General features: G+C 42.4%; 1 protein-coding gene and 2 pseudogenes across 1 annotated transcript; all 3 read left to right on the top strand.

The window, feature by feature from the left end:
• LOC128724344 (uncharacterized) overlaps positions 1 to 821 on the top strand; it is a 3703-nt pseudogene extending 2882 nt beyond the window's left edge.
• Positions 822 to 32484: 31663 nt separating this feature from the next.
• LOC128724345 (uncharacterized) lies at positions 32485 to 37832 on the top strand (annotated as a pseudogene).
• A 1-nt stretch (position 37833) lies between these two features.
• LOC128724346 (uncharacterized) lies at positions 37834 to 39129 on the top strand. Its single transcript, XM_053818072.1, has 3 exons — positions 37834 to 37840; positions 38058 to 38962; positions 39067 to 39129. The coding sequence occupies exons 1-3, from the start codon at positions 37834 to 37836 to the stop codon at positions 39127 to 39129; spliced, it is 975 nt and encodes a 324-aa protein (XP_053674047.1).
• The last annotated feature ends 32960 nt before the right edge of the window (positions 39130 to 72089 follow it).

The raw sequence follows: 72089 nt of genomic DNA on the forward strand, positions 1-72089 counted from the left end.
CTATATTACACACCTTATTAAAAGTAAAGGGTGGGCTACTATTATCATTATTATTGTTATTGCTAACGGTATCTCTAATAAGGACCATGTTAGCTTCCACAACGGACAACCTTCTACTTAATTTAGCTTGCTCGTTTTTGAGTTCTCCAATTATTTGTGTGTTTTTTTCTAAAACAGAGGTGTTTTGAATCAGCGCTTTCGTATTTTCGCTCAAAATACGCATTAATGTCTCAATACTATTGTTTGAAGTAATATCTCGAGGTTGTTTAAATGGTACTTTCTGTTTTGGTCTGCTAATTGGTTGGGAACTTATCTCCGTTGCCTGTGTGGAAAGAGGCTGTGGATCAATCGCTACAGTTGCGGTGCGATACGAGCATTGCGGGCTTACACTCTCAGCAGAAACACCCGCAGCATTTATCACGTATACAACGTTTTCTTTGTTGCTATCCATCGTTCTGCACGTTGTCCCAGAATAAAAACAAAAACGAGAATGTACATTAGTCAACTGACAAGGCCGGATAGCTCAACATGCAACCACGCACCACGGACGCGTAACATTTGCACATCAACTCGGTTCAAACCCCCACGGGAATGGAATGGTACGAATAAAACTTACTCTTAATAAATTCTGAATTTCTCTCACTCTCTTATCTTAACAGGCACAACAGCTGGAGCGAAAACGTTTGAAACAAACACATATACCGTCAGTCACTCTCGAGCGTTCGAATGCTTCTAAAATGATTGACGACAATTCAAAATCACAAGCCAAAGCCGTCACCAACAACAGTAATGATAAAATAAGGGAAACAAAATATGTCTAAATATGAAGCGGGGGGAACAGGTCAGATAGAGCAAGCCGATATGCAGGGCAGGTACCGCCTGCGAATGAGTGAAGATGGGAAAAAGGAAAAAAAGGGTCGTCTAATGAGAAAGGGTCAAAAAAGGTCTGACACCCCAATAAATATGTGTTTATGACCATGACCCTACCCTTTTTTTTCCTACCGCATTTCATGTACCGTCATAAAAGCCAACCGCAGCTGCGCACGTGTTCATTTGTTTTTGCTGCGCATTAGCCTAGGTCTACCCGCGTCGACAGCCGGCCGGCTACTGACGTGAGAGAATTTTCGAGTGACTTATAAAGCCAGAATCGGAAATGTTATATTTCCGATGAGATGTTCGACAAGGCTGTTCGACGAGTCGAAATTGTGAGTATCCCATACATTTCGTGAGTTCCACCGCTGCTTGGGCAATTCACGGAGCTCAAGCACTCACAATGCACCAGGGGCTATAAATACCACTAGCGAATAATGGCGCGTGTGGCGCGTGGGCCACCTATCGGGCTAATCGAATGAGTTGCCCATCGGACCAGCTGTTGACACATCAATTGTCAAAAATTTGTATGGAGTTCGCTTGCAGGTTTGGTCCGAGCAGTGGACACGCAAAACTTACGTGGTGCTCATTGTACTCACTCACTTGTGTCAAAAGGCGTACATTTTTCGGCGAACATCTCTCTGAACTATTGTGGTGCAAATAAAAACACGGAATAAAAAATGAACACCGAAATATTACATCTCGAGTTCTTGGCAAATTTTATTAGCGCCGTTGCTTTTCGCAACAATGTAAACAATAGCAATTTGTCGAGACGATTTTGGGTGCGTCCGATGCTGTTTCATCGGCAAGAACAGGCCAACGTTCTTTTTGATGATTTGTTGGCAGAACAGATCGAAGACACAATTAAAAACTTTGTACGAATGTCCTCAAAGGATTTTGAGTACATTCTTACGGCCGTTGAAGACAAGTTAAAAAAACAGGATACTCATTTTCGGCGGGCGATAACGCCAAAAGAAAAATTAATTGTAACGCTGCGATTCCTGGCGACCGGCGAATCATATAAAAGTTTGGAATACTCGTTTCGCGTAAGTAAAAACTATTTTTCAAATAATTTTTGAAGTCATAAACTTAATAATTCTTTTTTTTTTTAGATTTCATCTGTAACAATAAGCCGGTTTGTGCCTGACGTATGCCGTTGCATAGTTCAAGCATTGCAGGATTATGTTAAGGTATTCTTTCTTTTTTATTTAGAAAGTTTTTAGAAAGAGGAAGACTTTAGAAAGTCATGAACGCACAGTTTTATATTTTAGGATTATTTTTTATTCATTATCGGGGTATGTTTGTATTAGATTTATGATAGCTCTTTTTATACCCTCATGAAGAGCTGGATCTCTCTTCTCGAGCTCTTCGTTAACATAGCCAAGAAATCCACTATTCTTGGTTTGCTTCTGGATTTCAGAATATCCCTCCTTCCACATCTGCATTACGGAAATCATCTCGGTTTCAATGTTTATCGATGTGTTATGTGTTTGGCGTGAACGGGGAGCGGGGGTGTGCTGCCTTACTGGGGCGATGGGTTGACGTAGAGGGGAATTAGTGCGTTGTTGTGGAGATATCTGTACCGTTGGGTTCGGAGATGATCTTTCGCTGCTGGGTAATGATGGGTAATTCGCCGGTGAAAAATGATGTTCGTGACGGAGCTGTAATCAAGCATTATCAAAAATGAATGTTGTAAATCGATATGTGACATTATGGTTAGATATGTAAATTATTATCAATTATATTTTATTTCAGATGCCCGACAACCGAGAAGCATGGCTGAACATCGCACAGGAATTTGATTCCAAATGGAAATTTCCGCATGTTATTGGGGCGATCGATGGAAAGCATATTAGAATTAGGAAACCTAGCCATAGTGGTAGTGAGTATTTTAATTATAAAAAATTTTTCAGTATAGTTTTATTAGGGATAGTAGATGCCAATTACAATTTTTTATACGCAGATTTAGGGGCCAAGGGTGGAATATCGGATGGTGGTATATTTCGAAACAGTAGTATTTACCGAAAACTGGAAAACAAACAGCTTTCGATCCCAGAAGCAGAAGTACTTGGGATTCCGTATTCCATTCGCAATCCAAATACATGCTTCTGGGAGACAAAGCGTTTGCATTTTCCTATTTTTGCCTTCGCCCTTATGGGGGTTATCATGAGGTTGGATCGCCTCAGCGTATTTTTAACTATCGTCATGCTAGAGCTCGACGAGTAGTTGAAAATGCCTTTGGTATATTAGCTAATAGATTCAGAATTTTGCATACGGTTATCAACCTTGAACCCGATGTTGCTCGAGACATTGTTTTAACCACAATTTATTTACACAATTTTATCCGGAAAAGAAATCCGATGAATACTACAGAAACTGAGGTAGTTCCTGCGGATACTATTAACCTACCTCGATTGACACCAACAGATCCAGCACGGCCATCGGGTCGCTTGTTGGCCATAAGGGCCCATTTGGCGGAATATTTGAAGAGAAACCGCTAATGATTGTGGACTATTGAGGCATGTTGATATGTGTCCGAAGAATGAACTTTTTTTCGTATTGTGAGGGTTTGATTTGTGGATGAAATTTGGTAAGTAAGTTGTAGTTTTACAACAATTTTTAGAACAACATCCAGTTGAGATTAATAATAGCAAATCTCATTTGCTAATTTATGAAATATATTTTGAGATACCGTGGAGCGCTTTTGAGGTGAAAGTTAAAAATATGGTCAGGCGATATCACATGATGATAACCCCTATACTAGTGAACCACTTATTATGAAATACATCACTTTTTGATATTTTATTGATTATTCCTAATCTGCATGTAAATATTGTCACTTGGCATCTACTTCTACTATCACCGCAATGCTGGAAAATTTCTCTTAGATAGTTCATAGTTTAGTTAGCTAGGTAAGTTTTGTTCATGGAATCAGTTATAAACTTGTTCTTATCATATGTTAGATCTTGTGTACAGTAAAGGAAACATAGTTAAATTAGTTTGTTAATCATAGGATTAAGTATAGAATTAGGTGTAGGATTAGGAATAGTATTAGGATATTATTAGGATAGTATTAGGATAGGGGGAGTTCGATAGCCGAAGAGTTAATGTACGGCACAAACACACGATAATATCTGGTTCGAAACTAAACTGAGCCGTCCCCGTACGCAAGACTGACTATCCAGCTACGTGAAAATTCCAAGTCATGAAAGCCTTCGCTTAGCTTAGCAAGGCAGGCCTTGACCGTACACCTGTTATTGCGCCGTTTAAGAAGAATATTAGGATAGTATTAGTTGAAAAATATTACCGTATCTTCAGGGTATCATTTTGAATACCGTTATGTAAATCCAACGACAGGAGCACAAACTGCCAAAAAAGTTTCGGCCATGGATTTTTACACCTACCGAATAATGGTTCGAAATGCAGATAACAATCATATTTTGAACTGCAGGCTGTTATTCCATCAGTTTATTGTTGACATGTACGCAAAAATTGAATCCCCATTTTAGGGTTGCTGTAAATAATGATGGAAGCATAGAAAACGTCGGTGCCATGGTTATTCTTCCCGCTACATTCATGGAAAGTCCAAGGCATGAGTAAACACAGGATGCAATGACGTATGTATGAATGTACGGACGACCTGATCTGTTCATTACTTTTACATGTAATCCAACATGGGTAGAAATTCGCGAAGGTCTTTTCAATGGGCAATCTCCCAGTGATCGTCACGATTTAATTGCCAGAGTATTTGGAGCTCCAAGATGTTGGATGTATACGATTGAGTGGCAAAAACGAGGATTGCCCACGATTGGAACGATTGGATTGACAGGATCCGGATATTTTTGCAGTGATCACGAAGGATGTGATGATTCACGGACCATGTGGACATTTTAACCTAAACTCCCCATGCATGAAAAATGGAGTCTGTACCAAAAAGTATCCTCGGCAACTTCTTAGTGAAACTCAAACAGGCACTAACGGCTATCCTTTGTACAGACGCCGTAGTCCAGAAGACGGTGGATTCACGGCTACTATGAAAGTACGTTGAGGAAGCGACCAACAGATTGATAACAGATGGATCGTTCCTCATTTACCTCTTCTCTGTAAAATGTTTGGGGCACACATAAATGTAGAATACTGCAATAGCGTCAAATCTATCAAATATGTGTGTAAATATGTCAACAAAGGCAGTGATATGGCTGTTTTCGAAGTGGCAAACGATCGTGATGAAGTAGCTAATAACCAGTTGGGACGGTATATTAGTAGCAATGAGGCTGTTTGGCGTATTCTTGGGTTTCATATTCATGAAAGGCATCCTACTGTTCTCCATCTTAGCGTTCACTTGGAGAATGGTCAGCGCGTGTATTTTACTAGAGAAAATGCAGCTGATACTGCTAGGAATCATCGAGATACTACTTTGACAGCCTTTTTCAAGCTTTGTCATCATGAAGCGTTTGCCAAAACGTTGAAATACCCGGAATTACCTCGATATTATACATGGAATATATCAAGAAAGGAATTCTGTAAAAAAAAGGAGTGGTAAGCCCGATCCTATTACGGGACAATTAGCAAGTGACGCGTTGGGACGAGTTTATACAGTCCACCCCAACAATGCCGAATGCTACTATCTTCGCATGCTGCGTCATGTCGTTCCAGGTCCTCAATCTTTTGAACAGTTGAGAACGATTGATGGCTAAGTATGTGAAACCTATAGAGCGGCATGTCACAAGCTTGGGTTACTTGAAGGGGATGACCACTGGGACAAAACGTTACAAGAAGCTGAGATGGCCTCACCGCCAGAAGAAATTAGGACTCTCTTTGCCATCATTTTGACCACATGTTGCCCATCTGATCCCACTTCTTTATGGGAAAAATATAAGGAGGCCTTAAGTGAGGATATTCTTCACAAAATACGTGTAAGATTAATCATGCGTTGGAAGTATCGTTTAATACGAATATTTTCAACAGGGCTTCAATCCTTCTTGAAAATAAATGTGTCGCGATGTGCGGTTAAAGGCTGGATGTGTTTAAACTTCCTACTCCAGTGCGAGATCACCAAAATATTCTTCATTCCGAATATGTTCGGGAAATCAGCTACAATGTTGACGAGCTGAATTCAATAATCGCGATCAACCGGCCCCTATTGAACGATGATCAAAAGCATGCTTTCGAGACTGTAATGTCCTACATTACACAACAGCGAGAGGGTATTATTTTTTTGGATGCTTCAGGTGGTACAGGAAAAACTTTCCTGACCATTTTGATCTTAGCTGAAGCGCGAGCAAAAGGACAGGTTTCTCTTGCCATTGCATCGTCTGGCATAGCCGCAACATTAATGGATGGTGGTCGAACTGCTCATTCTGCACTGAAACTGCCTCTTGACATTGCCAGGCACGATTTTCCCACCTGTAATATCAGTAGATCCAGTGGTTCGGCAGAGGTACTCCGAAGTTGCAAATTGATTGTATGGGATGAATGTACAATGGCACACAAGAATTCTCTCCATGCTTTAAATACCACTCTAAGGGATCTTAGAGGAAATGATCAATTGATGGGAGGTGCATTGGTTCTGCTTTGTGGTGATTTTCGTCAAACTTTACCAGTTATCCCTAGATCAACAGCGGCTGACGAAATAAATGCATGTTTGAAAAAATCGTCGATTTGGGCCTATGTAAAACATATCACTTTGAGGTAAAATATGAGAGTCCAAATGAGTGGGTTGGGGAACCATAATTTTGCTAAAAAACTTTTGGAAATCGGAGAGGCAAAATTATTCAAAGGCTCCTTCGGTTTAATTGCTTTGTCATCACAGTTTTGTAACTTAGTGCCTTCGGTAGAAGCATTAATAAATGCCATTTACCCCGATTTACGACTAACTTTCGGGAAGGGGTAGGTTGAAGGAGAGAGCCATTCTCGCTCCTAAAAACGATGACGTTCATGGAATCACTATTGAAGTACTCAATAAATTTCCAGGACCAGTAACAGAGTACGGATCTATTGATACCATTATTGATATGACTGAAGCCATACATTTTGCTACAGAATTTCTAAACTCATTAGATCCTGTAGGTTTACCTCCTCATCGCTTGATGCTTAAAGAAGGTTGTCCAATTATATTGTTGCGAAATCTTTTGCCGCCAAAACTTTGCAACGGTACAAGACATTGCGTTGTAAAATTGGGATCCAACATAGTTGAAGCAATCATTCTTACTGGAAAAGGAGAAGGCGAAACTGCATTCGCATGGACATGGAACTCAAGGGTTGGTTTCCCAAAAAATTTGTTTATTTTAGCTCCTGAAGGTAAAACAACGAATGTTGTACACCAGCAGAACTTATAGATGATATTTTTTTCAACGCTTCTTTGTTTGAGTTAACAGCTTGACTTTATTCTAAAGAAAGCTAAAAATTGCTATTATGTATGTTTACTTTTAATTTTAACTAACTTTTAATTTCATATTGTCAACTTAGTGAATTTCTAAACTCAACATTCTTAAACTCAAGTGAAACATCAGTGAAAACACAAAGTGACAGTGTCCAAATATAGATTTAAAATTGGATTTTGTTGTCTCTATTAAAATTTGTTAAAGATTTCAGCTTTTTGCTATCCCTCTTTTTCCTAGCGGATTCAAAGGATTTTTCATTTATATAGGTGTTAATTCTCCTTTCCAATCTCAGTTTTTTACAGTAGAACACTTTGTGTCTTGCAGTGTCCGGGACATTGCAGGCATCACAGGTTCCGGAATCTTATAATTTCATTTTATGCAGCCAGTAGTTGCTAAGATCGTGCCCGGAGATTAATCGGTTTAGTATTTTCTTGTCCTTAGTATCAATGTTTAAGTTTGTGTGCCACATTTTTTTCATTAGGTGCGGTTGAAGTTTTTGGAACTTTTTGCCTTTGGTGAGACACAAGTCTGTATACCATTTATCCGCCTCTGCATACACTTTGGTTTTTAACTCACAGATAGCATCAGCTAAACGTATTTTATTGTTAATGCTAGTATCACAGGAAGTACCTTTTTTTGCGAGTTCATCTGCCGACTCATTCCCTTCTACACCTACATGGCTCGGGATCCATTGGATTCGGGCATAAGTTCTATCACAGCTGTTTAGGATAGCACCAATGAGTTCATCAATTACTAGTTCCTTAGTTGCTTTTTTTAAGACTATGCACGCTGATTTGCTGTCCGTGAATACAGTGGGATGCTTCAGTCCTTCTTTATCTGCTATTTCTAGCGCCTCTTTTATTGCATATAGTTCCGTGGTGCATATGGATACTGGGGTTTTTAATTTGTGTGCTATGTTGTGGGTTATCTTGTTGTTACTTCTTATGTGTATGCCAATTCCACATCCATTTGAGTTCTTGCTCCCATCAGTATAGATATTTGTAACTGATGAGTAACTTTCTATTGCCTGTAATGTTAGTTGTTTTAATTGTGATAGGCTGAGATCTTCCTTTTTTCTGGCTATACCCGGAATATATGTATTGATGTTTGGGTGCAGATTAGAATTTACTTGTTCATTGAAGTCCACTGTGACGATCGGCTGGAATAGCTCTATGTGCTCTATGAAGATTTTCTCCCGAGCGGTTAGGGTGCCTGTTTGTCTTTGGTTTTGTAAATTCATAAGACAGGCCTTGTTGGGCTTGGAATGGGCTATGGATTTTGCGAGTTGTTTTGCAGTAAGAAATCTGCACCTGGTGTGGAATGGGATTTCAGCCGTTATAGCATACAGGGTGTTGATGGGAGTGCTTCTCGTGCATCCCGTGACCCTTCTTACGGACTGGTTTAGAGTTGTATGTAGAGCATTTAGTCGTGTTTTGTTTGCGTTCAGACAGAGTCCGCTACCATATGCCAGGCTGCCTCTTACAATAGCTTTGTGGGCTAGGATAGCCTTTTCAGGGTTGATGTGGTTTCTAACACTGCATAAGGTCTTCATGATATTTAGTCTACCTACTGCCTTGGTCTGTAGATTTTCCGCATGCTTATTTAATTTTAGTCTGCAATCTATTGTTATGCCCAAGAATTTGTGTGCTCTAACTTGCTCTATGGTCTTGTTGCCAATAGAAATGTTTAGTGTGCCGTTTCCTTTGTGGAGGCACATATCTTTTGATTTATCTGTGTTTATGGTCAGGTTCAGTGACTTCAGTGTACTCTCTAGCCAATCAACCGAATTCTGGAGCTCACGTTCGATATGCTCAATTTTTTTCCCGCCTCTATGATTGCGAAGTCATCCGCGTATTGGCGAATTTTTGTTTTATTATTATTTATGACATGACAGCCTGCGGTATATAGATTGAACAGCGTCGGGGATAATACATCTCCTTGGGGAAGGCCATCAGACACTCTTTTTCTTATTACAGAATTGTCGGAACTCAACTCTAGGGATCTATTTGTTAGGAAGCTGCCAATCCACCTGATATCCTCAAGTGGTATCATGTATTGGCGCAGAATTTCTATTAGTTGTTGGGTACCTACACTGTTATACGCATTTTTTATGTCAATAAAAACTATAGCAGAATTGCTATTATGTATTAAATTAATGTATTAAAGTTATGTAGAATTGCCGTATTAGTTATTTTTGTTATTGTGGGTAGCAGAGCGATTGGTCTATAGTTTTCTGCTTGTTTTGGGTCCTTGCCTATTTTTTTGATAGCAACAACTTTGATTCTTTTTAGCTTACCAGGGACTTTACCCATCCTGTACATTTCATTGATTTCATTTATAATGGCCTGTGTGTGCTCATGGTCTAAGAGGCTTAGTGCCTTATTGGAGATGTTGTCTGCGCCTGGTGTTGTATTTTTCTTTGTACTTAGGATGCTGTGCCATTTCTCAGCATTTAGGATTTCTTTATCCGATATAAAGATATCCTTAACTATATGATTACGTTTCTGAGGCGAAGGAAAGTTTGTTTTCAGGAAAAGTTTTGCTGTTTGATTATTGTTGTGCACGATGTTATTCTGTGGGACAGAGTAGTTTTTACCATGGCATTTTCTTATTATATTCCATAGTTGAGCTGTAGATGCGTCTGCGTCGATAGTTTCTAGCCAAGCTTCAAACCCTTTTCTTTTTTCTATTTTTTTAATGTATCTAAATTTTGCTAGGTCTTTTAGAAATTCCATGTGGGTGTTAAGTGTGCGGTTTCTGTTGAAGCTGGTCCTGGATTTATTTTTTTTCCCAAGCTTGTTCAAGCTCTACTGTCCACCAGTTTTTGGGGATGCGGGTTGTGACGTGACTATTTTTGCGGTAGATGCTTTGGATTTCTTTCATACTTGCATCAATATTCTTGTCGCAGCTTAACGAGGCTAGCTGTTTTTCGGCGCGTATTTTGTTCAAAGAAACATGTTTGTCGAATTGCGGATATTTCGGTCTTCATTTGTATTTTGCTTCCCTTTTTTGTGGTGTTTCTTTGAACTTTTACGAGCAGAAACTAAAGCTTCAGCTACCCCGAAAAAACCGCTTATTTTCCTGGGTGTTGTTTTGTTTCTATGTTTGAAACATCGGTAACGTTTTAGGATACAAATAGGTTCATCGAGATATGGTACCTATTTTTGACGCTTAAGTTATCATAACTTATATTGATAGCATGTTAATTGCTCATGTTAGATACCCATTAGGCGCCTGCACCCCAATTCTAGTATCGAAAAAAAGCTTGAGGTAAGCGCGACTGGATCTGGCTGGATAGGAAACCATCAAAAATGAACAGTTTAATACCTAAGGATTAACATATATTTTATCTGGAAATACGACTTTTTAATAATTTTTTTTTATTCTTTACCAAAGTTAAAACAGCTAATTTTTTTCCATTTTATTGACATATTTTGTTAAAAATCTCATATTTAGATTCATTATAAACATGTTTTAACTAATTCATAAGAAAGAATATCTAAAATCCTTTAAAATGATATATGAAACAAATTTGTATGACAAAAAAATAACGATGTTCTCGGTATTGAAAGATGTACTATAAGAACGTCGTTTTTGGAGCATTTTAAACAACTTTTTTGACTTTGTTGTTTTATATCTCAGCAACAAGATATTTTACAAATCTTTATTTTTTGAAATTCTTTTAATGAACATGTTTTATGTCAAATGGGTTATATATCGCAACAAATGCTTCAAACAATTTTTTTTTATTGGTACACCAACTAACCAACCGGTGGCTCTGATCATTCGGGTTGACTTTACTTATACTGTATCTATTATACCTATTATCGTATATATCCACTTTAAATTTACTCTTAATGTGATTCTAGTTGAGTTATTCAAATTTTGTTATTGAATTTCGCAAAGCACGAATTAGCAGAAATTAAATAAGTTATGAATAGCTTTTCAGTATGAACCCTCTCAACTTGGCCATCTTATTCTTTACATTGAAATAAAGAAAGAAATGTTACCGTTCTGCACGACGGGGACGTGTCGAGTAGGTACGTGGAATAAAAAAAACCAAAAATGCAAACATAAAAATAACCAGATTTCGAATTTAGTTCCTTTGCAGAACACGCATTCACACTCTTATTCATTCTTTATCACTCGAACACACTAACATGTCAATATATACGAAAATGCACAAGCATCTACTAAATATATTGTTATAAAAGCAGTAAAAAGTATTGTACGCGTCTTGTAATAAATCTTAAAATAAAGTCAACCACAACCCCGTCGCTGTTTTGCAAAACTAATGCAACATTGAGCAGAATCGTTCATAAAACTTTCCGAAGATGGGATAACCACATGCTGAGTAGATTACTATTTCTTTGTCCCCTAGTAGTTTTTCTTTCATTTGATCTGCTTTCCATTTTAGAGAGAGAGAGAGCAAAATCGAAGCGCACAAATCGACGCGCGCTGCTCGCTGCACTCACTCCCGAGATCAAAAACATGTATTTACTGTTATACTATGTACTGTGTATGTTTATTGCATTAAGGGTTACAATAGCAGGATTTTTAAAAATATTGCTTCAAAATCTGCGGTGCGCAACACTTTCACCTTTTGCGGTCTTCCTGATGTTTGAATTGACTTCGCTTCTTCGTGACAATTAGTAAAAATTTGTTTGAAAATAACTGAGAATTGGTTGACATGCTAAGTAGATGTACAAACTTATGGATTTCGGATGTAGTTGGGTTATTTACCTGAAGTCGTGTCGTTTTTGGATTTTTTAGAAGAGGAGAGCGATTTATTGTTCGCTAGTGGTATTTATAGCCCTTGGTGCATTGTGAGTGCTTGAGCGCCGTAATTTGAGGGCCCCTGGCACTCACTAAATGATGGCGTATACATAACGAAGCATCACTTGGCCTGTCATAAGTAAAAACTTACTCCCCCCCATGACAGAATGTCATAACGAAAACAATTAACGCGTGGTTGAGCACATGGTTGGTCATTCAGCGGCCAAAGGTAATATACAAATTTTACAAATTGGACGCAGAATGATGCCCTTTGTTGTTTTCAGTTTTACTACTCTTGTGAGATGATCGTCTCCCAGATGAATCTCGACGATAAGTGCGAGGGACCATTGTGTGGCTGGTAAAGATTCATCGAGAAGGATTACCGATCTACCAGGTATCGCTGGTTGGGTGGTAACTCATGGTGGCTCTCTGCATTTCCTGTAAGTATTCCGTAGCCCAATGCTTCCAGAAGCGTTGCACCACTAGCTGCCACCGCTGAAGATCGTCGAGCGTGTATGTTTTCAACCCAGTATAGTCCGGAACAGGAACTGCGTGCATTGAGGAACCGATGAGTAAATGGGCGGGCGTAAGCGCGGCCAAATCATTTGGGTCGTCAGACATGGGCAACAGCGGACGTGAAATCATGGCAGCCTCTATTTGATGAAGGATAGTGCAATATCCTTCATATGGCAGTCTCGAACTGCCTCCCACAATCCGCCGAAGTGTGGAGCCTTAAGAGGAGCGAAGTGCCTGGGGATGCCTTTGCTAGCACAGTCTGTGCCAATAATTTTGTTTTGTTGTTCATCGTGGAACATGCTAAAAAGTTCATTAAGCTAGTGCGCTGCGCCTTCGAAGTTTTTTCCGTTGTCAGAGTGTATATGCCATCAGTCACAGTGTATCACTCGAAGAGTACAGACATCTGACACGACTAACCCCTTAGCGACAACAGTGCACTAATACACCTCAGCCAAAGGCTGTGACCTGACTAATCCACGTGTTATAAAAACCGTTGACAAAGACAACCGAACCAAGACAAGAACGCACCAAAAGTAAGATGGGGGTCGAGGACCCCGAAGGTGGATCGGCTTTTGGCTCGTACTACGAGCCATTAAGCCAGAGCCCTACTAGAAAACAAAAAAAAGAGGTTAAGAGGAGAGAGAATTCTACTTAGCGAATTTTTCGCAGAGGAAGAAATCTTTATGGTAGTTGAAGGAACTACTCCCGAAAGGCCACTAAGGACAGCTAACCCCTTTGTAGTCCAAAAGGCTATCGAGGTCGCTATAAATGAACAACCAAAAAAAGTAACCTTACTAAAAGACGGAAAATTGCTAGTACTGGTACGAAACAAAAAGCAAGCCGATAGGTTGACCAAAATTGATTTAAAGACTACCAACAGGATTGATACTAAAGTATATAAGCACGGGACGCTAAACACATCGAAAGGTGTGATGCCATCCCTTTCACCACCAAAGATGATATAATCACAGGTCTAGCCGATCAAAAAGTAAAAGATGTGGATATTATGAAGAGGAAAGACAAGGATGGAAATTGGGTAAATACCCGCACAGCCATCCTTACATTTGATACCATTAACACCCCTCACAGTGTAAATTTTGGCTACTACTACGATCTAAAAGTTGAATTGTATGTTCCGAAACCCATGAGATGCATGAACTGCCTCAGGTTGGGACACACAAAAAAATTCTGCAAGAGCCATAAAAAATGTGCTAATTGCTCAAGCCCCTACCACGAAAATTGCCAAGCGGAACCAAAACGTCTTGAATGTGGGGAAGGTCACAGTACCCTAGATAGAAACTGTCCCGTCTACCTAGATGAGGTGGAAATTAAAAAATCCAAACCATCGAAAGAATCACTTTAAGAGAGGCTCGTGAAAAAAGAAGAGCTCAGGCGTTCATGGTCCCTAGAAGCTATATAAAGAAATCGTTCGCTGAAACCTTACAAAACAGAATATCACAAATACAACAAAACCCATTAAACAACACAGAAAAAAAACCAAAAAAATATGATCACTGAACAATCCATGGAAAAGACCCTATCAAACAAAGAAACGCCGAACCAAAAAGCAAATAACCTAAACACAAAACAAATAGAAGGACCAATTTTATCAGAATTAGAAATCCCGTCATTTAATAACGAAGAAGTGATCCCGTACGACGATCATCTGATATCACCTACGATCGATCATTTACCACGCTAAGAAACCGCACGCATACACAAACTTACCATGTATTACAGTAACAAAAAACCATACAAGCAAAATAGCAACACGCAATCGAATAGCGATATAGCGAGCACTAACAAATTTAAAATCCTCCAAAACAATATTCAAGGCTTGAACAACAACATTGATGAACTAAAAAGAATAACTGTGCAGACAGACGTTGATGCAATATGCCTCCAGAAAACCTGGATAAAACCTACCACCACTCCACACCCAGGCATAATCAACGAACATGTTCGTAACGGCTCCAAAATTGTAATCGATTGCTGGCGTGGTTACAATCATCTGGAACAGTATGGATACGAACATGTCGCTGTTAACCACTCAACTAACATCGTGAATCCTTCTGATTCACTTATTCATATCCAAAATGTAGAAAAACTTTGGTGGTGGCTCAAAGATTTTCTAAAAAAAAAGGGTACCAACAGAGCAACAAATTTAAATCAATACTTAGCGGAGCATGCTTTTCGTAGAACACATGCCAACACATTTTCTGCTCTCTCTTATTAGTGTGAACTAAGTATGGGTTTAAGTTTGTCGCTTTAGTTTTATGCTTATAACTAATGCTTTTTATCTAGTTTTTGGTTAGCTAATACTTTCCGACCTCCACGTGGTGCCAGCTGGAGTATACAGAAGACAAAAGTGTATTCTTACATCAAATGCCTAATGTATATAATAACAGGAAAGCTATATTTTAGGATGATGTAAACGGTGATCTGCAACAACGCACAACAACGTACAGGTCAACGCAGATTCGTGACTTATAATATCAAATGTGCAAACCAGGATGTAAGTATGACACATTATTTCATTACAATCCTCATTTTTAATATAATTTGAGGATTTTAAGAAATAAAATGTATTCGATAACTCGTTCATCATATGGCGGTCCATAGGATCGGGAGTAAAACGATCGTATCGATTTGTTTGTCACCGAATGCGAATCGATCCATATAAATTATTTATTTCAGGAGGTACTCTTTCACAAAACGAAATTTATGGAACTTCACGAATTACATCCAAAGGAGTGAAAACCTCGGAGACCATTTTCTACACAATAGCCTCACCGTCGTGGAGCGACTTAGACTCGCACAGGCTCCGGTGGGCTGGTCACTTTATTAGAATGGAACCCGACGACCCAGCTCGCAGACGACGGCGCTCGACCGCGAGAGGCTCCGGTTTCTCGTGAGGTAGGCCAAGACCGATAAGCGGTTGTAGCGCCTGAGAAGTATATAAAGTAATTGATAAGCTAGAATCACATAATGGCAATCATTCGATGTGACATGACTGATAAGTTTCCCTAAATACAAATCAACTAGAACAGCTAATATCAACTAGAATAATATACAACCAATGGATCTTCAAAACCTCACTAATCCCTCACGGGTACTTGGTTTCGGAAGGGAGTGTTTTGTTAAAAATAAAGCACAATTTTTAAAACGGTGGCTGCGACACTGGTAACTCACATGCTGCAGAGCCCGTCAAATTGGAGCCGATGATGAGGACAGTGCATCCTGTTTCACAGCGGAAAACACAGCTCCTCGTCGATCGTCAACGGGAGCGGCGGCGGCGTCGGATGTGCATGCTGCGCAACCCCGGCACACCTCTCTTGATGCGTTACAGCCGAGTTAGGACACCGCCATCACCGACTGAAGTGGCGCGAAGGGCTGAGACTGCAAGACAGCGCCGAAACGACGAATGCGTGGACTGCGAATGCGTGAACAGCGGACTTCTCTCGTGTCTGCGTCAACACTAAAGGCGGCGGAAGACGCGGCAGCCAGCATCTTGGGGTTCTCTGTACGCTAACACGGGAACGTCTACGACTGATACTGATGCTGTAGTGAGCGTTTTCCCACGATCGTTGCGCAAAATTGAAACATGAAGAAAACATCATACAGCGAAATTCTTCCAGAATATACCCCCCATTAAGCTGGAATCCCTCGCGGGTAAGAAATTTATCGTTCTCACTGGAGATTTTAACGCCAGCCACGAAGAGTGGGGCAACCTTCGCTCGTCCCTTAAGGGCGAGTAGCTGCTGCTGACCTGCGAATGGCGCGGCTTGAAGGTGCTCAATCGCGACCCACCTTCGTAGGGAACGGGGTTGCCAGCGAGAGCATTGTCGACGTATCCTTCGCCAGCCATGCCATCGCCGGTCTGGGCGATTGGGCGGTCAGCAACCGGCCGACTCTAAATGATCGTCGAGCGGTATGCTTCACTGTCGCTGAAGCGAACACTAGCCACCGAGAGCACCAGGCACGGAGCGCGACAACAGCATGCCGAGACAGATCGCGGAACATCATGAGGTGGATGATCACCAGGTTCAGCCCGAACATCTTCGCTGAACTATTGGTCGATCTCCGGCTCGATGTTACGGCGAAGGATGTCAAAAGTCTCATGAAGCTTCTGCGGGAAGCCTGCAACGCTACTATGCCGAGACAGCAATCAGGCCTGGGAGGCAACCGCTCGGCCTTCTGGTGGAACCCTCAGTTGGCTGAGTTGAGGATTGCCTGTCGACGAGCCAGGGAAGCCGTGCAGCACGCAAGGGATCCGGAGCAGTGCGCTTGCCGTATGAACATGGCGCGCGTCGTTGAGCGCCAGTTCGAAGCGGAGATCCGGGCAAGCAAGCGTCGCTGCTTTCAGGATCTCATAAGCGAGGCCGAGTCAAACATCTTCGGAGCCGGCTACAGAGTCGTGATGACTCGCCTGAGAGGAAGTCGAACACCGCCGGAGCGGGACCCTCAAGTGCTTGGTACCATCGTGGCGGAGCTGAACACCCCGTGATGGAGTGGCCGGAACCATCACCGACGGCGGCGTCATCAGTCCGCCCCGTTTCCGAGGAAGAGCTGCGGGCCATTGCCGCATCGTTAAACCCGCGGAAGGCCCCGGGCATCGATGGCATTCCTAATGGTGCATTAACGGTGGCCATAAGAACAAGTCCAGCAACGTTTTGTCGCATCTACCAGGACCTTCTCGACAGAGCTGAGTTCCCGGCGCAGTGGAAGCGCCAACGGTTGGTGCTGCTGGCGAAACCGGGCAAACCACCGGGCCTGCCGTCATCATATAGGCCCCTATGCATGCTCGACACTGCCGCTAAAGTGTTTGAGCGCATAGTCCTGAATCGGCTCAACGAGCACTTGGAGCAGGCCAACGCTCCCCGTCTCTCCCCCGCACAGTACGGTTTCCGTAGGGGGAGATCGACAGTGCAAGCCTTTCAGGAGGTGGTGGCTCGAGGTCAACGAGCCATGTCCTTCGGACGCTTTGGACGTGGCTAACGCCTTCAACAGCACTAGTTGGGCGGCGATTGGCCAATGTCTTAACTTGAGGCTGGTGCCGCAGCCGCTGCAGAGGCTCCTTCGGAGCTATTTCACCGGCCGCGTGCTGTGGTACGAGACAAGTAAGGGCATCGTTGCCCGCGACGTTTCCGCAGGAGTACCGCAGGGGTCGATCCTTGGACCGACCCTTTGGAACGTGTTATACGACGGCGTATTGGCGTTGGAGCTGCCACCGGGCGTCGAGATCATCGGGTACGCGGACGACATCGTCCTGACGGCTCCTGGTTGCACTCCCAGAGAGGTCGCTGCAGAGGCCTTGAAGGCTGTACTGATCGTTAACCAGTGGATGGAGCGACATCACCTCATACTCTCCGCCGGTAAAACGGAGATGGTAATGATCAGTAACCTCCGTCAGGGACACCCGCGTATAGCGGTCGACATCTGCGGCACAATCGTCGAGTCGTCGAGGACCATCCGCTACCGAGGAACACCAGGAGGGCGACGACGGCGAGGACCATCATCACCGATCGGCCAGCCGTTTCATCCGCTGGACACACAGGGTGTTGCCGCAGATAGCGCCCTGGCAGGAAAGGAAACATGGACAAGTGACGTTTGCGTTGGCGCAAGTGCTCTCGGGACACGTATATTTCCGGGAGTACCTCAGCGCAATGCAGTTCACTTTGTCCCCTGACTGCCCCCAGTGTCTGGCGGTGAAGGAGACGATCGGTCACGTCCTCTTTGAGTGTCCTCGTTTTGAACACGTACGAGCGCTACACCTAACGGCGGCAGACGGAGAACCCCTGGAAGCTGAGACCCTGGTGGGTCACATGCTGCAAAGCCCGTCGAACTGGAGCAGCGTCTGCGAAGCCTGCAGCCTCACGGATCATCACGGAGGAGTTGCGGGAGACCTGGCAGCGGTTCAGTTTGACGTATCGTAATGCGGCATCAGTTGACTCCCAGACTGCTGATGAGGAACTGGTCGAACGGCGGCGTGAGCGGCGCAACGCTCAGCAACGTGCGAGACGACTGGTTCTGAACGAGCTCCGGACGGTGCACCCGGTGTCCCAACGGGAGGCGCAGATTCTGCAGGATCGGCGTCGCGAGCGGCAGCGTCGGGACAACGAGAGGCGGCGAAGGATGTGGATGGTCCGCAATCCCGGCTCTCCTCTGCTGGTGCGTTTCAGCAGAGCGATGACGCCGCCTTCGCCGTCCACCGTGGCACGGCGAGCGGAAGCAGCTAGGCAACGGCGGAATGAGCGGCAACGAGCGTACCGCAGACAGCTGCAGGCTCGTCGGTTGGCACACGGGTCCCCAGCATCGCTGACGGCATCCCAACAAGCGGCGGCTAGCGCAGCGGAATTCACCGGGCGCTGACAATGGCGTCTGGTGAAGGCAAAGAAAGAAAGAAGAGAACGCTCTGAAAAGAAACTTAATGGAAAAAAAGAGAGTGCGCCGGAGCATACAGCCCCTTTCGAATTTATTTTGTGATGACTTGCGTTTTTTTCAAATAGAATTTACCTTGAAGCAATAATTAGTCGCGGGGAACGAGCTTCTTGGATAGTGAAGGATTTATTTATGATGGATTTATGGATTTATGTTATATGTTAATAAACCCGATTATATTACAAAAAAAAAAGAGCAGAGGCTCGCGCCCACCGCGGTCCGCGAGCTGAGTGTAGGAGCACCGGATAAGGTCTCCTCCAAGGTGTTTATGGTGTCCCTCTCGAAGGGCACCACAACACTGAAACAAGAGCGTGGGATCAACTCTTGACGGAGAACCCTTGGAAGCGGAGACCCTGGTGGGTCACATGTTGCAGAGCCCGTCAAACTGGAGCAGCGTCTGCGAAGCCTGCAGCCTCATCACGGAGGAGCTGCGGGAGACCTGGCAGCGGTCCAGCCTGGCGGAGCGGAATGCGGCACTTGATGACTCCCGAACAGCGCACGAGGAACTGGTCGAACGGCGGCGTGAGCGACGCAACGCTCAGCAACGTGCCAGACGACTGGTTTTGAACGAGCTCCGGACAGTGCACCCGGTGTCGCAGCGAGAGGCGCAGATTCTGCAGGATCGGCGTCGCGAGCGGCAGCGTCGGGACAACGAAAGGCGGCGAAGGATGCGGATGGTCCGCAATCCCGGCTCTCCTCTGCTGGTGCGTTACAGCAGAGCGATGACGCCGCCTTCGCCGTCCACCGTGGCACGGAGGGCGGAATTAGCGAGACAACGACGGAACGAGCGGCAACGCGCGTATCGTCGCGAGGTCCGGGCCCAGCGGCAGCAGTCACTGGACGGCACTGGAGAAATGATGACATCTGCGGAGGAGGCAGCGGCAAGCGCTGCAGAGTTCTCCGGACGTTGAAAGTTGCTGGTTACGCCGTGGCGTAATCTGCAGAAAGGGGGAACATTATTGAAAGAAAATGAAGCGAATGAGAAATGAGTTTACATTGTGATTTCAAACAGAACTATAAATCCGAGAAGCATATCCCTCGCGGGGAAACAGCTTCTCGGAACGCGAAGGTTTAAATTATGTATATATTATATCAATAAACCGACTTTGTAACAAAAAAAAAAAAAGAGCGTGGGATCACGCACTTGAACTATACTACCCGTGTCTGGTAAAAGAAATACTCCCCCAGACGAGGCGATTGCACGCAGTGTAGCAACTGCCTCAATTTTTGCCATGGTGCAAAGATGTGCAACATGGCCGCCCGGTGCACAAAGTGCGGCGGTAAGCATCTAGCGGATCGTGCCTTCAGCTTACCGGATCACGCCGTGTGGTCCGCCTCGACCGAGAGGGAAGTACTAAGGGTGGCGTTGCCATCGCTGTCCGTCGGGACATTCATTTCCGCATTCTTTGTCTTCTAGCAACAGACATGATGGAAGCTGCCGGAGTTGAGTTAACGTCCTCCCAGGACAGCTCCCACTTCTATGCTGTCTACTGCCCCGGGCAGGCCTGCAAAACTGATGGATCCATCGAGCCGCTGAAAGCAAACCTCCGGAAACTGACGCGCTCCCCAGGAGGATTCATCATCGCCGGGGACCTGAACGCGAGACACCACACCTAGGGCAACACAGCAGTCAACAAGAACGGGAAGGTACTGTTTGAAGATGCGCAAGCAGGCTTCTATTCGGTGCTGTTCCCGTTCCAACCGATCTTCTACATGCGAAAGGGTTACTCCACGTTAGACATATGGAACGCAAGCCAGGAGGAAGCGGAGGGACTATAGGGCGGCGAACTGGATGAAGTTCGAACGGGCCGTCGATAGCTCCCTGGATACGCGTGTGCCCCTCTGCTCCATAGACGATATCGATGCAGCGTTGACTAACTTTTTAAGAAGCGTTAGGGTGGCGCAAGATAGGGCCGTTCCTCTGATAGCAACAAATGCCAAGTTAGTCAAGATAGTTCTGGAAACGTTACGATTCCTAAAGTCAAGGAACCCTATGAGGCGTCGTTTCCAGCGTACCGCAGGTAGGGCTTTTTACCAGGCTTATAGGAAACTTTGCATGGTAGTTAAGGTCCGTTTGAAGCATGCGGGGAACGAATAGTTCTCTAAGGAGATCTGCTACATGCCCAAAAACTCTAGCCTCTTTGGCGAGTTACTTAAGTTTTAAACAATAAGCCTAGGCCTATTCCACCTAATAGAAGCTTCACCCCGGAGGAAAAGGCTACTTGCTGAGCAGCACCATTTCCGCTGCGAAATCCGAGACGGTCATGATCAGCAGTCTCCGTCAAGAACATCCGCGCATACCAATGAACATTTGCGGAACCATCGTGGAGTCATCGAGGATAATCCGCTACCTTGGCGTTACACTCGAGGATCACTTGAGCTATAAACAGCACGTCGAGGCTTTGTCGAATAAGGCACTCCGTGTTGCAAAGGCAGTCACCGCACTGATGCAGAATCACGGTGGGCCGAAACTAGCGCAACGGCGATTGTTGGAAAGTGTAGCACCCTGGCAGGACAGAAAGTACGCAGAGGTGACTTTCGCGTTGTCGCAAGTGCTTTCGGGACATGGATTTTTCCGAGAGTATCTTTGCGGAATGCAATACACCTCTTCCCCTGACTACCCGCAATGTCTGGCGGCGGAGACGGTTGAGCACGTCCTCTTCGAGTGCCTCCGATTCGAACGTGTTCGGACGGAGCATCTAACCGCACCAGATGGGTCGCTCCTGGTGGCTGCGACAAGGAGTCGTTAGTCGCCACATTAACGGGATACAAATTTAAAAGAAGCAATTAAGATCACTGGTTAACGCTCAATCTCAACCTCATTCTGGATAGGTGAAGTTTCATCTCTTGTGTTTAAACCAAGAGCAGAAAACTTCGAGATACTGTATTTGCTCCGCGAGTGTGGTTAAAGAAAAAAATTCTTTATCCAGGATTCCTGCACTGGGATCTAAAATCTAGACAGACTAAGGAGCAGATTGCCTGCATTGATCAGATCTTGCTTGAGCGAATTAACTCTAAAAGAGGAATCAAAACAAACAAGCCAAAGTTTGGGAAGCAGAAGAAGAAGATTGTTAAAAGATCAGAAAAGGTAGAAGAGTGTCCCGAGAGCCCAGCACCAGCATCAGAAGCCACTGTGTTACAGACAATTCGGCGCGTGTTTGTTTACCTACCTGACGTATCGGCACTGACAGGAAGGAGACAGGATAACAGTGCCGTTACCGAAGGGATGGGGATCAACAGGAAAACATCGCAGAGATGACGCGGGTAAAAACGGCCATCGCGAGGGGGCCATTGGATTTAAACGGTCTTTTCCAACAGCGAAACCAGAAAGAAAAGGAAGTGAATTTTTTTTACGCGCGTAAAGAACGACCTTCACTCCATCGTCAATTGACTTGAATAAAGTGTTAGTGGAACGCCAGTTAAAAGAACACGTCTGAGTAAAATTTATTAATACGAACATTTAAGTTGGAGCCGAACTCCAACACACTGATTAAGGGTTTCGATCCAGACAAGGTTAGGAAGATTCTGGCAATCCGACAGAGCTAGATGCGGGAAGGAACTACCATCGAGCTTGGCTCTGACAGGTCAATCTCGATCACAGGCCCCAAGGGACTCAATAACCTTGTGAGCCTCTTGTTGACCCTGTTTAATCTACGGGGTAACAATCTAGAGGCAATCAAGTATGGCTTAGAAGGTCGAACTAAGACCACCTTTGAAGCTGTCATTTCAGATTTGGACCTGAAGTCTTAGGTGATCACCCAGGGAAAGCCAAAGAGCTGAGAGACATTAACTCTGTCTCGGATTTCAGCTGCTTTCCCTCTTCATTCATTATCGATAGCGAGGAACAATCGATTTGACCGGAAGATCATTGACCTGTCTAATATTGGTGTGGAAGACAGTGAGCTGGGACGGTGCTTCCAGCATCCAGTTTGTACCAGCACCCTAACAGCGGCGATAGTAGAGTAGATTCACCATCAAGATCACAAGTGATCACGTAATAATGGAAAGTGAGTCCTTTGCCAGCTCTGTTAATGGGTTAGGATCCGACGCCTCTAGAAGGCTACACAGGCTCTCCTTTCCAACTCCTATTCCGTCACGTCCCCGACGTGCAGAGCGGTAACATGTATCATCGTATATCTAAGCTTGGGTAAACGGGCTGGTTCCAACCCCTTGGGCGGATGGTGGCGCATGGCTAAACAGGAGGGGGGTGGGCAGCGCGAGTAACCGGGCTGTCTGAACGTCGGGGGGACAGCCAGACGCTAAACTTAACTGCTCCGAGGCCCTCCAGAGGTACTGGGGGCTCGAGCGCGGGGCCAGTCACCCTGCCTCGAGTAAGAATACGACTACGAAAAGCATCATGGAGAACCTTCGAACTGGACTCAACGGCAACCGACCCCTGCAACGCCCCCGGACATTGATAATGGGCTCATGGAACGTACGCACTCTGCACAGAGCCGGAGCCTTGAAGCAACTAGATGACGCCCTAGCCACACTGAACATGGACCTTGTAGCACTACAAGAAATACGATGGCTAGGGAATGGTGTGCTAAACAGACGTGGTGAAAAACGGTACCACTTGTACTACAGCTGCCACGACCGCCACCATATGCTCGGAACGGGTTTCGCCGTGGGTCCGCGGCTGAAATCCGAGGTCATCGACTTCAAGGCTATAGACGATAGGCTATGCACCCTGCGCATGCGAGGCAAATTCTTCAACATCAGCCTCATAAACGTTCACGCCCCTACCGAAGACAAAGACGAAGAGGAGAAGGACCTTTTCTACGGCCGCCTCGCAAAAATCATTGATAAGTGCCCTAAGCATGACCTCAAAATCATCTTGGGGGACTTCAATGCAAAAGTCGGTAGGGAGCCAATGTATCGCCAATACATTGGTGATCACAGTCTACATGAGCACAGTAATGACAATGGTAATAGATTGGTCCAACTTGCAGCAGCAAGTAATCTGGTTGTGGGAAGTACCAAGTTTGCGCGTCGGGACATCCACAAAGCTACTTGGGTGTCCCCAGATGGAGCCACCTCCAACCAGATCGACCACGTGCTGATAAGCCGCCGAAGACAGTCGAGCCTGTTAAACGTCAGAACCTATAGAGGAGCCAACATCGATTCCGATCACTATTTGGTTGTCTTAGTGATACGTTGCAGAATCGCCCGTCCCCGTGACAAAGGGGATAAGGAAAAAAAAGCAGGCCCGGCTCAACACGGACTCCCTAGAGGACGCTTAAGTCCAACAGGCATTTGAATCCGCTTTAGGTGAGTCTCTATTACCAGCAACTCCATACGATACTACGAGCGAAAGGGTCGTAAAAGAGTGTGCGCGAAGGCACGCTCTAGTGTCGCCCCTCCCGGTGGCGAAACCTGTGCTGCAGGTTACTGCAGCTACAGCAACGCAGGAGGTCTCGATGGACCTTCCTGCGAATGAGGCTTCGGCCTCGAATGTGGCGGGAACCGTGGAATCCCGCCGTGAAAAGATCCCGCCCTTCGTGGTGTGGGATCTAACGGAGCAGCACCACAGTTCGCTGTGTGCTGCTATGAAGAAGGAGCAGCTTTCTGCTACCTTCACGTTCCTTCCGAGGAACTTCTGCAGGGTATCCTGCAGAACACGGAAGGACCACGAGGCGGTCAAGGGACTCTTGATCGCCTCAAAGCGTGAGTTTTTCAGGGGGACAAGCCCTACCAGCTTGTCCTCAAAGGGCTGAGATATGGTTCTTCGGATCATGTCATGGCCTTCCTGCAGGAGCAGGGACTCACACCCATCGCGGTCCGTGAGTTGAGTGTGGGAGCCCTTGACAAGGTCTCCTGCAAGGCGTTCGTCGTGATCTCCTTCTCGAAGGGGACCACGACGCTTGAACAGGTGCTTTGGATCACGCACCTGAACTACACGCGCGTTTGGTGGGAGAAATTCTCCCCCAAACGCTCTGACTGCACGCAGTGTGGCAACTACCTGTATTTCGGCCATTCGGCAAAGATGTGCCACATGGCCGCCCGCTGCGTCAAGTGCGGCGGGAAGTATATGGCTCGACAGTGCGCTGTCGAGCTGGACAACAAGCACAGGTGCGTGAATTGCATGGGCAACCATAGCCCATTCTATCCGCACTGCTCTGCGCGGATTGCTTTTCTGCGAAAGCGCTGATTCAACGTGGAGCCCATGAAGCCGTTGCGTACGGTTGAAGTGGGCCCCCACGTAAGGTACGTGCCGGCCCCGTCGCCGGATAACCCTGCGTGGAATAAGGCACTTCCGTGGGTGCAGGAGCACCCCAAGAACACCCCCGCCCCCGTAAACGCTCCCGTTTGCGCGTGTGAGGGATGTCCATCGCGGAAGCCAGCCCCGAAGGCACCGACGCCAGGTGCCTCCCTGCCGACACCAGCCCTGCAGCAGCCAACGCCGCAGGACCAGCCGGCCAAGCGCAAAAAGAAGCGCGGAGGCAAGAAGAAGAAGGCCTCCAACAAACAGCAACAGCAGCAGCAGCAGGACGACACTTCCGCACCGACGGTTCCCCAAGGAGGATCGAAGGCTGCGAAGAAAGCCAGCCGCCAGCCTGACCAGAACAAGCTGGATAAACTGCGGGAGACGTTGTCTCAACAGCAGCAGCAGCAATCCCAGGCAGAGGACGAGATGGAGAGCCAGTTCGGCGCCATCGTCCGCCTCTGGCTGGAATTCAAGAGGGTGGTGAAAGTCCTCCCTACAGATCAAATGTTAACACATATGATCTCCTTTATCATTCGCAGTGACCCTTAGATGTGCCACCTGGAATGCCCGCTCCATCGCCCAGAAGAAGATGGAGCTTATAGATTTCCTGAAGACCAAGGAAATCGACCTGACGGAAACCCACCTCCAACCGGATCGGGCCTTCAACCTACCAGGCCACGCCGTGGTCCGCCTCGATAGACAGGGAAGTACATATGGTGGCATTGCCATCCTTGTCCGTCGAAGCATTAAATTCCGCACCCTTTCTCTTCCAAAGACGGAGCTGGTGGAAGCAGCTGGAGTCGAGTTAACCTCCTCCCAGGGCAGCTTCCGCTTCTACGCAGCCTATTGCCCCCGGCAAGCCCGCGAGGTGGACAGATCCGTGGAGACGCTAAAAGCAGACCTCCGGAAGCTGACAAGAGCCCCTGGCCGATTCATCATCGCTGGGGATCTGAACGCGAGGCACCACGCCTGGGGAAATGCGGCTGTGAATAAGAACGGGAAAGTGCTGTTTGAAGATGCGCAAGCAGGCTTCTATTCGGTGCTGTTCCCGTTCCAACCGACCTTCTACATGTGAAAGAGTTACTCCACGTTGGACATATGGAACGCAAGCCAGGAGGCAGCGGAGGGACTATAGGGCGGCGAACTGGATGAAGTTCGAACGGGCCGTCGATAGCTCCCTGGATACGCGCGTGCCCCTATGCTCGATAGACGATATCGATGCAGCTGTGACTAGCTTTATAAGTAGTGTTAGGGAAGCGGAAGATAGGGCCGTTCCCCTGGTGGCTACTAAAGCCAAGCTAGTCGAGATAGATCTGGAATCGCTACGCTTCATAAAGTTACGCAACTCAATGAGGCGTCGTTTCCAGCGTACCGCAGATAGGGCTTACTACCTAGCATATAGGAAACTTAGTAAGGTAGTAAGGGACCGTCTAGGGCATGCTAGGAACAAGCATTTCTCTAAGGAGATTCTCTCGATGCCCAAAAACTCTCGTCCTTTTTGGAGGGTTACGAATGTTTTAAAGAATAAGCCTAGGCCTATTCCGCCCATGGGTGAAGCCCCTAATCGGAGTTTCACGCCAGAAGAAAAAGTTCAGCTCTTGGCTGAGCATTTTGCTCACTCACATCGAGTGAGCGACACGATGCCTAGTCCGCACGATGCTGTTGTTAGCAACAGCATCCGCGGACTAGCATCGGCTCAATGTTCGCTTCCTGACACTGACCGGGCCACCTTGGAAGAAGTCCGGACACTTATAAAGTACAGTGTCGGGTTCAAAGCTCCGGGACCTGACAACATCTTTAACGTGATGTTAAAGCATGTTGGTCTCAGAGCTACGAGCTTCTTAACCAGCATCTTTAACAGATGTCTGGAGCTGGGGTATTTCCCAACGATATGGAAACTTGAAAAAGTCGTTCCAATCCGAAAAGTTGGGAAGGATCCTTCCCTAGTTTCGATCTACCGTCCGATCTCCCTCTTGCCTGCTGTAAGCAAGGTTTTTGAGAGGGTGATTCATACACGGATGGAGGCCCACTGCTCTGACAACAATGTGTTGACAGATGTTCAGTTTGGATTTCGAAGAGGACACTCTACAGCTCACCAGCTGCAGCGTGTCCTGAATGTCATTAATGACGGAAAACGTTGTGGAAAGTCCACTGCGATGGCCTTATTGGACATCGAAAAGGCTTTCGACAACGTTTGGCACGACGGCTTATTGCATAAGCTTCGTGTCCAAGGATTTCCGACGTACTTAGTGAGAACCATTCAGTCCTATCTGAGTTCTCGTACGTCGGTTGTTCATTTAGGGGGGACAATGTCCGCCCCCTATGCCAACTGTGCAGGCGTTCCACAGGGGAGTGTCCTAGGACCACTCCTGTACAACTGTTTTACGTCGGATGTTCCCGACATGGACAATCACACGCAGCTGTCGTTATATGAAGACGACACTGCCATTTTGTACTCCTCTCGTAATCTGGAATGTCTCCAAGGAGGACTTCAGAGAGGTTTGGATAAATATATCCAATACCTCAACGAGTGGAGGATAAGGGTAAATTATGAAAAGACCCAAGTGATGGTGGTCCCTTACAAGCGAGGGATGCTGATGGCTTCTATCGTGCGTAAGGTGAAACCCATCACACTGCATAGCAAGGAAATCCCCTGGTCCACAGATGTGCGCTACCTCGGGGTTACCTATGATCGAAAGCTGTCGTTCCGACAGCATGTAGATCATCTTGCTTCCAAGACGTTTGGTCTCCTTAGGAGTTTGTATCCGCTCATCGCGCGCCGCTCGAGACTGTCGAGAGATAATAAACTTAGTATCTATCGACAAGTCATCCTGCCAGCGCTAATGTACGGATCAAATGTCTGGAGCAATTGCTCAAACGCGGATATGCTAGCAGTGCAGAGAATCCAGAACAAGTTTCTGAAGATGATTCTCGATCTGCCCACTAGGTATCCCACTAGGGACCTGCATATAGATGCAGGGATCCCACTGATAAGCGAGCGCATTGAGACTAGTCTCATGCGACTCCAACTCACCTCCCGGAACTCAGCGCATGCTCTGATCCGGGACCTTTTTAGGTGAAATTTTTAAGTAGTGTGTAGATAGGTGTAGGTGTTATTTAGTTTTAAGGTAGTTAGATTTAATTTTAAGGAAAAATGGGGTCCGTCCCCAATAGATGGCCTTGCGTGCCATCAACTTCCAGCCATGCGTGCTGAGATTTATCTAGCCAGGTAGGGAAAGTTTTAGGCAGAACAGCTTAGGGCCGGTACCAATGGTTAGACAGGATTGATAAAATTATAAGGCTCAGTAGCCACACCTAGCGTAGATACTCAGGAATCAGAGTAGGAACCTAGAACAGCCGATGACATCACGTTTTAGGAGATGTCATCACCAAGTTTATGTAAAACATTAGTGTATAAAATAAAATTATACGCCATTTATTGGCGCTGGAGCAAACCAGGTTTGAAAAAGAAGTAAAATTAGAAAGAAAACCAAAGAGCCGACAAAGCAGGCTTCTTGTTGGTTCAAGTTTCATCTTCTTATTAGCTGTATGGAGAGTTGTCAAAAACGTAAAGCAAAATTTCAGTCGCGAAACATAAAGTAAGATGGATCGTAAAAACTTAAAAGGGGTTTATTTGGAAGATTGCTCTGTTAATGGGTTAGGATCCGACGCCTCTAGAAGGCTACACAGGCTCTCCTTTCCAACTCCTATTCCGTCACGTCCCCGACGTGCAGAGCGGTAACATGTATCATCGTATATCTAAGCTTGGGTAAACGGGCTGGTTCCAACCCCTTGGACGGATGGTGGCGCATGGCTAAACAGGAGGGGGATGGGCAGTGCGGGTAACCGGGCTCTCTGAACGTCGGGGAGACAGCCAGACGCTAAACTTAACTGCTCCGAGGCCCTCCAGAGGTACTGGGGGCTCGAGCGCGGGGCCAGTCTCCCTGCCTCGAGTAAGAATACGACTACAGAAAGCAACAAGGAGAATTTTCGAACTGGACTCAACGGTAACCGACCTCTGCACAGAGCCGGAGCCTTGAAGCAACTAGATGACGCCCTAGCCACACTGAAATACGATTGTAGCACTACAAGAAATACGATGGCTAGGGAATGGTGTGCTAAACAGACGTGGTGAAAAACGGTACCACTTGTACTACAGCTGCCACGACCGCCACCATATGCTCGGAACGGGTTTCGCCGTGGGTCCGCGGCTGAAATCCGAGGTCATCGACTTCAAGGCTATAGACGATAGGCTATGCACCCTGCGCATGCGAGGCAAATTCTTCAACATCAGCCTCATAAACGTTCACGCCCCTACCGAAGACAAAGACGAAGAGGAGAAGGACCTTTTCTACGGCCGCCTCGCAAAAATCATTGATAAGTGCCCTAAGCATGACCTCAAAATCATCTTGGGGGACTTCAATGCAAAAGTCGGTAGGGAGCCAATGTATCGCCAATACATTGGTGATCACAGTCTACATGAGCACAGTAATGACAATGGTAATAGATTGGTCCAACTTGCAGCAGCAAGTAATCTGGTTGTGGGAAGTACCAAGTTTGCGCGTCGGGACATCCACAAAGCTACTTGGGTGTCCCCAGATGGAGCCACCTCCAACCAGATCGACCACGTGCTGATAAGCCGCCGAAGACAGTCGAGCCTGTTAAACGTCAGAACCTATAGAGGAGCCAACATCGATTCCGATCACTATCTGGTTGTCTTAGTGATACGTTGCAGAATCGCCCGTCCCCGTGACAAAGGGGATAAGGAAAAAAAAGCAGGCCCGGCTCAACACGGACTCCCTAGAGGACGCTTAAGTCCAACAGGCATTTGAATCCGCTTTAGGTGAGTCTCTATTACCAGCAAATCCATACAACACTACGAGCGAACGGTGGAGCGCTCTAAAAACAAAGATATTGAACTGTGCAAAATCCACACTACCACCACGTCGGGGCAACACCAAATCTGGCTGGTTCGACGACGAATGTAGACTTGTGACGGAACGTAAGAACTGCGCATACCGAGCAATGCAGCAGCGGCATAGAACGCGGGCATGCGCAGAGAATTACATACGGCTCAGACGAGAAGAAAAAAGAGTACACCGCACCAAGTAACACCAGTGGGAAGAACAACGAGTGCAGGAGCTCCAAAGAATCAGAGTGCGATACGGCCCAGGAAAAAAGTTTTACCAAGAGATAGCAGGTCATCGAAAAACCTTTATACCTAAGGTGACCTGTTGTCGAAATAAGGATGGAAATCTGGTCAGCTACCAGCCAGAGGTCCTCTCGCGATGGGCTCAGTATTTTGATGAATTACTAAATGATCAGTTCAACGAACAGCTAGAGGCTCCACTAGCGGATGATGTCATGCTACTGCCACCTAGCATGGACGAAACCCGAAAAGCAATCCGTCGGTTGAAGAATAATAAAGCACCCGGCACCGACGGAATATCAGCCGAACTGATCAAAAACGGAGGTGCAGCACTTGAACGCGAAATTCATCAAATAATTACTGAGGTGTGGGATAGCGAATCGATACCTTGTGATTGGAATCTTGGTATCATCTATCCCATATACAAGAAAGGAGACAGGCTACAGTGCAGCAATTACAGGGGTATTACGGTGTTGAATACCGCCTATAAGATCTTCTCCTTAGTCTTGCAAGAGAGACTTGTCCCATTCGTAGAAGAGATAGTGGGAAACTATCAGAGGGGATTCCGAAAAGGAAAATCAACCGCTGACCAGATCTTCACCATGCGGCAGATCTTGGAGAAGATGGCGGAGCAACAGCTCCAATCTTTCCATCTCTTCATAGACTTCAAAGCCGCATACGACAGCATAGCCAGGGTAAAACTTTACGACGCAATGAGCTCTTTTGGAATCCCGGCCAAGCTTACCAGGCTTGTTAAAATGACCATGACCAACGTCACATGCCAGGTGATGGTGGATGGAAAACTCTCAAGGCCCTTTGCTACCACCAAGGGTCTGCGCCAGGGCGATGGGCTTGCCTGTCTCCTTTTCAACCTGGCGCTAGAGAGGGCCATCCGAGACTCAGGAGTGGAAACCTCGGGGACCATCTTCTACCAGTCAATCCAGATTCTGGCATACGCTGATGACATAGACATCATTGGTTTGCGGCTCTCCTATGTAGCAGAGGCTTACAAACGGATTGAGCAGGCGGCTGAGAACCTCGGTTTGGAGATTAACGAGGCAAAAACCAAAATGATGGTGGCACCGTCAGCGGCCCTGCTAACAAATACTAATGCGAGTCTACGCAGAGGTGACGTACAGATAGGTGAGCGAACCTTTGAAGTCGTCCAAAACTTCACCTATCTTGGGTCAAAAGTCAGCACCAACAGTAGCATAGAAGTTGAATTACGCGCAAGGGTGCTGGCAGCCAACCGGTCATACTACAGCCTGAGGAAACTTCTCCACTCAAAATACCTGTCGCGACGGCTGAAGCTGGAACTATATAAAACACTCATAGTTCCAGTACTCACATACGCCTCTGAGACATGGACCTTGTCCAAAACTGACGAAACCCTCTTAGCCGCGTTCGAGAGGAAGATGCTCAGAAGGATTTTTGGCCCCGTATGTGTGGAAGGACAATGGAGGAGCCGATACAATGACGAGCTCTACGAACTGTACGATAGCCTCACTGTCGTGCAGCGAATTAGACTCGCCAGGCTCCGGTGGGCTGGTCATGTCATTAGAATGGCACCGGACGACCCAGCCCGTAAAGTCCTTTTAGGCTGCCCACATGGACAGAGGAGGCGTGGTAGGCCCAAACTGAGATGGAGTGATGGCGTGGATGCGTCCGCCAAAAAGGCCGGGATCAACGATTGGCAGACGACGGCGCTCGACCGCGAGCGGTTCCGGTTTCTCCTGGAGCAGGCCAAGACCGCCAAGCGGTTGTAGCGCCTGATAAGTAAGAGTCCTTTGCCACAGTCTTTAGCCACTTCCCGTCCACGATCCCGTCAACTCCCTTTTTGGTTGATGGACAAAAGCATCCTGCAGAGCAGCCAAACCTGCAGTCGGTACCAAGGAGCGATGCTCCTTAGAACAGAAATTCGGAACGGAGACAGGTAAGTAAACTAGGTAGGCAGAATAATTATTAGTGTAACTTTAGTACGTACATAGTACTAAACAAAGAAATAAATTACGTGTGTACATCTTGTAAATTTATTTTGCAGATGCAAGCGGGTGTGTGGGAAACGTGGTTGCCAGAACGCCGAAAGATCCGTGCGTTCACAGTCATTTTTCGAAGGCACCCGTTACTCCCTGAAACAGAGAATGATTTTGCTCTACATGTGGAGAATCGGAATTGGGGCTAAAACTGCAGCAAAAGAAGCTAAAGTGAACCCTCGCACAGTGCTGAAGCTCTTCGGCGAAATTCGGATGCAGTTGCTGATGGAGATTAACAATGATTCACCGATTGGAGGACCTGGTCTGACAGTCGAGATAGACGAGACCAAAATCTCGACACGTAAGTACAACCGGGGCCGCATGAATGCCTTCCCCAATGAGTGGTTGGTGGGAGGCATTTGTCGGGAAACAAAGGAGATATTTCTGGTGCTCGTAGAACGCAGAAATACCGAAATTTTAACCCGCATAATCAACGAACATGTTCGTATCGGCTCCAAAATTGTAACCGATTGTTGGCGTGGTTACAATCATCTGAAACAGCACGGATACGAACATGTCGCTGTTAACCACTCAGCTAACTTCGTGAATCCTTCTGATTCACTTATTCATACTCAAAATGTAGAAATTAATGTCAAAATGTAGTCTTATTAATGTGAACTAAGTATGGGTTTAAGTTTGTCGCTTTAGTTTTATGCTTATAACTAATGCTTTTTATCTAGTTTTTGGTTAGCTAATACTTTCCGACCTCCACGTGGTGCCAGCTGGAGTATACAGAAGACAAAAGTGTATTCTTACATCAAATGCCTAATGTATATACTAACAGGAAAGCTATATTTTAGGATGATGTAAACGGTGATCTGCAACAACGCACAACAACGTACAGGTCAACGCAGATTCGTGACTTATAATATCAAATGTGCAAACCAGGATGTAAGTATGACACATTATTTCATTACAATCCTCATTTTTAATATAATTTGAGGATTTTAAGAAATAAAATGTATTCGATAACTCGTTCATCATACGGCGGTCCATAGGATCGGGAGTAAAACGATCGTATCGATTTGTTTGTCATCGACTGCGAATCGATCCATATAAATTATTTATTTCAAGAGGTACTCTTTCCCAAGACGAAATTTATGGAACTTCACGAATTACAACCAAAGGAGTGAAAACCTCGAGGACCATTTTCTACACAAAAGCTTCACCGTCGTGGAGCGACTTAGACTCGCACAGGCTCCGGTGGACTGGTCACTTTATTAGAATGGAACCCGACGACCCAGCCCGCAGACGACGGCGCTCGACCGCGAGAGGCTCCGGTTTCTCGTGAGGTAGGCCAAGACCGATAAGCGGTTGTAGCGCCTGAGAAGTATATAAAGTAATTGATAAGCTAGAATCACATAATGGCAATCATTCGATGTGACATGACTGATAAGTTTCCCTAAATACAAATCAACTAGAACAGCTAATATCAACTAGAATAATATACAACCAATGGATCTTCCAAACCTCACTAATCCCTCACGGGTACTTGGTTTCGGAAGGGAGTGTTTTGTTAAAAATAAAGCACAATTTTTAAAACGGTGGCTGCGACACTGGTAACTCACATGCTGCAGAACCCGTCAAATTGGAGCCGAGTTTGAACGAGATATGGTCAGTGCATCCTGTTTCACAGCGGGAAACACAGCTCCTCGTCGATCGTCAACGGGAGCGGCGGCGGCGTGTCAACGAGAGGCGGCATCGGATGCGCATGCTGCGCAACCCCGGCACACCTCTCTTGATGCGTTACAGCCGAGTTAGGACACCGCCATCACCGACTGAAGTGGCGCGAAGGGCTGAGACTGCAAGACAGCGCCGAAACGACCACCATCATGAGTACCGTCGTGAGCTGCGAATGCGTGAACAGCGGACTTCTCTCGTGTCTGCGTCAACACTAAAGGCGGCGGAAGAGGCGGCAGCCAGCATCTTGGAGTTCTCTGTACACTAACACGGGAACGTCTACGACTGATACTGATGCTGTAGTGAGCGTTTTCCCACGATCGTTGCGCAAAATTGAAACATGAAGAAAACATCATACAGCGAAATTCTTCCAGAATATACCCCCCATTAAGCTTGAATCCTTCACGGGTAAGAAATTTAAGGGTAAGAGAGGGCTTAGTTGTAACTTATTACTGTAAATAAACCCGATTGTTATTAAAATAGTTACTTGCTGAGAATTTTGCTCACTCGCATCGAGTGAGCGATACGATGGCTAGTCCACACGATGCTGTTGTTAGCAACATCATCCGTAAGCTAGCATCGGCTCAATGTTTTCTTCCCGACACTGACCGGGCCTTCTTGGATGAGGTCCGGACACTTATAAAGTACAGCGCTGGAATTAAAGCTCCTGGACCTGACAACATCTTTAACGTGATGTTAAAGCATGGAGGCCATGGAGGTATGAGTTGCTTAACCAACATCTTTAACAGATGTCTGGAACTGGGTGGTATTTCCCAACCCAATGGAATCTTGCAAAAGTCGTTCCAAGCCAAAAAAATAGGGAAGGATTCTTCCCTAACCTCGAACTACCGTCCGATCGCCCTCTTGCCTGTTGTAAGCAAGATTTTCGAGAGAGTGGTTTATACGCGGATGGAGGCCCACTGTACCGACTGTAATACGTTGACGGGTGTCCATTTTGGCTTTATAAAAGGACAGCTCAGCAACTGCAGCATATCCTGAATGTCATTAATGACGATAAACGTGATGAAAAGTCCAATGCGATAGCATTATTGGACATCGCTTTTGCATTATTATAGCATTATTGGACAAAAGCTTTTGACAACGTTTGGCACAATGGCTCTTTGCATAAGCTTCGTGTACAAGAATTTTCGACGTTCTTAGTCAGAACCATTCAGTCCTATCTGAGTTCTCGTACGTCAGTTGTTCATGTAGGGGGAACAATGTCCGACCCCTGTGCCAGCTATGCTGGCGTTCCACAGAGGAGTATCCTAGGACCACTCCTGTACAATTGTTTTACGTCGGATGCTCTCGACATGGATAACCATACGCAGCTGTCGTTATATGCAGACGACACTACCATTTTGTACTCCACTCGAAATTTGGAGTGTCTCCAAGGAGGATTTCAGAAAGTTTGGATAAATATATCCAATACCACAATGAATGGAGGATCAGGGTAAATTTTGGTAAGACCTAAAAATTTATCCTAATCCTCCACTCATTGGTTAATTAGGCACAAATTTTGGTACCTTACAAGCTTGCTTCTCAAGAATGATTGGTTCTGAATTATTAAAAATACTCGTCAAAAACACAACTAAAATCAAGCAACAAGAACCGCAACAGGAACATCATGTTTTAGCCATTGACGGATTGACTCTAAAGGGAAAAAAATGTGACGTGCATATAAACGATGCTACAATAATAGGCAAGATATGGACCGGTCGAAAAGCACGTAAAACAGTTAAAATATCGTTTACATATTGTTCAAGCTGTCCCGATCAACCTCAACTTTGCGCTGAGTGTTTTAACATTGTTCATCTAAAATAAACGATGAATAAATTAACTAATTATGATATCACATAATTACGGATATTTGAAGAACAGAAAAACCATAAAAACTCATTTTAATTGACTTTTTTAGAAAGAGTAAAATTATCTCGTGTAACTCGTCTGTTTCAATGTGAAATGTTTCAGCCACTATGTGGCTGACGTGGCCCAATCGAAAAAATCCTTCAGCCACATAGTGGCTGATGCGGCAGTCAAAGTGTTAAGAAGCATCCCATGAGACAATTTGACGAAGGTCTGTGGTAGCCAGAAGGAGACCGAAGTTATGTCCTATCTGCTTCTTGCTTTCACAACGCTAGCCGAACTGGAAATTGAGCATGTGTGGGTCATGAATTCACTGTTCGGCCGATTTGGTTTGCAAAAATTCACTCGCCTCGAAGCGGTTTTGCGCATGCGTGCGTTTTACCGAATTCTTCGACGCGCGCCAGCTGATCAGTCGTCATACGGATTCTTTTTCTTTGCTTTTTTGTCTTTCTCTCGCTAAGTTCGCAAAGTTTCTCTCGCTAAGTAAATATAAAAAAACCTCAAATAATGCATAATCGTTCCCATGGTAGGTATCAATAGTGATAGACAAAAGTGCTTTATCCTGCAATATCCTGCAAAAGTAGTGTTAATAAGTGTTTAAAATAAGTGTCAAGTGAAAATATATATTGTAAAACATCTCTAGATAGAAATAATGATGGATAGCAGCGAAATACAATGTATGTGCCTGTCAATGTTTTGGAATAGTGCAAATAAGAAAAATAAAATTGTAGTTTACATGTTTTTACATCGAAAACAGTGTTTTGTGAGTTGTGTGTGAAATGTGTTCAATGTTACTTTGTATTATGTTTTTTAACAATGTCTTCTATTTAATTGATGTGTCTGTACAATCTTCGTCTTCTGTGGATTCTGTGTGATGCTGGTCATAGAATTGTGTAATGCACAATTTATATAACTATCATAGGTAAGTGTTCTGTTTTTTTTTTGTATTGATTAAGTGTTAAGAAACTTATCAGGCCAGTCTATGGAGTCTCATGCATTTAAAAAGGTTTCGGGTTTGACTGACCTTATGCTGTGTGTTTAACTAAAATGTAGTGATCTAATATGCCGTATTTTATCGAGTATAGTGCGCACTTTAAAAAATGTTATGCTTAAACATGTTCATAATCATTCACAGATATGTCTTCTGATGAAGAGGAATTGCTCCATGAAGAGCCAGGGTCAAAACGAATACAAGTAGTGGAAGAAAATCAAAGCCGTGGGATTGAAACGTATGAAACCGACGTTCACGAGGACATTTTACCGGACGGGGACGACTGCATTGAGGAAGATGATGAAGCAGTCGCTTGGGACGGTGTATATAATATATTCGATACAATGGATTTGAAAGATTGTCTTCGATATCTTGCGATTTGGCACCAACTTCCCCGTTCGGCGGTCAATATGATGCTGGCCATCCTACGGATGAAGCTGGATTTAGATCTTCCTAAAGATGCGCGGACTTTGGTTAGAACACCTACCCAATTAAGGAACGAAATTGTTGCTATCAGAGGAGGTGATTATTCGTACGGAGGCTTAAAATCAGTCCTGACCAAATATGTTACTCCTTTAACTCTTTCTAAAACCTTCAATCCTGAAGCGACACATTTCTCATTGGATGTGTCAATCGACGGGCTGCCACTACACAAGGGTGGGCCAACTCAGCTTTGGCCTATTCTTGTAAAGGTGGTAGAGTTGCCAAAGCTTCCGGTTATGACGGTAGCCACCTTTAGTGCTACCTATCAAAATCACTATCAAAACCGGAAAGCATCGAAGAATTCTTGCGGCCGCTGGTGGATGAAGCAAATGAAATTCACCGAGCAGGCTTGATTGTTGGCGATAAAACGTTGCATTTTAGCATTCGCAATTTTGTCGCCGACTCACCAGCACGTGCTTTAATAAAAGGTAAGTAGCATGAAATGTAACTCACTTATTTGATCAATCACTCAACGATTTTTTTTAAATTTACAGCTACGACGAGCTTCACTGGAGTGCATGGCTGTTTAAAGTGTTCTTGTGTTGGAGAATACTTCAATAATTCAATTGTTGGAGAATAATTAAAAACGTTCCTGTTGGTGAACGACTTCATTTAATTGATTTGGGGGTTACCCGAAAAATATTCCGAGGATTTCTTGAAGGCAATTTTGAAAGATTTCCTCGGTGGTCCCCTGAAATAAAGGAATTTTTTTCAAATTTTTTGAAACAGATGCAGCTTCCTTCTGAAATTCACCGTACGCTTAGAATCGTACGGTATGTTGCTTTTTGCAAGGCTTCCGAATATAGGACCTTCCTTCATTATGCAAGTGTTGTGGTTCTGAAGGACTTTTATGATGCGCAAGGCTATAGTCACTTCCTGCTCTATTTTTGCGGTGTTACGATTTTGTCATCATCGTACTACCAGCACCTTTGGACCCGTGTGAAAGACTTCCTTTCCCGATTTGTTAAGGATTTCGGCACATATTATGGTCGTACCCACATGACCAACAATGTCCATAATCTCCAACACGTGTTTGGAGAGGTTGCAATGTTTGGACCGCTTGATAACTTTTCTGCATATTGCTTCGAAAGCCATTTACAGCAGATCAAACGTTGGGTTAGATCTGGCAAGAAGTTTGCGGAGCAAGTGGCAGGTAGATCAAGTGAAATTGCCACCATCTACATGACTGCCAATTTAATTGCTCCGAAATATCCATATTTGAAGACAAACGGTATTGGTTTACACGTGGCCGCCGATTTTGTCCTACTACCAAATTTCAAAGACCAGTTTTTTCTATTAAAAAATGATGATGTAGTTAAATTTTTGGATGTAAAAGCCTCATCATTATTCTCTATCACTATAGTTGGGGTCCGGTTTTTGTTCAAAATGGCGCTTTTCGAATTAAATTTTGAAGATAACTCTATCGCAAAGACATCTTCAACTGACTTAAATATTTATAAAATTATCGAAAATTCGCCAACTAGGCACATGGAAGTATCCTGGACTGGAATCAAGTGTAAGCTGGTTCGAGTCAAGTTACCTTCGCGATCTCTCACCCATCCTCATGTCCAAACCCAACTGTCCTCTAATATCCCCTCTTATCTTGCTCTCTTTCCGCTTCTTCATACTCTTCAATCCTAAATCTATTTTCCCCTTTCCCGTTTTTTAAGGATGCTTCCATCACAACTCCGGATCGAGGTGGCAGTATGATTTCGTGGGACGACCTCTTTTAACAGCGCAATTAAAACTGGCAATTTTTAACTGGCAGTTTTTTTTGCCGTGTTGGGCAACCTGCATTTCAGTCAAGCCTTCTAAGCGAGCCGTTTCGTCCTCGTGATGGTCAAAATGGAATATATCTACAAGTGAACACGTTTTTCAGATGATACCTAAACTATGCTATCTATTTGCCTTCTCTTTATATTTAATATTTTTCATTTTTCTCTTCTCGTTCAAATAATTTATTCTAATTGATATTTTCTTTGCATCGCAAAAGGGTTGTAGTCAGAATTATCACCACAGATGATCACAGGTGATCAGAATCATATCACCACAGCAGATATCATATAGCAACAGCAGAAATCAAAGTTACAACGAATTAATGGGAGGCGGCTTCAAAAAAAGTACGACTATAAAACTAAAAAAAACATCTTTATCATCTTAAACCATGTATGAGGAAGTTGTAGGTTATCTCAAGATATCGTTAAAGTAGTTACATAATATTAGGTACTCTCCGAGCACGGAGTGATACTAAGATGTAGGATTTGTCCGACTTAGGTCAATTTTTCATATTATTTTAGTCTAGGGATATTCCTTTTTTATTAGTTTTTTTGGTTTCATACCTTTCGATCCCATTGGATTAAGTTCAACCCTGGTCTGGTATCCGTTTTGATGAAAATGAACCTATCATCTGTTTGGTAATTGTTCCAAAGCGGATATCCAAGTGGTGCAGAGAATCCAGAACAGGTTTCTGAAGATGGTAGGGGTCTGCATATAGATGCAGGGATAAGTCTGCATATGCCCGTTGGATAAGTGATCGCTTCAAAACTAGTCTCATGCGTCTCCAACTCACCTCCCGTAACTCAACTTTTGCGCTGATCTGGGATCTTTTTTAGGGTGAATTTTTTGATTAGTTTTTAGTTACGTTTAAGGTTTAGACTGTAGGTATTTTCATAGTTTAAGACTTAAACTGGAGACGAAAGGGAGAATAACACCGTATGGAATACTTACTTTGAAGGCAATCGAAGAAAATGCAAGTGTATGTGTGCTTAGATTCCGACAGCGTCGCCAGGTATTTAAACTGCCGATCGGCAGAGGAAAAACTCAGTATCAATTGTAAACGCCAGAGTGACAGGTTAAAGTTAATTGGCATTCGCAGTGAAGTGAAAATTTGTTGAAAAAAAGAACCGTTCTAACCTTCTAACCGTTCTCCCTTTCCTCCATGGCGTCCCGAGCCACACACTTCAAATCTCATAATTTTCGATAGCAGGCTGCGTAATAGGTTACCTCCACTGCAAAGCTTTCATTTACTCGTTACGCAAGGGCCTGCGTCCGTTGACCGTTGGACGCTGTGATCTGCGAACGGCAGATGACCGTTGGACGGAAATTCAGGTGCGCGCGATAAGTGCACCTGAAGGAGCATCGTTTCGCGCACCTGAAGGAGCTTCGTTTCGCACACTAGAATGAGTCACAAGAGGCCGAGGACTATGGGACCGTGGACAACGTGGATTTATAAGAGGCCGAAGACAAGGAAGAGGCCGAGGACAAGGAAGAGGCAGAACGCGGGGCCAAGTACAAAGAAGATTTAGAACAAGAAGCCGGACAGAACGAGGCTCAGCGACAGCCGCCGTGGTGCCAAAAAAAATTGTTACCAACATTAAATCTTCAAATAAATCACCAATGCAAGTTTAAAAAAAATACGTCTGTGTCCATTAATTATTTTTTAATCTTCCTTTCAGTCTTAGGCTATGGGAGCGATCTTTCGCTCATTCTCGCGTATCTCCCGGGAAAAGCTCTCGTAACTGTTTTTCGTACCCATTTGTCACTCATTCTGTCGCAGCATACGCACACCACCGAGCGTGTCGTTTTTCATGCAACAGGGTGCGCAGGTGGCTAGTTCGACATACGGCAGCAGGCTAAGTTGCATACGGTGTATAACAGTGTTCCAGACAACCTTTATTTTAAGTCTAACTAATTTTGACAACCCCGAGCTTGCTTACGGACTCCGAACAGATAAATGTGACAGTGAATAATTCCGTGAGGCTTGATCAAAAAGTGAATTTTTCCTGGTCCTAAAAAGGTGACTGTGCCAATTTCGAGAGCGATTTTTAGCGTTGCATCACTGAAGGTTCCCTGTGTTTCTTAAACCCCTCTCCACTCCCTTCCCAGTGTTTCTTTGCTCTATTTTTAAGTGCTTAAAACAAACAGAAACATGGGTTTAGGAAAAACAACGGTCCCCTTCCCATTGTTTTTCCTAAACCCTGGAGGAGAGTTAAAGGAGCACAGAAAAGCCTCTGCCCCAGCAAAGGCTTCCTTTAATGCCAGTATTCGGATTAATTCCTTTACAGTAAAATATCGCACGTTGGGCATTTTCCGGGATAAAAGCCCGTTAAACAAAATCGGATTTTCGATAAACATTCAATTGTTTCTCAATCTACATAATTTAGCTAAGAAAAATGTGTCATTTTATATCTGCAAATCTTTTAGTTTTCAAAATACAATCCCACAAAAATAGTTTTTTTTGTTATTTTGTGCTTCATTTTGAGCAAAATCTTACCTATCTAAGTTTATCGGAAATCTGATTTAGGTTTTCGGACTTTTATCCCGGTAAATGCCCAACGTGCATTGGCTTGGTAATCTGATTCCCTACCTTCCTATACTTATACTCAAATTTTCCAATCCAGGAATATAGGACTTAAATATCTGTACTTTACTATGAACGGTAGAACATTATGAATATATGAATGAATGAGTGTGCACAGGATGTCACTGTGCAGATCTCCGATCCAGAATAACAGGAGGCCCAATAAAGCAAATAAGCGAAACAACGAAACCTGTAAATTGGAAGAGTCCTTGGTGAGAGGATTACATTCCGACAGTAGTCCTCAGAAGAGAGGATGGTATTCTGACAGTAGTCCAAACAGCCATCGTAGGGACCAGCATATTCCAACCTGCCAGATACGAGACAGCTGTTGTCATAGCCGGTTTTGTGCCGATATGCTTCCTGGTACAGGAAGAAGCGTGATGCTGGTGAAAAGTACAAGCAACAGGAGGAGCAATCCCCACCTCTGTCGTGTGCCGGAGAGAACTATCATATGTCGCAGGCGCTCTCAGGACACAGATTCTTCCGAGATAGGATGCCATCCATCATCGTTTCTTCCATTGAAGAGACAACTCAGCGATAACTCCAGACAACCTGCAAGAGCCACGACGTCGACGTCACCAAACCGACGGGGTGACACCGCAGCGGCTAGCCACCCACACAGAGAAGCACCGCATAAGGCGCAACATGTTTCAAAAGGCACGACGTGACCAGCAGCGGGGGCGACGTCATCAAGAAGCTGCCCCTCTACCACAGCTGCACGTGAAGGACGATCCTCTACCGCTGACGCCGGACTAAAATGCAGCTGCCAGCGCGGAGAGCACCTGTGGCCTGTAGCGGCCACATACCCGAAAACGAAAAACAGTAAATCTTGAATAATGATCGTGAGCTGAAAATTAGTCCTGAAGAGGGACTAGACAAATGTATGTATAAACATAAAACGGTTGAAACGTAGCGCAACCGCGAGGAGAGGATATGTTGGGCTGCCTAGGGCACGTTATTAGAGCTCCATATACTAAAGCCCTCGCGGAAAGGGTATGTTGAGTGGGTAGCTCTAGGATATTAAAGATCAATTCTTTAAAAAAGACCTCGGTTCTACGTTAACCATCTTCTACGCATGAGTAGAGTACGACACCGCGATACCAGCGTTTAAGAAAGCTATCATGGCTATTATAAGTTTTAAATCCCCATTCAAAACATCGAATATCTGAACTTTTCTTCTCTAATACAGTACCGTTTATCTTCAAAAGTAACGACACCTAAGTACAATCATCTTTTCAAAATTTTCTGTCCAGTAACTATCTTTTTCACGCCCGCAGTAGAAGTTGACGGAAGTTTGCTAATAAATTTTACAACATTTATTATGACCATCTCATCTCAACCCACGGCCAAAATTTACAGCACGTTTAAAAAGTTCACAGTTTTTACCATTGAATACATCTTTCACATCGCCAATCGAAAACAATCTTAAACAAATCTTTAGAATCCACAAGAGCCTAGAATAAATACAAATTGGGTATCATCAGAAATTGAATGAGTGGCAACAACAATGAACGATACCATCATCAACTTTTTGCTAAATTTGAATAACAAAACCTAAGCTATTTACTTCGTACAGAGAAAACATTACTACGGGTTTATGTGAGGAGCTAAGAAATATCACGAGGTTATTTATTTTCCGATGGCATTCCCTATGCTAAGAGATCCTTTCCATGAAGGTAATTTTTTAACAAGAATTAAAAATTGCTCTGAGGCCTAAAACTTTAATTCGCGTTTATCTCCAATTGACACTTACGTGTGTCTATCAACTAACAAGGGACAGAGAGGTGACTTTTCTAACGTCGCAATTACCGTACACCTACTGATGGTGAAGCTAATAATCAATCGTTGTTTGCCAACAATGTATGAAGACTAAGCAGTCGTAACAAATAAAATGAATATTATCACCATATTTTATCGAACTCATACAAATACAGCACAGTGTGAACCAAAAAAAACAAACTGATTGGAAACCGTTTTTTTCTTGTGAATAACACGTCACACGATGTAAGCTACTATCTTGAAACACACAATATTAAATTTTCAAATATTTCTCGAGTTTGCATTCGTTTACCAACAAATCGTCTGATTTATCCATAAGACTGATGTTCATTTCATCAATCAACTCTACTTATCATACCGTAACTTTTGATTGCTTAATTGGTATTTCATATATTTTTCACGAGGACAGTGTTCAATCGCTCATCATAGAAAAATTAAGCTACAGCATTTTGAACACATTACTAATTATCGATTTAATTTTTGTAGGTCGATTCTTGGGTGTCAACGCTTGTTCACCACACCTATGAAATAGAATAATAATTATCGAAATGTTGTATCATCAACTATATCTCATATTTCCAACTACTTACCCCTCGGACACATGTATGCGCATGCATCTTGCTCGATCGGATTAATTTGCTTTGAATCTTTCGAGATTCTGTTTTTACATTCCATTAAACGCAAACAAAAATGTTGGTTTTTATATTGTTTGTTAGCTTGTTTCGATCGATTTTTTGATCTCATCAAATCGTCGAATTACGAAACATTATACATATGGAGCCAAACAATACTACTGCGAATAAGGAATATGTCGAAAGAGCGTGAGAATTTGAGGGACATATTTTCAATCAGACCTGCAAATGGATACATCACATCATATCACAATATGATAACATTAATACATTACAACTGTCTTACCTCATCTCATCAATTTGTTTGTTTCATACATTGTCCGGATTCCGGGCTTTGTTTCGTCAATGACAATCAATGTCACTAGTAATGTGTTCAAAATGCTGTTCAGAAATGCATCTTTAAGTTATTCTACCGATTTTAAATATTCAACATTTTTTTAGCGATTTTCTTATGTAACTTTTCCGATATTTCTACTATCCGTGAGACAATTGAAATATTGATGCAATCATTTCCAGTACAACTTTTTACTCTTTAACACAGGCTCGTTCCTCAAACACAATGAGCTATATTTATATCTTAGAACATATTTATATAAGATATAATATTTTAGAACGTATGGTAATATTATAAGCCTCTTTAGAAAGCATGAAGGGAAAATGCTTCAATTCAATGGTAAACGTGACAAACGTTAGAAATATTGTGACTAAAATTACACTCACATTTTTTTTTAATGTTGATTCAATACCATAGTTTTCTTGGCTTATGAATATTTGCAAAATTGTAGATTACATCACCGTGTGCGTATCAACATGTTCAACACACATCCATCTGTACATTTGTACAAGCATTAAAATATGGGAATATTGTTATATAACTATTCGATAGTACATATGCGTGTGTCCAGTTATTTGCTACGAACTGTTGTTTCTTGGACTTGATATTGAAATTTTTTCAAACTTGATAAGTAGCTGCTTATTGCAATCCGGTAACCGCTACGTTAATCGCATAAGGGAAATCATCGTCACATTCTTATCCCGCGAATTTATTGGCGTGAGTCAATTCTTAGCACACAATAGCACACAAACAACTCAATTGATGCAATTATCGAAACAAAAAATTGATTCTGAGCAGTGTATTTTGTTCACTGAGGACACAACAACGTTGTTTCATTTTTTCATATTATTCTACTGAACCAAGTAGAAACGCTATCGATCAACAAATATTTATCACACAAGATTTTTTATTTACATTTCAAAAATCAATCTGGAATTAAATAAAACACGAAATGTCGAGATTAATTTGAATACGAAGTACCAATAAGTTAGATAACTATTTTTATCTGATGCTAAAAATGATTATTTAGATTCATTTTATTATTATTTAGATTATTTAGATTATTTAGATTCATGTGATTGTGCATGGTGCCGTGACCAGGATAGTGCGAATATCTGATTTCAAGTCGCGAGTTTCGATCGTTTTACCGTATTAAAGTTTGTCGTTAAATAGTCGCGAAAACTACAGCTGTTTTTGAGGCATTACGCAATATACTGTTAATCGCAGACCTCCGTACAGATTCACATAATGCCAGCGCAACCCATTGCATAGGTGTCCTGGCGGACAATTTTGTTGGTGTCATTCTCGCGGTACGAGAAGTTTTTGGACGATTTTGTTCCCGAACGGAATCAAATAGAAGTGGAAACCCGTTTAAGAAAGTTCGAGAGGTTATGCCAGGATTTGAAAGATATAAAGCAGGGGTTGGAAAATTTCGCTTCACTGCCGAAGAATTATCTCAAAACGCTGCATTGAACGACACAAAAAGATCTTGCAACACTTAGGAGAAGAGACGGGCACATGGGCACTGAGCATCTACTTTGCACAAAACTGCCTATGATCACATTACGGGATTGGGAGGAACACGCATCCAATAACGCCGCTCCGAATTACGACAATTTAATGTTTTTCCAACACCCCCGTATGCGTGTGTTGGGGAGACGTTATTAGTGAACAACCGCCACACGTCACAGAATAATGACCTGAATCACTCACGGAGAATGAACTTTCCCCGCCAAAAGACAAGCGAGAAATTTTTAACATCAATAAGTACAGGTAAGTAAAAAAACACCTAGTAACATCGCCTAAGAAATGGTGTGTAGAAAGATGACTTATCGCTCAAAAGGAGATCTTATCACTGAAAGCAACCGGTCGCGAGCAAGGTCGCCAACTGTCAGCTTGAACAAGACGCTGCTGATAGAAAAGATAATATAAAATAGTTTTAAAGCGAAAAAAGAGATTGGAGAAGTACGCAATATCGGTTGAGTTGAAAATCGACGTGCATTGGCGATGGGCTGCCTTGAAGACGGCTTACAGGCATTACATTTACAGAATGAAAATTAAGACTCTTGTTCAAATCGCTCTCCAAGTGAGGTGTTTCATAAAACGATTAATTTATTACAACATCAAACCGGCAAACTAAGCAATGGGAAGAAGAGCATCGGTGCGTTGGACCTACTGTCGTCTATGAGGCCTCTATGCATGCTCGATACAGCCGAGAAAAAAATTGAGCACATAATTCTAAAGAGCTTCAACGAGGCTTGGAGCACGCCCACGGTCCAAGTTTCTCCCCCGCGTAATACGGATACCGCATGGAGGGACCGATCATTTCAAGTTTCATAAGTGTTTCATGATGTGGTGGCCTGTGGACAGCGTGCAATGTCATTCTCTAAGACCAACCACCACGACAAGTGCTGTTCAAAGGCGGTGACACTGGATGTAGCCAACGCATGTAAAAGCGTTAACTGGGCAACGATTGAACACTGTTTATGCTAGACAGAGGACCCAGTTCCGCTCCAGATCTTCCGACGAAGATGATTACCAAGAACGGACCGCAGAAGCAAGATGTATAATTTTAATAGCTGCTTTCAGATGCTTTGCTTTAAATATCATTAGTTTGTAGCTAAGGTAAATTATCTAGTTGGTTGGTTTACATAAAAAACCATTGATAAAGTTAGTTATAATTAATTAGGTGAGTTATATTCCATTGCATTCTGTGGCTGTGTGCCTTATGTAAATTTTTATGTTCGTTTGGTACAAAATGGTGTTAAACAGCTTTGGTTTAAAAACCAATATTAAAAGAAGTATGATCAAAATATAAGCTCAACGGATACTAATATAATGTACACTTACAACGGTGGCGGTCGTAATTTATTGAACATCACGTTTATTCGATGTAGTACCTGTTTATTATGTATATATTCTTATCGTAAAATGTGTAAAATATGTGTGTTTCGCTCAACTATACAACAGTGATTTTAAAATCAATTATTTTTTTTTTCAGATTTAATCGGCTCATAATATCCACTATTACTGAAAATTGTTTGCCAACAAACTCAGGAAAAACTGTACCGGTTCATGGTTTTTGTGATAAGTTTGGTTTAAAATTACGGCTTCAATGGCAAATCCAAGTTTTTTTTGTTCAAAAATAATATTGTTTTTTTATTTCAGAATTTATTTACGCCAGAGCGGATGATAGAATTGATAGTTAGATTTTTGTGATATTTTGTGGCGATATTTTGTGCTTCATTTTGAGCAAAATCTTACCTATCTAAGTTTATCGGAAATCTGATTTAGGTTTTCGGACTTTTATCCCGGTAAATGCCCAACGTGCATTGGCTTGGTAATCTGATTCCCTACCTTCCTATACTTATACTCAAATTTTCCAATCCAGGAATATAGGACTTAAATATCTGTACTTTACTATGAACGGTAGAACATTATGAATATATGAATGAATGAGTGTGCACAGGATGTCACTGTGCAGATCTCCGATCCAGAATAACAGGAGGCCCAATAAAGCAAATAAGCGAAACAACGAAACCTGTAAATTGGAAGAGTCCTTGGTGAGAGGATTACATTCCGACAGTAGTCCTCAGAAGAGAGGATGGTATTCTGACAGTAGTCCAAACAGCCATCGTAGGGACCAGCATATTCCAACCTGCCAGATACGAGACAGCTGTTGTCATAGCCGGTTTTGTGCCGATATGCTTCCTGGTACAGGAAGAAGCGTGATGCTGGTGAAAAGTACAAGCAACAGGAGGAGCAATCCCCACCTCTGTCGTGTGCCGGAGAGAACTATCATATGTCGCAGGCGCTCTCAGGACACAGATTCTTCCGAGATAGGATGCCATCCATCATCGTTTCTTCCATTGAAGAGACAACTCAGCGATAACTCCAGACAACCTGCAAGAGCCACGACGTCGACGTCACCAAACCGACGGGGTGACACCGCAGCGGCTAGCCACCCACACAGAGAAGCACCGCATAAGGCGCAACATGTTTCAAAAGGCACGACGTGACCAGCAGCGGGGGCGACGTCATCAAGAAGCTGCCCCTCTACCACAGCTGCACGTGAAGGACGATCCTCTACCGCTGACGCCGGACTAAAATGCAGCTGCCAGCGCGGAGAGCACCTGTGGCCTGTAGCGGCCACATACCCGAAAACGAAAAACAGTAAATCTTGAATAATGATCGTGAGCTGAAAATTAGTCCTGAAGAGGGACTAGACAAATGTATGTATAAACATAAAACGGTTGAAACGTAGCGCAACCGCGAGGAGAGGATATGTTGGGCTGCCTAGGGCACGTTATTAGAGCTCCATATACTAAAGCCCTCGCGGAAAGGGTATGTTGAGTGGGTAGCTCTAGGATATTAAAGATCAATTCTTTAAAAAAGACCTCGGTTCTACGTTAACCATCTTCTACGCATGAGTAGAGTACGACACCGCGATACCAGCGTTTAAGAAAGCTATCATGGCTATTATAAGTTTTAAATCCCCATTCAAAACATCGAATATCTGAACTTTTCTTCTCTAATACAGTACCGTTTATCTTCAAAAGTAACGACACCTAAGTACAATCATCTTTTCAAAATTTTCTGTCCAGTAACTATCTTTTTCACGCCCGCAGTAGAAGTTGACGGAAGTTTGCTAATAAATTTTACAACATTTATTATGACCATCTCATCTCAACCCACGGCCAAAATTTACAGCACGTTTAAAAAGTTCACAGTTTTTACCATTGAATACATCTTTCACATCGCCAATCGAAAACAATCTTAAACAAATCTTTAGAATCCACAAGAGCCTAGAATAAATACAAATTGGGTATCATCAGAAATTGAATGAGTGGCAACAACAATGAACGATACCATCATCAACTTTTTGCTAAATTTGAATAACAAAACCTAAGCTATTTACTTCGTACAGAGAAAACATTACTACGGGTTTATGTGAGGAGCTAAGAAATATCACGAGGTTATTTATTTTCCGATGGCATTCCCTATGCTAAGAGATCCTTTCCATGAAGGTAATTTTTTAACAAGAATTAAAAATTGCTCTGAGGCCTAAAACTTTAATTCGCGTTTATCTCCAATTGACACTTACGTGTGTCTATCAACTAACAAGGGACAGAGAGGTGACTTTTCTAACGTCGCAATTACCGTACACCTACTGATGGTGAAGCTAATAATCAATCGTTGTTTGCCAACAATGTATGAAGACTAAGCAGTCGTAACAAATAAAATGAATATTATCACCATATTTTATCGAACTCATACAAATACAGCACAGTGTGAACCAAAAAAAACAAACTGATTGGAAACCGTTTTTTTCTTGTGAATAACACGTCACACGATGTAAGCTACTATCTTGAAACACACAATATTAAATTTTCAAATATTTCTCGAGTTTGCATTCGTTTACCAACAAATCGTCTGATTTATCCATAAGACTGATGTTCATTTCATCAATCAACTCTACTTATCATACCGTAACTTTTGATTGCTTAATTGGTATTTCATATATTTTTCACGAGGACAGTGTTCAATCGCTCATCATAGAAAAATTAAGCTACAGCATTTTGAACACATTACTAATTATCGATTTAATTTTTGTAGGTCGATTCTTGGGTGTCAACGCTTGTTCACCACACCTATGAAATAGAATAATAATTATCGAAATGTTGTATCATCAACTATATCTCATATTTCCAACTACTTACCCCTCGGACACATGTATGCGCATGCATCTTGCTCGATCGGATTAATTTGCTTTGAATCTTTCGAGATTCTGTTTTTACATTCCATTAAACGCAAACAAAAATGTTGGTTTTTATATTGTTTGTTAGCTTGTTTCGATCGATTTTTTGATCTCATCAAATCGTCGAATTACGAAACATTATACATATGGAGCCAAACAATACTACTGCGAATAAGGAATATGTCGAAAGAGCGTGAGAATTTGAGGGACATATTTTCAATCAGACCTGCAAATGGATACATCACATCATATCACAATATGATAACATTAATACATTACAACTGTCTTACCTCATCTCATCAATTTGTTTGTTTCATACATTGTCCGGATTCCGGGCTTTGTTTCGTCAATGACAATCAATGTCACTAGTAATGTGTTCAAAATGCTGTTCAGAAATGCATCTTTAAGTTATTCTACCGATTTTAAATATTCAACATTTTTTTAGCGATTTTCTTATGTAACTTTTCCGATATTTCTACTATCCGTGAGACAATTGAAATATTGATGCAATCATTTCCAGTACAACTTTTTACTCTTTAACACAGGCTCGTTCCTCAAACACAATGAGCTATATTTATATCTTAGAACATATTTATATAAGATATAATATTTTAGAACGTATGGTAATATTATAAGCCTCTTTAGAAAGCATGAAGGGAAAATGCTTCAATTCAATGGTAAACGTGACAAACGTTAGAAATATTGTGACTAAAATTACACTCACATTTTTTTTTAATGTTGATTCAATACCATAGTTTTCTTGGCTTATGAATATTTGCAAAATTGTAGATTACATCACCGTGTGCGTATCAACATGTTCAACACACATCCATCTGTACATTTGTACAAGCATTAAAATATGGGAATATTGTTATATAACTATTCGATAGTACATATGCGTGTGTCCAGTTATTTGCTACGAACTGTTGTTTCTTGGACTTGATATTGAAATTTTTTCAAACTTGATAAGTAGCTGCTTATTGCAATCCGGTAACCGCTACGTTAATCGCATAAGGGAAATCATCGTCACATTCTTATCCCGCGAATTTATTGGCGTGAGTCAATTCTTAGCACACAATAGCACACAAACAACTCAATTGATGCAATTATCGAAACAAAAAATTGATTCTGAGCAGTGTATTTTGTTCACTGAGGACACAACAACGTTGTTTCATTTTTTCATATTATTCTACTGAACCAAGTAGAAACGCTATCGATCAACAAATATTTATCACACAAGATTTTTTATTTACATTTCAAAAATCAATCTGGAATTAAATAAAACACGAAATGTCGAGATTAATTTGAATACGAAGTACCAATAAGTTAGATAACTATTTTTATCTGATGCTAAAAATGATTATTTAGATTCATTTTATTATTATTTAGATTATTTAGATTATTTAGATTCATGTGATTGTGCATGGTGCCGTGACCAGGATAGTGCGAATATCTGATTTCAAGTCGCGAGTTTCGATCGTTTTACCGTATTAAAGTTTGTCGTTAAATAGTCGCAAAAACTACAGCTGTTTTTGAGGCATTACGCAATATACTGTTAATCGCAGACCTCCGTACAGATTCACATAATGCCAGCGCAACCCATTGCATAGGTGTCCTGGCGGACAATTTTGTTGGTGTCATTCTCGCGGTACGAGAAGTTTTTGGACGATTTTGTTCCCGAACGGAATCAAATAGAAGTGGAAACCCGTTTAAGAAAGTTCGAGAGGTTATGCCAGGATTTGAAAGATATAAAGCAGGGGTTGGAAAATTTCGCTTCACTGCCGAAGAATTATCTCAAAACGCTGCATTGAACGACACAAAAAGATCTTGCAACACTTAGGAGAAGAGACGGGCACATGGGCACTGAGCATCTACTTTGCACAAAACTGCCTATGATCACATTACGGGATTGGGAGGAACACGCATCCAATAACGCCGCTCCGAATTACGACAATTTAATGTTTTTCCAACACCCCCGTATGCGTGTGTTGGGGAGACGTTATTAGTGAACAACCGCCACACGTCACAGAATAATGACCTGAATCACTCACGGAGAATGAACTTTCCCCGCCAAAAGACAAGCGAGAAATTTTTAACATCAATAAGTACAGGTAAGTAAAAAAACACCTAGTAACATCGCCTAAGAAATGGTGAGTAGAAAGATGACTTATCGCTCAAAAGGAGATCTTATCACTGAAAGCAACCGGTCGCGAGCAAGGTCGCCAACTGTCAGCTTGAACAAGACGCTGCTGATAGAAAAGATAATATAAAATAGTTTTAAAGCGAAAAAAGAGATTGGAGAAGTACGCAATATCGGTTGAGTTGAAAATCGACGTGCATTGGCGATGGGCTGCCTTGAAGACGGCTTACAGGCATTACATTTACAGAATGAAAATTAAGACTCTTGTTCAAATCGCTCTCCAAGTGAGGTGTTTCATAAAACGATTAATTTATTACAACATCAAACCGGCAAACTAAGCAATGGGAAGAAGAGCATCGGTGCGTTGGACCTACTGTCGTCTATGAGGCCTCTATGCATGCTCGATACAGCCGAGAAAAAAATTGAGCACATAATTCTAAAGAGCTTCAACGAGGCTTGTAGCACGCCCACGGTCCAAGTTTCTCCCCCGCGTAATACGGATACCGCATGGAGGGACCGATCATTTCAAGTTTCATAAGTGTTTCATGATGTGGTGGCCTGTGGACAGCGTGCAATGTCATTCTCTAAGACCAACCACCACGACAAGTGCTGTTCAAAGGCGGTGACACTGGATGTAGCCAACGCATGTAAAAGCGTTAACTGGGCAACGATTGAACACTGTTTATGCTAGACAGAGGACCCAGTTCCGCTCCAGATCTTCCGACGAAGATGATTACCAAGAACGGACCGCAGAAGCAAGATGTATAATTTTAATAGCTGCTTTCAGATGCTTTGCTTTAAATATCATTAGTTTGTAGCTAAGGTAAATTATCTAGTTGGTTGGTTTACATAAAAAAACCATTGATAAAGTTAGTTATAATTAATTAGGTGAGTTATATTCCATTGCATTCTGTGGCTGTGTGCCTTATGTAAATTTTTATGTTCGTTTGGTACAAAATGGTGTTAAACAGCTTTGGTTTAAAAACCAATATTAAAAGAAGTATGATCAAAATATAAGCTCAACGGATACTAATATAATGTACACTTACAACGGTGGCGGTCGTAATTTATTGAACATCACGTTTATTCGATGTAGTACCTGTTTATTATGTATATATTCTTATCGTAAAATGTGTAAAATATGTGTGTTTCGCTCAACTATACAACAGTGATTTTAAAATCGATTATTTTTTTTTCAGATTTAATCGGCTCATAATATCCACTATTACTGAAAATTGTTTGCCAACAAACTCAGGAAAAACTGTACCGGTTCATGGTTTTTGTGATAAGTTTGGTTTAAAATTACGGCTTCAATGGCAAATCCAAGTTTTTTTTGTTCAAAAATAATATTGTTTTTTTATTTCAGAATTTATTTACGCCAGAGCGGATGATAGAATTGATAGTTAGAATTTTGTGATATTTTGTGGCGATATTTTGTGCTTCATTTTGAGCAAAATCTTACCTATCTAAGTTTATCGGAAATCTGATTTAGGTTTTCGGACTTTTATCCCGGTAAATGCCCAACGTGCATTGGCTTGGTAATCTGATTCCCTACCTTCCTATACTTATACTCAAATTTTCCAATCCAGGAATATAGGACTTAAATATCTGTACTTTACTATGAACGGTAGAACATTATGAATATATGAATGAATGAGTGTGCACAGGATGTCACTGTGCAGATCTCCGATCCAGAATAACAGGAGGCCCAATAAAGCAAATAAGCGAAACAACGAAACCTGTAAATTGGAAGAGTCCTTGGTGAGAGGATTACATTCCGACAGTAGTCCTCAGAAGAGAGGATGGTATTCTGACAGTAGTCCAAACAGCCATCGTAGGGACCAGCATATTCCAACCTGCCAGATACGAGACAGCTGTTGTCATAGCCGGTTTTGTGCCGATATGCTTCCTGGTACAGGAAGAAGCGTGATGCTGGTGAAAAGTACAAGCAACAGGAGGAGCAATCCCCACCTCTGTCGTGTGCCGGAGAGAACTATCATATGTCGCAGGCGCTCTCAGGACACAGATTCTTCCGAGATAGGATGCCATCCATCATCGTTTCTTCCATTGAAGAGACAACTCAGCGATAACTCCAGACAACCTGCAAGAGCCACGACGTCGACGTCACCAAACCGACGGGGTGACACCGCAGCGGCTAGCCACCCACACAGAGAAGCACCGCATAAGGCGCAACATGTTTCAAAAGGCACGACGTGACCAGCAGCGGGGGCGACGTCATCAAGAAGCTGCCCCTCTACCACAGCTGCACGTGAAGGACGATCCTCTACCGCTGACGCCGGACTAAAATGCAGCTGCCAGCGCGGAGAGCACCTGTGGCCTGTAGCGGCCACATACCCGAAAACGAAAAACAGTAAATCTTGAATAATGATCGTGAGCTGAAAATTAGTCCTGAAGAGGGACTAGACAAATGTATGTATAAACATAAAACGGTTGAAACGTAGCGCAACCGCGAGGAGAGGATATGTTGGGCTGCCTAGGGCACGTTATTAGAGCTCCATATACTAAAGCCCTCGCGGAAAGGGTATGTTGAGTGGGTAGCTCTAGGATATTAAAGATCAATTCTTTAAAAAAGACCTCGGTTCTACGTTAACCATCTTCTACGCATGAGTAGAGTACGACACCGCGATACCAGCGTTTAAGAAAGCTATCATGGCTATTATAAGTTTTAAATCCCCATTCAAAACATCGAATATCTGAACTTTTCTTCTCTAATACAGTACCGTTTATCTTCAAAAGTAACGACACCTAAGTACAATCATCTTTTCAAAATTTTCTGTCCAGTAACTATCTTTTTCACGCCCGCAGTAGAAGTTGACGGAAGTTTGCTAATAAATTTTACAACATTTATTATGACCATCTCATCTCAACCCACGGCCAAAATTTACAGCACGTTTAAAAAGTTCACAGTTTTTACCATTGAATACATCTTTCACATCGCCAATCGAAAACAATCTTAAACAAATCTTTAGAATCCACAAGAGCCTAGAATAAATACAAATTGGGTATCATCAGAAATTGAATGAGTGGCAACAACAATGAACGATACCATCATCAACTTTTTGCTAAATTTGAATAACAAAACCTAAGCTATTTACTTCGTACAGAGAAAACATTACTACGGGTTTATGTGAGGAGCTAAGAAATATCACGAGGTTATTTATTTTCCGATGGCATTCCCTATGCTAAGAGATCCTTTCCATGAAGGTAATTTTTTAACAAGAATTAAAAATTGCTCTGAGGCCTAAAACTTTAATTCGCGTTTATCTCCAATTGACACTTACGTGTGTCTATCAACTAACAAGGGACAGAGAGGTGACTTTTCTAACGTCGCAATTACCGTACACCTACTGATGGTGAAGCTAATAATCAATCGTTGTTTGCCAACAATGTATGAAGACTAAGCAGTCGTAACAAATAAAATGAATATTATCACCATATTTTATCGAACTCATACAAATACAGCACAGTGTGAACCAAAAAAAACAAACTGATTGGAAACCGTTTTTTTCTTGTGAATAACACGTCACACGATGTAAGCTACTATCTTGAAACACACAATATTAAATTTTCAAATATTTCTCGAGTTTGCATTCGTTTACCAACAAATCGTCTGATTTATCCATAAGACTGATGTTCATTTCATCAATCAACTCTACTTATCATACCGTAACTTTTGATTGCTTAATTGGTATTTCATATATTTTTCACGAGGACAGTGTTCAATCGCTCATCATAGAAAAATTAAGCTACAGCATTTTGAACACATTACTAATTATCGATTTAATTTTTGTAGGTCGATTCTTGGGTGTCAACGCTTGTTCACCACGCCTATGAAATAGAATAATAATTATCGAAATGTTGTATCATCAACTATATCTCATATTTCCAACTACTTACCCCTCGGACACATGTATGCGCATGCATCTTGCTCGATCGGATTAATTTGCTTTGAATCTTTCGAGATTCTGTTTTTACATTCCATTAAACGCAAACAAAAATGTTGGTTTTTATATTGTTTGTTAGCTTGTTTCGATCGATTTTTTGATCTCATCAAATCGTCGAATTACGAAACATTATACATATGGAGCCAAACAATACTACTGCGAATAAGGAATATGTCGAAAGAGCGTGAGAATTTGAGGGACATATTTTCAATCAGACCTGCAAATGGATACATCACATCATATCACAATATGATAACATTAATACATTACAACTGTCTTACCTCATCTCATCAATTTGTTTGTTTCATACATTGTCCGGATTCCGGGCTTTGTTTCGTCAATGACAATCAATGTCACTAGTAATGTGTTCAAAATGCTGTTCAGAAATGCATCTTTAAGTTATTCTACCGATTTTAAATATTCAACATTTTTTTAGCGATTTTCTTATGTAACTTTTCCGATATTTCTACTATCCGTGAGACAATTGAAATATTGATGCAATCATTTCCAGTACAACTTTTTACTCTTTAACACAGGCTCGTTCCTCAAACACAATGAGCTATATTTATATCTTAGAACATATTTATATAAGATATAATATTTTAGAACGTATGGTAATATTATAAGCCTCTTTAGAAAGCATGAAGGGAAAATGCTTCAATTCAATGGTAAACGTGACAAACGTTAGAAATATTGTGACTAAAATTACACTCACATTTTTTTTTAATGTTGATTCAATACCATAGTTTTCTTGGCTTATGAATATTTGCAAAATTGTAGATTACATCACCGTGTGCGTATCAACATGTTCAACACACATCCATCTGTACATTTGTACAAGCATTAAAATATGGGAATATTGTTATATAACTATTCGATAGTACATATGCGTGTGTCCAGTTATTTGCTACGAACTGTTGTTTCTTGGACTTGATATTGAAATTTTTTCAAACTTGATAAGTAGCTGCTTATTGCAATCCGGTAACCGCTACGTTAATCGCATAAGGGAAATCATCGTCACATTCTTATCCCGCGAATTTATTGGCGTGAGTCAATTCTTAGCACACAATAGCACACAAACAACTCAATTGATGCAATTATCGAAACAAAAAATTGATTCTGAGCAGTGTATTTTGTTCACTGAGGACACAACAACGTTGTTTCATTTTTTCATATTATTCTACTGAACCAAGTAGAAACGCTATCGATCAACAAATATTTATCACACAAGATTTTTTATTTACATTTCAAAAATCAATCTGGAATTAAATAAAACACGAAATGTCGAGATTAATTTGAATACGAAGTACCAATAAGTTAGATAACTATTTTTATCTGATGCTAAAAATGATTATTTAGATTCATTTTATTATTATTTAGATTATTTAGATTATTTAGATTCATGTGATTGTGCATGGTGCCGTGACCAGGATAGTGCGAATATCTGATTTCAAGTCGCGAGTTTCGATCGTTTTACCGTATTAAAGTTTGTCGTTAAATAGTCGCAAAAACTACAGCTGTTTTTGAGGCATTACGCAATATACTGTTAATCGCAGACCTCCGTACAGATTCACATAATGCCAGCGCAACCCATTGCATAGGTGTCCTGGCGGACAATTTTGTTGGTGTCATTCTCGCGGTACGAGAAGTTTTTGGACGATTTTGTTCCCGAACGGAATCAAATAGAAGTGGAAACCCGTTTAAGAAAGTTCGAGAGGTTATGCCAGGATTTGAAAGATATAAAGCAGGGGTTGGAAAATTTCGCTTCACTGCCGAAGAATTATCTCAAAACGCTGCATTGAACGACACAAAAAGATCTTGCAACACTTAGGAGAAGAGACGGGCACATGGGCACTGAGCATCTACTTTGCACAAAACTGCCTATGATCACATTACGGGATTGGGAGGAACACGCATCCAATAACGCCGCTCCGAATTACGACAATTTAATGTTTTTCCAACACCCCCGTATGCGTGTGTTGGGGAGACGTTATTAGTGAACAACCGCCACACGTCACAGAATAATGACCTGAATCACTCACGGAGAATGAACTTTCCCCGCCAAAAGACAAGCGAGAAATTTTTAACATCAATAAGTACAGGTAAGTAAAAAAACACCTAGTAACATCGCCTAAGAAATGGTGAGTAGAAAGATGACTTATCGCTCAAAAGGAGATCTTATCACTGAAAGCAACCGGTCGCGAGCAAGGTCGCCAACTGTCAGCTTGAACAAGACGCTGCTGATAGAAAAGATAATATAAAATAGTTTTAAAGCGAAAAAAGAGATTGGAGAAGTACGCAATATCGGTTGAGTTGAAAATCGACGTGCATTGGCGATGGGCTGCCTTGAAGACGGCTTACAGGCATTACATTTACAGAATGAAAATTAAGACTCTTGTTCAAATCGCTCTCCAAGTGAGGTGTTTCATAAAACGATTAATTTATTACAACATCAAACCGGCAAACTAAGCAATGGGAAGAAGAGCATCGGTGCGTTGGACCTACTGTCGTCTATGAGGCCTCTATGCATGCTCGATACAGCCGAGAAAAAAATTGAGCACATAATTCTAAAGAGCTTCAACGAGGCTTGGAGCACGCCCACGGTCCAAGTTTCTCCCCCGCGTAATACGGATACCGCATGGAGGGACCGATCATTTCAAGTTTCATAAGTGTTTCATGATGTGGTGGCCTGTGGACAGCGTGCAATGTCATTCTCTAAGACCAACCACCACGACAAGTGCTGTTCAAAGGCGGTGACACTGGATGTAGCCAACGCATGTAAAAGCGTTAACTGGGCAACGATTGAACACTGTTTATGCTAGACAGAGGACCCAGTTCCGCTCCAGATCTTCCGACGAAGATGATTACCAAGAACGGACCGCAGAAGCAAGATGTATAATTTTAATAGCTGCTTTCAGATGCTTTGCTTTAAATATCATTAGTTTGTAGCTAAGGTAAATTATCTAGTTGGTTGGTTTACATAAAAAACCATTGATAAAGTTAGTTATAATTAATTAGGTGAGTTATATTCCATTGCATTCTGTGGCTGTGTGCCTTATGTAAATTTTTATGTTCGTTTGGTACAAAATGGTGTTAAACAGCTTTGGTTTAAAAACCAATATTAAAAGAAGTATGATCAAAATATAAGCTCAACGGATACTAATATAATGTACACTTACAACGGTGGCGGTCGTAATTTATTGAACATCACGTTTATTCGATGTAGTACCTGTTTATTATGTATATATTCTTATCGTAAAATGTGTAAAATATGTGTGTTTCGCTCAACTATACAACAGTGATTTTAAAATCAATTATTTTTTTTTTCAGATTTAATCGGCTCATGATATCCACTATTACTGAAAATTGTTTGCCAACAAACTCAGGAAAAACTGTACCGGTTCATGGTTTTTGTGATAAGTTTGGTTTAAAATTACGGCTTCAATGGCAAATCCAAGTTTTTTTTGTTCAAAAATAATATTGTTTTTTTATTTCAGAATTTATTTACGCCAGAGCGGATGATAGAATTGATAGAGCTTATTGAAGGGTTTCCAGTGTTGTGGCAAAAGAGCCACATAAACTACAAAAATATTGTTATGCAGGAAGACGCATGGCGTCAAATTGCAGATATTGTTGGGATGCCACTGCAGGCGACAAAAAACAAGTGGCAAAACTTGCGAGGACAATTCAGACAGTTCCACGCCAAAGCAAATCAAAGTGCCCATACGGGTTCGGGTAAGTAATATGTTGATTTATTTATGGCTTTTGAAAATAATTTCTTTCATAATACATGTTCTATTAATGTTCTTTTTTGACTCTATTAGCTTCAAATACTATATTTATTCCTACTTGGTATGCGTATAGAGCAATGTGCTTTTTGCTGGACTCGGCAGAAGTAGGAGAAACGATGGATGCGGTAATATTTTTCAATTTATACTATCCTAATCTTCTTCTTAAACGGCGCAATAACAGGTGTACGCTCAAGGCATGCCTTGCTAAGCTAAGCGAAGGCTTTCATGACTTGGATTTTTTTTGGATAGTCAGTCTTGCGTACGGGGGAGGCTCAGTTCATCTTTCGCCTTAAAAGCGCTCGATGGTATCTCTAAATACATTTCATAAATTAGCAAATGAGATTGACTATTATTAATCTTAACTGGATGTTGTTCTAAATATTGTTGTAAAACTACAACTTACTTACCAAATATCGTCCGCAAAACAAACCCTCACAATACGAAAAAAAGTTCATTATTCGGACACATATCAACATGCCTCAATAATCCACAATCATTAGCGGTTTCTCTTCAAATATTCCGCCAAATGGGCCCTTATGGCCAACAAGCGACCCGATGGCCGTGCTGGATCTGTTGGTGTCAATCGAGGTAGGTTAATAGTATCCGCAGGAACTACTTTAGTTTCTGTAGTGTTCATCGGATTTCTTTTCCGGATAAAATTGTGTAAATAAATTGTGGTTAAAACAATGTCTCGAGCAACATCGGGTTCAAGGTTGATAACCGTTTGCAAAATTCTGAATCTATTAACTAATATACAAAAGACATTTTCAACTACTCGTCGAGCTCTAGCATGACGATTTTTATAGCATGCCATGATGGTCATAGATTGCCATGCTTGTTATAGCATGCCTTCCTCATCATAGCTTGCAATGCTCATCCGTTTGTATACAAGAGAGAAGAAATTGAAGAAAAATTAGTTAGCAAGTGGAGTAAGCAAGAGCAATAATTAGAGCGAAATAGACTTTTTTTTGTTTTTTTCGCCAGAAAATTCCTAATTAAATCATTAAGCTAGGCTCTTCCTTTCTAACAACGATAGTAAAAAATACGCTGAGGTGATCCAACTTGATGATAACCCCCATAAGGGCGGAGGCAAAAATAGGAAATGCAACATTCATTTTTGATAATGCTTGATTACAACTCCGTCACGAACATCATTTTTCACCGGCGAATTACCCATCATTACCCAGCAGCGAAAGTCATCTCCGAATCCAACGATACAGATATCTCCACAACCACGCACGAATTCCCCTCTACGTCAACCCATCACCCCAGTAAGGCAGCACACCCCCGCTTCCCGTTCACGCAAAGCACATAACACATCGACAAATTTTGAAACCGAGATGATTTCCGTTATGCAGATGTGGAAGGAGAGTTATTCCGAAATCAGGAAGCAAACCAAAAATAGTGGATTTCTTGGATATGTAAACGAAGAGCTGGAAAAGCGGTATCCATCTCTTCATGAGTGTATAAAAAGAGCAATTATAAATCTTATACAAACATACCCCGATAACGAATAAAACATAATCCTAAAATATTAAACTGTGCGTTCATGACATTCTAAAGTCTTCCTCTTTCTAAAGACATTCTAAATAGAAAAAGAAAGAATACCTTAACATAATCCTGCAATGCTTGAACTATGCAACGGCATATGTCAGGTACAAACCGGTTTATTGTTACAGATGAAATCTAAAAAAAAATTATTAAGTTTATGACTTCAAAAATTATTTGAAAAGTAGTTTTTACTTACGCGAAACAAGTATTCCAATCTTATATGATTCGCCGGTCGCCAGGAAATCAATCAAATCAATTACAATTTTATAAGGATTTGCACGGAGCAATATGTTAATCGTATTTATATTATCAAATAAACAAAATAAAATTAAAATCTACTAAAAACATACGGAGGCAACGTTGACATATACGTCAAATATATTTCAACTACAATAAATGATAATTTGAAGCAATACGGCAAGTACTAGTACAACATCAACAATAGCCCATTCGCGATCTAGTTTTGATATAATGCAAGCTTGTTGGGATAAAATCCTACACAATGAAAAACGGCCAAAGGTACATTTCTTGCTGGATTTGAAATTCATACTCTAACTTCAATCTTTAACTTAAAGAGAAAAATAATGTCTCATTTTTAAAAACATCCATACAACTAACCTAGCAACTATGAATTTATATTAACTACACGGTCAATTGTAAAGCCAATGTGTGTGCCAAGGTGGTCCACGATACTTTTGGCATAATCAGCAACAGAAAAACAAAGAAGGATGCAACATCAGTACTCACCATTTACGCCGGAACTTACACAGAAACCGTAACATACACTGCATCATAACCTCAATCTATTTGCACTCACTGCGAGGCTTCAGGCACTTTCCCGACGAGCATGCTGCAATATCTGAAATTTCAAAAAGCAAGCAGATTAATCCAAACCAACCCACAAGCATCGCAACATGAAAATACTCACTATGCCATACCGAAGAACGACCGATGCCACTACGTTATGTCTTCCAAACCGAACAGACGTGAGCATTTTTCGTCGCATTTCACGCACAGTTGCTAAACATCCAAGCGTCCTTCTTTATTTTCGGTCTCTTCTTTTTTCGTCGCCACTTACGCACAATTGCTGAATACTAAATAACATGCAGTACGTAAGAGCGTATGTCATGTGGCTAATAGAACAAATCTTCAATACATTTATCTTTTAAACAACGCAATCTTCTAGCGAACTAAACACCTAACGCGCAATTAGACTGCCACTTTTCACTTCACGACTGCGTTGACGAATACCATCTCAATGCAGCCAGCGTCTCGAGCAAAAGGAACACGTTAAACACAGGGTGTTCCTTTCGCTAATTTTTGCTTTTCAATGACACTGAACCAATTTTGACAACCGGTAAAACATTTACCACAGTTGTCTCTGGTTTATCGTTTTTCAGTGCTGTGGTAATGAATTACAAATATTATTTTTTCGTGGTGTTTTTTTTTTAATGAAGTTGATGTGATATTTGTGCGTATTATAACATTATTTATATAATGTCCCAATAATAAACCCATTTTAACTTTGCATTGTTTCTTGTTTTTTTGGGACTTTTTTTATCAGGTGAATTTTCGAAACTGACCAACATGACTGACAATCAAATTTATTTCCGTCTCCTGAAAGCCGATTTCCGATTATCGATATTACATATAGAGGTTTTTATATATTTCTAACATATCCATATATTATACAATCATTTATGACCCTAGTTTACCATACATTTCGTAATGCATATGATGAGCTAATGAGGCATGGGTCATGCTCATTATTGGTGTAAGTATTTTAACTATACACGATCGCAAAATAGCTCCGAGTTTTCAGGTAGTTCCAGCTTTTACTTAAACTATTATGCTTCGTATTGTTTTGTATGGTCTACGCATTCGTTTGATAGCATAACAGATCAGTTTTGAAACAACAAGAAACATTCACTACTATGATTTTTAATTTCAAAAATATGGTATCACCACAGTTATCGATTCATGCTGTTGTTTCCTGTTACATCAGTGCCCTGTGAGACAGAATTTTTGAAAGTAAAAATGAGAAAATACAGATTTTTAACCTTCAAAATTATATTATTCAGTAAACTTTGATATAAAACAAATGTCACTTAAGTGACCGCATGTTTCTCGGTATCATTTAGGCGACGGCTCGACACTCGGACCAAGATGAATACTTGGACCCCTCTCAGTGGGATTAGACGCTAGGAGGCGCTACTAAATAAACAGCTTAGTTGCGAGCGGGCCCGAAACGATTGGCCGAGAGAGGTCGTTAAAAGGGACAAAGTTTGAAAAAGGAATCCGACGAACAGCCTGCAGTATTGGCGGTCTTTTCAAATCAGCACTCGGAGGAGCGAGATCTTTGTTTTATCTGTCTGTTAACAAATAAATATTATTAAAACGCTTGTTTTTTACTCAACTGTCTCATTGCATGAGTCGACTTGTACTCTAGTAAACTCATACTCACTATGGATGAGTCCAATTAATGAAATGTGAAAAATGGAAATATGGTGAGGCGTGGTAGCAAAGTTTTGCAATGTAGATGTATAATAGATGACATAGAAAAATTGGTGGCGAGAGCAGATGATAAAATAAATGCAGTAAAAAAGAGAGAAGGAGAGAGTAAAAATAAAAAGCATATGACCAAGAGAGGAATTTATTAGTTAATAATTTTTGAATAAGATTTGATTTTGGAAAAAATAGAAAAAATATAATAATGGAGAGGTAGTATAGGTGATAAAATAAGATAGTTAATATAATGATAGCGAAAGGAGAGAGAGAGAGCTGAAAAAGAACACAAAGTGTAATGATACTAATTGATAAGGGGAAGCATTTGTTTAAATTTACTGATTGAAATTGGGGTTTGAACTAAATGCTGAGATAGTAGTAAAGCTTGTGCTCACATGTGTCTTCTGTGTACTTCAGAGTGATGATTTCTTTGCTGGCTAGGAATTCGGCTCTAATGTGTTGTTAGCCAGTCGTATTTAAAGCCCCTTAGTACGGTTGAGGGCCGTAGTTTGAGGGCCCCTGGCACTCACTAAGTGACGACTTATACTTAACGAAGTTTCACTTGCCCTGTCATTAGCGTACACATTCTCTGCTCCATGACATAATGTCATAACGAAAACAATTGAAACGTGGTTTAGCACATGGTTTGGCATTCAGCGGCCAAAGGGAGTACAAAAAAGTTTACAAATCGGACGCATAAAGATGTCCTTCTCTGTATTTCAGGTATTCAGTTACCCACGAATGTTGCCCAGGTGTTAGGTGCTGCGCTGATCCCCTTTAAGGTGATGGTAGAATCAGACCTAAAAAATTATATTGCTCTGTCTAGTCCCATCGCCTTCTTCACTCGGTTGCAAAGCTGACCGCCTAAGACTGTCGCACACAGTTCAAGCCGAGGGAGTGTAACACGTTTAAGTGGTGCCACTCGCGATTTAGACGAGAGCAGAGTAATGCGAACTTATCCTGTTTTATTTTCGCATCGAACATGAATCGTAAGTTGCTTCAGACGCATCACAAAAGGTATGTAACTGCAATCGAGTATCAGGTAACAGCGTATAGCGATTGATCTTAAAACCGGATAGAAGTGGCCAATCTTGAATGGAAGCGGAACCATAACTCCTGCATCATAATTTTGGCTCGCATAACAATCGGAGAGATGAAACCAAGCGGATCGAACATGCGTGCTATGTTTTTTTTTAATGCCGGCCACCGCGCCGGATCGCGAGCATAAAATTCAGCGGTATTTACCATTTATCCGTATGCACATCATGTGCTAGCAAATTACCGATCCAGTTGTCCACGATCAACAAATCAGCACTCAGTTCGTACGGGCTCGTTCGGGAGGATATTTTCGCATGCACCGTTTTCTTCACCGGGGTGGAAGACTGAAACGCACCGATAAGTGTGATGTTGATCTAATTGTGTTTTAGACCTAATCTATGAGCGAACCGGGTGCTCATCAGGTCAGGCTGACAGGCACTATCTAATAGTGCTCGCTCTGGATGCGTTATCATAGGTGTGCTTGCTTGTGTTTGCTGCTACGTAGTGTCTTTGTGTATTTGTCGAGTGATCGTCTGCGTTGTGTGGTTAGTGTGCCGGAACATTTCGCGCAACAGTGTGTGGTGAGCTGAATTGCAGTGTCGACACTTGTATTGCGAAAAGCAATCGCGCGCTCGATGATTGTCCTTCAAACAATTCATGCATAACCTTTTAGACATTACATGTCCTCCGCACTCATAGTGATGAATCGCGGGCATCCCGTGATATTATGCTCATGCTGGCATATGATGCAGTTACGTGTATCACGAGAGGTGGTCGGAAAAGTAGCCAGTCGAGTGCTTCAGTGCGAAGTATAAGTGATTTCCGCTAGATGGCGCTTCGGTATTGTTTAATATCAGGGTTTCGAGCACTCGCATTCGGCGTTGCAAAAATACCACTAAGCTTTTGTAGCTTGGATTTTTATTTGTGGAAGCAAATTCCTCCCAATCACGTAGCGTTGTGACGGGTAGTTTTGTGCATAGTAAATGCTCTAGCAAACTGCTCCAAACTTCTATGTTTTCGCCCAAATGTGTTAGAGTTTTCTTGTGGCGCTTGAATTCATGCACAAGCTGGTGAAGGGACGCCGTGCTTTCTCGCTTTACGGTAGCCATTCCGAAAAAAGCTTGCATTGACGCTTTTTCAACAGATACTCGTTGGAGTACCGATCTGTTAGTACCTTCCATGCGATTTCATAATTCGCGGCACTTATGGTGATCGACTCGATGACTTTGGCAGCTTCTTTTTTCAATGATGCTAGCAAATAATGGAATTTTTTAATAGGCGGTAATTCAGGGTTGTCATGAATTAGACCCTCAAAGGTGTCCCTAAACGTAAGCCATCGCATATAACCACCATCGAATTCGGGAAGCGCGATGGTAGGAAGTTTGATGCCAACCATAGGGCTAGTGCCAGAGCTTTGTGATGCGTTGATGCTTCGAGGAGCATGAGATTCGAGGAGCGAGGAGATCTTTTTTTGCCTTTAAGTGCAAGTGAACGCGTATGAGACGCGGCTCAAAGTCACCGCGTAAAGCAGCGGTTTGTAGAGCATCTTCCTCGGTGCTTGCTGAACCTTCTAATAGGCACTGATTTTTTTTCCAAATCAACGGAAAGTTGTTGGATATGCGCGTCTTTATCGCGTCTCGTTCCGGCAGAAAGTCGAGCGGCAACTTTTCGTGTCGATCCAGCGAGACAAGCGATATTGCCCTTCAGGACAACAATATAAAGCTAGACGCCGGCATGATCGATTATATAGTAATTTCATTCGCGATGAAAAAAATAAAACAAGAATACTTGCTGTGATACAACGTACGTTTCGCGCCAATAATGCAATGTGCTCACGAGAATCCGTAAATTAAGCATGAGGATGGTAAGTGGTTGAGCGCCGTAGTTTGCGGGCGCCAGGCACTAACTTAGTGACGACGTATATTTAACGAAGTTTCACTTGCCCTGTCATTAGCATAACACCTCTAATAAGGGCCCTATGCGTTGTAGTTTTCTTCGGACTTAAGTTGCTTTGTGAATTGCGTATTTTCTTTATGATTTGCAGTCCGATAAGAGCTTTGTTTTCAGAGTTTTTTTTTATTTTTGAAGGATAATTTCGTGTCTATCCACACGCCTAGGTATTTGTATTTTTTCACCTTTCTGTTGTGCTTTCCTCTATTTTTACGTTGAAGTTGAGGTCTTTTTTGTCAAACAGTATCATTTTTGTTTTTCCCGGGTTTATTTGTAAATTTAATGTGCAAATGAGCACCAGGTTGCAAATTTGTCAAGTGAGTTTTGTAGTTTAGTTCAATGGCTATAACTATTAACCGCAGAGTATATTTTAATGTCATCAGCATACATAAGAAGCGACTGACGTGGGATAGCTTGCAGCAAGTCGTTAATAAATAGAACAAAGAGTAGCGGATCAATGTTACTTCCTTGTGGGACACCAGACGAGCATGAGAATGTTTCTGAGGTAGTGTTACCCACGTTAACACTATATCATCGATATTCTAGATAGGTTTGAAACCATGTCACAACATTTCAACAAATGCCTAAATGCCTGAGTTTTTGTAGTAGCAAAATATGATTCATAGAGTCAAATGTGGCTGTGAAGTCAGTATACACTGCGTCCAGTTGGCCTCCTGAATCCAAACACGTGAAACATTCAGAGATGCATTGCAGCAGGTTTGTAGAGAGAGAACGCTTGGGGATAAACCGATGGTGATAGTCAGATATGTAGCGTTTACTGGAATTCATTACAGCGTCATGGACTATTAATTGAAATAATTTTGCACATGAGCTCAGGGATGTTATGCCTCTATAATTGTTAGCACTGTTTCTAGATCCCTTTTTGTGAATCGACGTTAGATATGAATAGTTCGAGGCGGTAGGAAATTCTCACTAACGAATGAACATTATAAATAGGTTCGTCAACGGGATACACAGAGCGTCTGCGCATTTAGCTAATACACATGATGGTATAGCATCAAGGCTAGGTTTGTATGAAAGCTTCAGCCTCTTGGCAGCAGTTGTCAAGACTCAAGGTGTAACATTTACGTTGAGCCACGAGAACTCAAAAACGTTATGTGGCACTGTCTCAAGAGCTCGTTCGATAATAGAATTATTGACACTATGAGTTGAAAAGGCACTTTTGAATTTTTCAACAAAATACTCCGCTGGCAAATACTCCTTGGCATACACGTATGCTTATCATTGAGGTATATGCTTGTTGGTATGTTTTGTATTCTAAGAACGTTACACTTTATTATACATTTAGTACGCACAACTTAATATCTATGTTTTAAAACATCCGTCCTCGTCGACGGTCCCGGCAGAAGAGCGCGAGTCACTCCCGGGTGCCTGTCTAAGTGCCCACGTCAACAAGGTCACTCGTGAGTGGCACATTAGACTACGCTCCCAACATCCCTCGTTGTTTAATATTGCTGGTAAGGTGCCATCCACTGAGGCGGTCTTCGAACCCGCGAAGATCGTCGTAGAGGTTGTAACGGCGAGGGCGTTGCACTGTCGGCCGTTTCAAACCCTGGTGAGGTCGGCGACAAGAACGTTTCAGGGGACAGTAGCGTAGACGACGAAGACGATGAGGGCGGTGATGATAAGGACGGTAACGGTGAAGACGACGGACACAGTGCACACGATGGAGATGGGGACGATGACAACATACAATCTTTGGCATCATCTATCACTTCATGTTGTTGACCAGTATTTAGGTTTGCGTCTGGATTATGGGATTCTTCAACCATGTTCCATGTATCCAACAACAGATTTAGAGGCAGTGACCTCTTTGAAGTAAAATCTAGTTTAGCAGCAACTTTACTGGCGATGCTTCCATGAACTCGTGTCCGCAACTGATTAATGTGAGAACGAAGCTTCCTACCCCGCTCAATAGTTACTTCATACATAACTCTTCCGATGTGTCCGCTTATCACACCTGGGACCCAATTCCAACTATTACGACGATATTGCTTTACATATACTAAGTCGTTGACTTTAAAATTCCTCAAATTCATCCTAGTGCTTTCTACCTTAGTATCTAAATCTGGTTGTGATCGTAAAAGCTCCAAACATGTACGAATCTTCCGATTGAACATTACCTCGGCAGGTGATTTGTGATCCAACAACTTGCTCGGTGTACTCCTGTATGTAAGTAGAAACGTATCTATTGCCTCTGCTACGGTGCTTCCCCCTTCCTTAATCTTTTTTAAGGCTCTTTTAAAAGTATCGACGAACCTTTCTGCTTGTCCGTTCGACTGAGGATGGAAAGGTGCTGTGCAGATGTGTTCAATGCCGTTTATGTTGCAGAACTCTGCAAAATCTGCACTTGTAAATTGTGTTCCATTATCGGTCACCAAAACAGTTGGCATTCCAAAACGTGCAAACAAATTTGGAAGAATGCGAATGGTGGCTATTGCTGAGATTGTTCTTGTTGAAATGATTTCCGGCCATTTTGAAAAAGAGTCAATTACTAAAAGAAAGTATTCACCATCAATAGGGCCTGCGTAGTCCACATGCACCCGCTGCCACGGTACATTCGTTTTTGGCCATGTTATTGGTAAGCTGGACGCAGGAGACTTTGCTGCCAATGCACATTGTTGGCAACATTTGACCAGGCTCTCAATATCTGAATCTAAGCCAGGCCAATAGACATAGCTTCGAGCCAAAGCTTTCATTCTCTCAATTCCCGGGTGGCCTAAGTGTAGCTGATTCAAGCACATACATCGCTGCGACGATGGAATTATTAATCTTTCCCCAAAAAGGAGACATCCCCCAACCGTTGACAAGGACTCACGCCTATTGTAAAACTTGTTCAAACTTTGATCTTTAACTGCTGCTTGCGGCCATCCATTTTTAGTAAAGTCGTACACTTTCCGCAATTGAGCATCATTTTGCATCTCTCGTTCAACATCAGTGAACTTTAACGGTAAGACTTTACTCACACTGTTCACAACTGATTGTATGTCTTCCTCCATTTCTATGCTTGCGATCACGTAGTCATCTTCAGGTTTTTCATGCTTAGCTATTAATCTCGAAAGTACATCGGCATTACCAAATTTATGTGTAGGCACGAATTCCAATTCAAAATCGTATAGAAGCAACGTTAAAGCATAACGCTGTAGACGATTGGCTGTATACACCGGTATACCAGTTTTTGATCCAAAAATTCGTAACAGTGGTTTATGATCTGTTTGTAGGAGAAAATGTCTTCCGTATATTAGTTTGTGAAATTTGGTTACTGCAAAGATAATAGCTAATCCTTCTCGGTCTGGTTGACTATACTTTTGTTCTGTTCTGGTTAACGTACGTGATGCATGTTGCACAACTTTGATCGACCCGTCTCTAAACTTGTGGCTAATAGTCGCTCCTAGTGCAAAGGAAGAGGCATCCGCCGCCACTATTATCTTCTGGCGCGGATCGTAGTGTGTTAATAGTAAGTCTGAGGAAAGTATCACTTTAAATTGATCAAAAGCATCCTGACATTGCTTTGTCCAGGTAAAAGTAGCTCCTTCACGAAGAAGATTATCCAATGGATGACGTAGCTTGCTGATGTTCCTTACAAATTTTCCGTAATAATTCACTGCTCCAATGAATGATCTCACTCCTGTAACATCGGTTGGAACTTGCAATTTAAGAATTGCATCAATCTTAGCAGGATCAGGTCGAAGTCCCTTCAAATCTAACAAATGGCCCAAGTACTTTATCTGTTTCTTTTGAAACGAGCATTTATCCAATTGAATGGTGAAGCCATAGTCTTCAATTCTTCTAAGCACAGCTCTAAGATTTTTCATATGGGCTTCCTCATTTGGTCCTCCAACCACAATGTCATCCAAATAAACAGCAACGCCATCTAGACCTGCTAGCATAACATCCATCAGTTGCTGAAAAGCTCCCGGGGCCGTTTTCATTCCTGGAGGTAATCTGTTGTAAACGTACAATCCTCGATGAGTAGTTACACTAAGCATCGGTCGACAAGATTCCTCGACTTCTACCTGAAGAAACGCATCAGATAGATCAATCTGGCTGAAAATTGTACAAGTCACCAAACTTGCAAAAATATCCTGGGGAAGAGGAAGCGGGTATTGATGAGGCAGCAACCTATCATTCAACCCCGTAGAGTAATCTCCGCATACTCTTATCTTCCCGTTTGCCTTACGCACAACTACAATTGGCGCAGCCCAATCCGAATAATCCACTTTGGAAATTATACCATCTTTTTCCAGCCGTTCAAGCTCATCGTTCACTGCTTGAAACATTGCGTAGGCCACGGGCCGCTTTGGTCGAAAAACAGGCGTTGCGCCCTCTTTCAGCTTCAACTGAATTTTCGCCTTCCTGCAGCAACCTAGTTTGCCGGAAAATAGGTTCGGGAACTCCTTCTGCAATTTTATGCTGCATGGTTCAACTAAACCTACGCGATTGCATACTGATGTCAGGGGCACGTTCCACAAATTAAACGCGTCCATGGAATCTTTTCCAAAAAGTGCCAAATCCTCCGTAGCCACACGAATTATGCAACTCTTGCACTGTTCCGCTACGATCATGGAACCTACAAACTCGCCTATCAAGCGCAAAAGATCACCAGATGCAGTTCTCGCCTTTATCTTTGAAGGAGTTAATGTTGGTTTCCCAATATGTTGCCACAATCTCTGTGAAATGATGGTTATATCAGCGCCTGTATCAAGCATCATTTCCACTGGGATTCCATTAATTGCAACATTGACGCATCCACGTCCGCTCTTAACTGCGTTGACCGTCACGATTCTTACATTGCGGTTTCGCCTAGTTTTGCTTGTCCACCGAGACGCTGCATTGCAAAACCCTTCTTTGTGTCCAAACTTAAAACAC

Source organism: Anopheles nili, chromosome 3 (assembly GCF_943737925.1).
Source record: "Anopheles nili chromosome 3, idAnoNiliSN_F5_01, whole genome shotgun sequence".
Classification (NCBI taxonomy): Eukaryota; Metazoa; Arthropoda; class Insecta; order Diptera; family Culicidae; genus Anopheles; species Anopheles nili.

Excerpts from the sequence above, each read along its gene's own strand:
- LOC128724346 (XM_053818072.1), top strand. Across the intron at positions 38,963-39,066 it reads GATCTCTCACCCATCCTCAT|GATGCTTCCATCACAACTCC; the intron begins GTCCAAACCCAA and ends CCGTTTTTTAAG.